The sequence below is a fragment of the Lissotriton vulgaris genome, chromosome 6 (assembly GCF_964263255.1).
Source record: "Lissotriton vulgaris chromosome 6, aLisVul1.2, whole genome shotgun sequence".
Lineage (NCBI taxonomy): Eukaryota > Metazoa > Chordata > Amphibia > Caudata > Salamandridae > Lissotriton > Lissotriton vulgaris.
The window spans coordinates 663,720,152-663,792,240 of record NC_141694.1 but is presented as its reverse complement, the minus strand read 5'-3'; positions in this window follow the sequence as shown (position 1 = coordinate 663,792,240).

The window sequence follows — 72,089 nt, the reverse complement described above, 5'->3', positions numbered from 1 at the left end:
CACCCGCACTTCACCATAAGGCAGTTGGATATAAAAGATCTCCGCCAAAGAGCCCCTCTCAGAGGTGAGCCCATCAGGGATTGCACCGCCTCCCCGACGAGGAGCAACGCCTATGATGAAGCATGACACCCTTATGGGTGTGTGAGGCAAATACATCCAACAAAATGGATGCCCAAAGGTGTTACATCTACACCTCCGGTCACGCCAGATACACTTAATTCCTCTTTTCCTAAGGAACAGTTCAGCAACCCACTTGGTTTACCTACACTAAAATAGAAATACACGGATGTAATTCTGCAGCATGCCTGACGATCTGGAGAACCATGATTTGAGAACTACACAATATGAACATTTCCGGACTATACTCAAAAGATACAAGGAATGAGGAAATCCTTCCCTGAAGGTAAACACAAGTTGAAAGCTATGGACATGACATATATACTCATTTTCCCTGTCAAGCTCTGAGTAATCCACGATGGGACATATCACTTCATCACTGAACAAGATATGGTCTGGGAATGGCTGGATAAGAGACCAGCAACCCGAAGGAGACAGACTAATTCGTTGGGGACACCACCCTGAACTATTCGATCACCATTGCATGAAAGCACTAGCAAGCAAGCTACAGAAGTGGGATTGCAGAATAACAGTGGCAGAATAATTGTACAAGAGGGCAGAACATTGCAAAAGGATAAACAAACAATAAGGAAGCGCTGATCTCCTCAGATGAGGAAAGCAAAAGTCGAGACAGAAAGTACAACATGGAACAGGAGTGGAGAATTACCCATATGTATACAATAGACACTGCAGAGTAAAATGTAGAATATGCCTTAAATTTAATTATTAATTCCTTGATCAGACTACAAAAGAATATGGTAAATGGAAATGATTAAGACATGATGCGAAGATCACACTTAAGATAATGCAAAGTGAGGAAGCCTGAAATATGGGTAACTACTATATATAGGGAGAGGTGTGGGCCGCAGCCAGGATAACGGTTTGATCCCCGGGGCCGGCGGCAGATTAGCCCAGCATCATGTGACACTGGGCAGTAGCTTGCTTAATCTTCCCAACTGCCTAGAGACCCTAACGGGTGATGGTTCGCGCTTTACAAATGTGGATTATTATTATTACTATATGGACAAAATTAAGCAGGGTGTTTTTTATGGATGTATGACGTTACAACGCATACTTTTACCACGCATACCATTACAACGCAGTTTTTACAATGCATACCATTACAACGCATAGCGCTTTGGGGTGTTGGATAGTGAATAGTTTAATTTACTATTCCAACTCCAGTCCCCGTGGACACTAGGGAAGGTGTTGGATAGTAAATTAAACTTATTCCCTATCCTAGAGCGCCCCCCAGCGCAATGCGTTGTAATGGTTTGCATTGTAGTGACTGCGTTGTAATGGTGGTGCGTGGTAAAAGATTTGTTGTAAAGGTTGTATACCGTTTTTTATTAACCGACAAAAAGCAGGGGTGATGAAAATAAAAAAATTCAGAGGTGGAAAACTGATTAAGACAGGAGTCTTTAAAAAGAGCCCTGTAGTTTTCCCACTTTTAGGTTCTTTAGGTTTGGGCAGTTGGGGTGTGGTTGGCTGGAACCACTGCTGCTTAGGCATGTGTGCGGGCACCCGGGAATCAGCACCTTCTGCATAGGAATATTGATATTAGTATAGGATAAACATAAAAATCAGTTAAACAATGTTTCTTATAGGTAGAAACTTGTAACAGGTTAACTGACATTCTACATGGCAAAACACCTACGTTATTGGCATTTCAGTATTTATTTACCCTACCCCCGGGGAAGGGAGGCAATGTTTGATGGACATGTTAGGGGATTGCAATTTCCTAGGAGTATTTAAGAATGAGCATGTTCGCATGTATTATGAACAACGGGATAACGTAGGGATAGGTGTAGGTAGAAGATTCAAGTACAATTGTTGTGGCAATAACAGGATAAGTGTGGGCACACAACAACATAATAAAAACAAGTACTAAGTGTTGTATTTCTTTCATGTTGATTTACCTTCCTTAGCAACTGTTGTCCAGCAACCTCAAGCTTCCACTATTGGAATCCGGCTGTGGAGTCCAGTAGACGGCAGCTGAAGTTGCAGTAAAGACAGCTGTTGGGGGGGAAACATCATTTACAACGATGTCTTTTCCACGCTTGACGTTTTAAACGATCCACTTACCCCGCAAACGTCTCTTCAACGAGGGAGCCTTCAACGACCGTCTTGACCACGAAAAAACGTTCAGCGTGGGTTGGGGGGAGACGTGGTATTCCGTCCAGTCCTGCTGGGGGGGCTGGGGGAGGGTTGGGAGGGGGGCTGGGGGGGTCTCCCCCCCAAAAAATAACAAGCGAGCGAGCGAGTTAGATAAAAAAAAAAAACGCTCTGTGGTATTGATGAAGAAAAAGGAATGACCCTCCCCCAAAGACGTGCAGTGTACGTAAAAAAAAACAGTCCTTTTTTTATTTTAGAAGACGTGTTTTGACGCTTGTTTCCATGGTAGATGGAAGTAAGGGGCTGCAGGAGAAAGACGTGCAGGTAAGACGTTTCTACCGTGGTACAATCCTTTGTTGTCAATTCCAGCGTGGTAAAGCCACTTGCGATGTAAAATTCGCGTGGTAATGCCATGCGTGGAACTTGTATTAGTTGAAAAATCATATATTCGTTGGGGGTTGCTCCTGTTACTCCAAATAAACTTCTTCTTAAACTATTCTGGATTGCCCTGTCTTCAAAAATGGCGACGAAGATGGGAGGTTAACATTATCCAGAACTTATTGAAGATTTTTGACAACTTTGGAGTAAATAGTTGGATTTCGATACATTTTCTTCATTGGGAAACCGAAGACCCCCTTCAGCATAATTACTGGTCATCATCTACTACATGGAAGGTGAAATGTGTGAGTACTTACTGGTAACCTTCCGTGTTGGCCTCAATGGTGTGGTTGAGCTGCTGATCGTTGGTGGTGTGCCCTTTTGAACACACGTTGTGGGGACGTCGAAGTGGTGCTGTGATGTGCTGTGGATAAGGGGCGCATCGGAGCAGTTATGACATCGGAGGGTGCTGTGCCTTGAAAGTACGTGCCGCCTTGATAATTTTCTTTTAATTTCTGTCAATCCCAAGCAATTACAGAGTTGGGGTGCGCGCGCGCCAGAGCGCATTTTTTAAGTTGACAAGCGCGAGGAGCTGCACACGAGCGGATGTGTGTAGCGGAAGCTTTGTTCTGGTGTTCTCTGCCTTGTACACGGCGCGCCTATACCACATGTCCTTAACCTTAAGTTCACGCAGACGTGCCGCCATCTTGATTGGCATTTGAACATCAGCATCGGCTATACTAAGTTATACATCTTGTCAACCACGTCGGACAGAATTTAAAAAAAATATAATCCATATTTTATCACAATTTCGAACACTATTAACAATGTTGAAGGAGTGAAGTATCATCTTTACACAGCTAATCTAGCCTTACGTTTTCATACAGTCCTAGACTAAATTAGGCTACTGTGATAGACATATCTTTCTTTATCAAAACCTTGGCACAACAACCACACATTGCTATTACGAATTCATTTTACCATAGTTTTACAAACTGTAAGGGTATATTCCAGCTTTGCTTTAAAAATTTCCTAAACATCCTTTTTATTATTTAACCTCTCTATTAAGTTGTGAAATCATTTATAATATGTCATCACAAGTTATTTCTCCTCCTCCTATGTTTCTCTAAGACCCTGGTTCTCCTTGTATGTCTTTGGAGGACTGGAAAGAATCCTTTATGACTTATCTAGAAGCAATTGGGGGTGAAGATTATGTTTACAATAGGAAATTAGCGATTTTTTTTCACATTTTTTTTTGTATTTTCTGTCAGGAACACATCCCACAGGAGTGGTAGTTACACAGCGATAAGCCTCAACCCTATCAAGGGCCGGCCGCGTGATCAAGCAATGTGTTAATTTTGCTAAGAATCTATGCAGAAGGTTAGGTTGTACACAACGTTGCGCCTACAACCCACGAGTGGCCGGCCGCGTTCCATGATGTAGAATGTAAAAGCAGTTGGTCCTGTGGGGATGCAAGACCCTTAAGGCCCACCTTTATAACAAACAGGCAACTGGCCCAGATTCAACAATTAACTCAACAGGGCCCAAGACCCCAAAGAGTGACAGAGACAGAAGTGGAAAGAAGAGACAGAGAGAAATGAGCGAAAAGAGAGAAGGAGGAACGGAAAATCCAGGATAAGAGCAACGTGCGCAGGGGAGGGGAAAGAGGGGCGATAGGTCCGGCCTAATTTCTACAGCATTAGGGTCGCAGCGCAGGGAGGCAGCTACGGAAGCAATCTGCTCGGGTCAGGGGGGATAACCGCATCCTCAAAAAGGCGCAGCATCCTAGGTTTGGTGGGTACATGGCGAGCATGCTCAACAGCACAGAGATACTTAACTAGAGGTTGCCAAACAGCCTTTAAGCGGGTGTCGCACGCCTGTAGCCGTGCTGTAAAAAGCTCCATTGTGACAACACGCCATAAACGCACAAACCAGGCTGCGATTGGAGAAGCTTCATTTTTTTTACAATACAGGGCTATAAGCTGTTTGGTCGCTCCCAGCATTTGGAGCGCCAAGGTCCAATCGCTCCTGATGAGGGTCTTCAGGCCAGCAGGTTTAATACCTAGTAGGATTGTGCTCATGGTCTCAGGCAAAGGAAACCTTAGTACCCTCCTGATGTGGCTAAGGACCCCTTTCCAGAATAGAGTTAGCAACGGGCACGCCCACCAAATGTGAATGAGATCCCCGGGTGCAGACCGGCACCTCCAGCACAAGGGGGAGGACGTGGGAAACATCTTGTGGAGACGTTGAGGCGTGTAATACCACTGGGTCATGAGTTTATAGGCGTTTTCCTGCTGCGGAATGCTACAGAACACTTTGGGAATATCCTGCCATAGTCTATGCCACTGCGCAGGGGTAATGTCCGTGTCTGACACTGCTTGCCATTTGCACTGATAGGAGTGTGAGGGCAGCGTTTGTGGATGTTGCAAAATCTGATAAATGCGGGAAATAATCCCTTAGATTCAACAGGATACCGGGCCAGCAGTTCAAAGGGTGTAAAGGCACGCGTGGCCTCCCAATACATTTCCTCTTCAGACACCCAGTGCCCCAGCTGAGCATATTACAGCCTCGCCGCCAGTGGTATACGGAACTCTTCTCAACATTGCGCGAAGGATTTAAGTTTACCCTCTTCGGACAGGTCAGTAATCACCCTACAGTCTCCCTGCGTCCACCTGGCGAAGGCACACTAGCGATGCGCCGGTTGGAAGGATGGATTCCCCTCTATCGGGGTGTGCGGTGAAAGAAATGTCGTGAGGCCTCTGGATACCGCTACTTTATCCCACACATCTAGCACCGTCCTCGATATATGCCCTCTTGGAGCTTGCCGCCCTGTTTCGCCATACAAGGTCCCATATGGTTCTCCCCGTCACTGCCCGATCCATGTGCAGTCATCCCTTCTCACTCTCCGTCACCCCCCATTCTACCACAAAGCGGAGATGCGAGGCCCAGTAATAGTCTACTAAATTGGGGCATGCCAGTCGCCCCCTATCTCTCGGCGTCATCAGGAGCTTCTGCGAGAACCAAGGTCGTTTCCCGTCCCAATAAAGTTTGTGAGGTCGCGCTGGAGGCCTCGTATACAACGTAGCGGAATGGGCGTGAGAAGGCACTGGAACAGATATAGAATTTTAGGGAGGATCGACATTTTTATAGCATTGAGTCTGCCCAGCCATGACAGCACCAGGGGTCTCCACTTCCGTAAGTCGTCTAAGACCGACCATCGACATTCCCCCCAAATTCACTTGTGTCCATGTGTCTAGAGAGGGAGTCACCTGGAGGCCAAGATAGCGGATGTCCTGAGAGGCCCACTGGTATGGCACTAGCTTCTCCAGGAGGGGGATCTCTTCCTTCAAGATGGTAAGGTTAAGGGCCCAGGACTTGCTATGAATAATCTTAAGGCCCGATGCCCGCTCGAAGAGGTTTAGTGCTGCATGGAGTGCCGGGAGGGATTCCCTGGGCGTGTTAGGGTAAGGATGAGGTCGTCTGCAAACAGTGCCACTTTATTCTCACAGCCACCCATGGAGATGCCATGTATGTCGGCCGCCTGACGGTTCATCTCTGCCAGTGGTTCCACCATGAGGGCAAAAAGTAAGGGTGAAGGGGCACCCCTGTCTGGTACCCCTATGAATGGTGAACGGTGCCGAGAGCTGTCCATTGATCCAAATCCTAGCCTGCGGGGCAAGATATGGTGCCATGATCCGAGTGATCATGTTCTGACCTAATCCAATCTTACATAGGACCGCTCGCAGGAAGGTCCAGTCCACCCGGTCAAACGCCTTCTCCGCATCTAGCGACAGAAGGCAAGCCGGTATTCCCAAGTGGTGCGCTTTCCCTACTAGGTGCGCAATTTTGCGCTCGTTATCTGCTCCCTGCCGGTTACGAATGAAACCAACCTGATCCGGGCCTATGATACCCGGCATATGAGGATCCAGGCGCTTCACCAAGAGTTTGGCGTAGATTTTAAAATCAGTGTTTAATAGGGCGATGGGGCGGTAGGAGGCACACTGCGCGGGATCTTTCCCTTGCTTCAGGATCAATGCTATCTCTGCCATGCCCATATCGCGGGACTGCCAGTACCAGTGAACGAGTTGTACAGTCGTAAAAGATGGGGCCAAAGCTGCGACTGGAACATGCGATAGAAACACAGAGGTAGACAGACCATTGGGCCCTGGAGTCTTCCCGAGGGGAAGATCCCTCATAGTTTCTGCTACCCATCTTGGGTAATAGGGCCTTCCATGGACTTTGCATAGTGTGGATGTAACAGCGTCTCTGTGTAGTTGTTCAGAAACATCCGCCACCACGTCTGGAGATGGCGGCTCCTCCCTATACAGTGCAGAATAGTAAGCCCGGAAGGCTTCGCTCTTGTCCTTCTCCGATGTGACTCTCGCCCCACCCGGTAGCTGAATATTGCCTATATGTGCTCTGGCTGCGTGCGCAGCCTCCCTGCCAGCAGCCTACCTACCTTGTCCCCTCCCTCGAAATATCTCTGTTTCAGGGCCAGTAAGGATTTCTCCACCTTGTTAGCACGTAAGAGCCGAAGCTGCCCCCTAAGATTGGCGAGTCCCCCCCCCCAAAATCAGCGAGGGATCTGCTTGCGGAACATGTTCTTTCAGAAGCGACCTAAGACACCGATCCTGCATCTGGTTAGGGGCGTACACATTACATAGAGTAAAGCTGCGCCGCCCAATCCCCACACTCACTCTAAGAAAGCGTCCATCCCCGCTCCTGAAGGGTTTGGCCTCCCCCCGCCTGATGCCAGTCCTGCACAATATCGCTACACCTGCTGCCTTGGTGACTGCTGTAGCCCAAAATTGTAGGGGGTATCTATGGTGCGCCATGCGCCCAATATCTGCCTGGACAAGGTGGGTTTCTTGTAAAAATACGATGTCGGGGTTCTGCTGTAGAAGGTAACGCCATGTTTGTCGCCGCTTATTGGGGGAGTTCAGGCCTTTGACATTAATGGTTAGAACATTTAAGGGACTGGGCAGGTTAGGTGTCATACTAAAATCCAAACAGGTGTCAGCCACGCTCTCCCAACCCACACTGCAGCCGCTTATATCCATAGGGGAGGTCAGCCTCCTCCCCCCACACAAAGTGCCACCGCCGCGTAGCCACCAGCCCAACGCACACAGAGAAGAGGAGAGAGGAAGCAAAGAGAGGTAGAGAAAGGAAAGGGACATGGAGAAGGGCAATAACCCAACAGGGGCCAACCGGGCCAAGTCCATCTGTTCCAGTCTCCGAGCATCCTACACCCTAGGGTTCGGATAAGCCCAGGGGTGTCACTCCCTCAGGGATCAGCGGGGGTAAAGGTGTAGTTGGCCTTAAACTCATCACGCAGGGGAGTCCTGGCACCCCCCACTCCAAAAGGAAGGGGCCAGGTTGTAGATCTGGATGGGACAGTAATCGGCAATCTGAAAAGTAAGGACACATGTCCGAGGGGATATGCACGGGCCTGCACTCAGTCAGTCATGGAGTTGAGGGGTGTGGGCTAAGATCTTCCTTATCCCCCTCGAGTGATCGTATGTGGGTGATAATATACTGTTTAGCCTGAGAGGCAGACTGCTCATCCACTCACGGCGAACGGCGAGGGCAGGACACAGTAGTCCAGGATGGTCCGGCAGGCACGCGTTCCTGACGTCGGGGCGAGATGGGCTGGCCGTCGGAGACGTCGGGATGCGAAGCAGTTGGGGCGCCTCCGTGTAAGTTTGCACCACTCGGCGTTTAGTCTCCCATTGGAAGACGAGGGCAACTGGATGACCCCACTGGTACGAGATGCCCATGCCTCGCAGTTTCTCCGTAATGGGCTTCAGGTCCTGAAAGATTTGGATCTTGTGTCCCTCGTAGCAGAGATCCGGCTTAGCGTGGGCCGTCTTAAGGATAGCCTCCTTTTGTGTGAAGAAATGGACTCTAGTTAGGATATCCGGGAGGAGGCCCGGCCTCCCAGCGGGCCCGGAGACCCTATGGGCTCGGTCCAGAGCCGGCGGGGAGGTGTCCTCGTCCCCCCCATACTTCATGGAGCCATCGTGCCGTGTATGTCATGATGTCATTCCCCTCTGCACCAAGAGGCACCCCCGAACGCAAAGATTGTTCCGGGGACTCCGGTTTTCCAAATCCTCCTACTTTACTTGAAGCTCGATGTGTTGCTCATCCAGCGTTGCAAGACGTTGCCACAGCTGCTCCAGATCTTCCGTGCGAGCATCCACTGTTCTCTCCAGCCCATCAACTTGGTCCCCCAATTCAGTCACCTCCTTTGGTAGCTCCCGCACACATGAATGCATCTCAGTGCGCAAAGCGCCGATCTCCGATTTGAGGTCAGAAAAGAAGCCGAGCCGCCATCTGCCTGCAATGTCCCCACATTAGGAGCCGATGCTCCCACCCTGTCCCACATGGCTACCACAATGTTGCCTCTGGAGGTGGCATCCGGGTCCGCTTTGCCCCCCTTGGAGCGCGTCATTGCCAGTTTTACTGTCTCCTGGGCCGCGTGGTCCATGCGCACTTGCTCCGATGTATGTGGCTTGGCTAAGGCTGGGGGCTTCCAATCTGTGCTGCTCTCCTGTAGTCCCCAATCACGCTTTGTCTAATGTGAGTTCCTATAGCCCGCAGCGATTTATGGCCAAACTGCGCGGGGGAAGCCTCAGGCCTCCGTGTCGCTAGGGTGCCTCTCTGTCTTCCCGCTTGATGTTCGCTGTCCCCTTATCCCCCCACCGGTGCTGCCACAGAGCAGAGGCTCCGGGGAGAGTATAGTGAAACCAGCCGCAGCAGCGCGTAAACCGAAATGTCCCAGGGCCGCCCGTCGAAGCAGTCTCAAAATGCCAGGGGAATGCTCCTGTTAACGTGCCTCCCTCTCTCGGCCCTCAATCCCCAACCACGCGGTACCTGATATGGGCCCCACAAGCTCCGCAGTGCAGCGGTTGCAGGTATTCCCAACAGTCCCGCACCGCGTAGGCACTCCGGGTGGGCCCTCCCCCCTCCCAGGCCACAGCTCCTCTAGGCTGCTACTGCTGCACTCTCTGCCGCCTCACTGCGATCTCCGATGGCACAATACTCAGGTCGCAGCGCAACAACACACAGTCGCCACTCGCCACTGTCAATCAATGCAAGCCCTTACAATCCAGGGTTCCGGCGCTACAGTGGGGGGCCCCCCAAGCGCGTCCGCAAACAGCCCATCAAGTCCAATGCCGGGTGGTGGAAGAGCCTCAAAATGTCAGGGGGCGCCCATGCCCCGCCACGACACACAGTCGCAATCCCCAGCCACGCATCAGGGTAAGCGCTTCAGAAATGACAACTAATGCCCCCAAAGCCGGACGACGTCAGAGTCTCGAGGGGGGTGTCCGCAGTCCGTTGCGCCTCACACACGGGGCCCCCCGCTCAGCCGCACCGTACCTGTCTACGGTTCAGGTGGCTCCGCAGCTCAGGCTCCCTCTGCTGCCCCACCGAGGCTCCGACCGTGGTGAACGTCCGCCTCTGCAGGGCCGCCAGTCCGCCCCCTGTGGTTGCCGTCGCTTCCAAGTCAAAGGCTTTGCCAGGCACCCCTCAGTCACTCCGGGCATCCACCAGCTCCGGAGTGTCCCTGAGAGCCACCAGGCCCAGGATACAAAATGGCGGGCCACAAGTCAGCCTCTGCTAGGCCTCTGAGCCACCACTCAGCATACCCTTCCACGCTTATGGTGGACAAAACGATTCAGAAAAGGGCGTGGTGATGGACAGAGTATCTGAATTAAGCAGAACACTCATACCCAGTCAACAGATCAGGGCTTGATCCATCACTGTTTTTTAGCTCACTGCACCATCCCAGCTCAGAACCTGGTTACATGCAAATTAGTCTGTCCCTGGCCCAGTGCATCATGGGAACAGGGCAGACCAAACTACCAAGCCAATTCCTTTACTGGAAAGGAAACAAGCTTCCGGGGACCGGTTTCTGGCATTGCAGCCGTCTTCGGCCCGGCTTGCTAGAATCCTGATGGTGCAGTGAACAAGGGACTCATGTCTGAGAATACCCTTCCACGCTTATGGTGGACAAAACGATTCAGAAAAGGGGGTGGTTATGGACTGAGAATCTGAATTAAGCAGAACACTCATACCCAGTCAACAGATCAGGGCTTGATCCATCACCGTTTTTTAGCTCACTGCACCATCCCAGCTCAGAACCTGGCTACATGCAAATTAGTCTGTCCCTGGCCCAGTGCATCATGGGAACAGGGCAGACCAAACTACCAAGCCAATTCTTTTACTGGAAAGGAAACAAGCTTCCGGGGATCAGTTTCTGGCATTACAGCCGCCTTCGGCCCGGCTTGCTTGAATCTTGATGGTGCAGTGAGCAAGGGACTCATGTCTGAGCATACCCTTCCACGCTTATGGTGGACAAAACGATTCAGAAAAGGGGGTGGTGATGGACAGAGTATCTAAATTAAGCAGAACACTCATACCCAGTCGACAGATCAGGGCTTGATCCATCACCGTTTCTTAGCTCACTGCACCATCCCAGCTCAGAACCTGGCTACATGCAAATTAGTCTGTCCCTGGCCCAGTGCATCATGGGAACAGAGCAGACCAAACTACCAAGCCAATTCTTTTACTGGAAAGGAAACAAGCTTCCGGGGACCGGTTTCTGGCATTACAGCCGTCTTCGGCCCGGCTTGCTTGAATCCTGATGGTGCAGTGAGCAAGGGACTCAGCATACCCTTCCACGCTTATGGTGGACAAAACGATTCAGAAAAGGGGGTGGTGATGGACAGAGTATCTTAATTAAGCAGAACACTCATACCCAGTCAACAGATCAGGGCTTGATCCATCACCGTTTTTTAGCTCACTGCACCATCCCAGCTCAGAACCTGGCTACATGCAAATTAGTCTTTCCCTGGCCCAGTGCATCATGGGAACAGGGCAGACCAAACTACCATCGCCTCCGCAGGAGGGTCGCCGGTCCACACCCCTGTGGTCCCCACCGCTTGTAAGTCAAAGACGTCGCCAAGCACCACGTCGTCTCTCTGGGCATACACCGGCTCGTCAGCATCTCCAGGAGCCACCAGGCCCGAGATACATTATGGCGGGCCACAAGTCAGTCCCCGCTAGGCCTCTGGGTCGCCACTCATCGCCCCCAACCACTTCAGGGTTCGCCTCCGCATAGCCTGCAGCGCAACTCCAGCACGACTCCCTTTACCACCATCCAACTCCAGAAGAGGTCTGTGTCACCGACCTCTCCTGCCTCTGAGCCGCTTGTTCTCCAGTCCTCAGAGGCCCGGGGGCTCGCCTGAAGAGGGACGCGGATAGGAGCTCTTAAAATGGCGGTCTGCTCATCCGGACCGCCAGGTCCCACGATTCTCCGCGTCGGAGAGCGCCGCCGGGCAGAGTGCAGCCTCTCATCTGCTGGCCCCGGTCACCGCCGCAGATGTCTACTGCAAAGGTACGTGCCGTGGGTCCCCAGCCTCGCTGTAATAGCTGTAAACAGTGGCGGGTTGCCGGAGCTCCCGGGAGACACGTCTTACACCATCTCCGGCCAAGCCATGCCCCTGAATGTAGCAATTTAAAAACATCACTTGGGAGTTGAAGGAAGGAATGTATTAAAGACTTTACCAAAACCAGTTTCTGTTCCTAGGAATGACACCGAAGGATCTGGTGATGTTGTTGAAGATTCCTTTGATACTGCGTTAACAATGCTAGAAGAAAACTATGGTAAAAAAGTAAGCACCGTAGTGGAGAGACACAATTTTTTTTCGCGTAATCAGGTTCAAGTTGAAAAAATTGAGCAATATGTGTCTGCTTTAAGAAGATTAGCAAATACTTGTAAATTTAAAGACTTTAGGTATGAAATCATAAGAGATCAAGGGCCAGATGTAGGTAGCCCAATACCGGTTGGTAACGGCTGAGATTACCGAATTTTGGCCGTTACCGTCCGGTATTGGGCATTTGAGATGTAGAAGCCCAAAAAAGACCGATTCGGTAAATACGAATCAGTAATTTCCAAATCGGAATTTACCGATTCGGAATTTACCAATTCGGAATTTACCGATTCGGAAAATACCGAATTCTTATTTAACGAATCGGTAAATAAGAAATTGTAAAAAATGAGAATAGAGATGTAGGTAACTTCTTAAATACTGAATTTCATGACATTCGGTATTTAAGAGATGGTAAATACCATGGATTGAAAGCAGATGGTAACCAGGTGCAGGCTATAAAAAGGCCCCAAAATGCAAAAGTGTGACCAGAATGCCGGCATCCTACGTGATAGCGAGGCGGCTACGGCTACAGGCAGCAGGAGAGAGGATCTGGAGACGGGAGGAGCAAGTCTTCAGACAGCGATTCACGCTCTTCCAACTCACTGAGGCAGAGATCTTGCAAAGGTATAGGTTACAACCCCACACCATCCTGGACTTGATTAGGGACCTGCACTCACTCCTGGAGCACCCAACACCAAGGGCGCACGCCATCCCACCCCATGTGCAGGTGCTCTGTAGCCTACACCTGCTTGCACCTGGAAGTTACCAGGGGGTGATAGCTGTGGTAGGTGGGGTGTCCCAGAGCTGCCTGTCCCGTTTCTTCGGGAAATTCCTGGAGGCCATGATGCAGGGAATGCATCATTACATCAGCTTCCCTGACACACATGCGGAACTGCTAAAGACCAAGACCGACTTCTATCAACTGGCACAGTTCCCACACGTCATCAACTGTATTGATGGCACACACATCCCAATCTGCCCACCTGCAGCCACAGAGTACATTTACAGAAACAGAAAGTCAACCCACTCAATGTGCAGGTAATCTGTGATGCTGCCAACATTATCACAGACATTGTGGTCAAATTCCCTGGAAGCACCCAAGACTCCTACATCTTTCAGAACAGTGGGATCTACACACGCCTGAGAGCGGGGAAATTTGGAGCAGGATACCTGCTAGGTAAAACACTGTGACACACCCTGATAGATATTGCAGATGTATGTGTTATTGCGCATGTGATTAATGGCTCTCTCATTTCCAAATAGGTGATAGCGCATATGCCATCCTGACACCCTACCTGGACCCATCAACCCAGAGCGAGAGACGATACAAGGTGGCACACAAATCTACTAGGAACGTTGTGGGCTGTTAAAAAGCAGGTTCCGCTGCCTCCACAAAAGTGGAGGTGCACGTCAGTACTCACCACTCATCTGCTGTAAGATCATTGCAACTTGTGCAATGTTGCACAACCTTGCTACCAGGAAAGGGACAGAAGTGGAATTAAGTGATTATGAGGACCACAATGACGAATGTGCACAGCCTGAGCCCAACACAGCAGGAGTGGCGGCAGCAACAGATGGGAGACAGAGACGGGCAGAGATCACTCACAACTACTTCTAAGTAAGTAAAGAGACACAGCCAGGTGTAGTATGTACCCAAAGTAGTTTAATTTTTTGGCACTACACCAGTACACACAGGCACAAATGTGCAAGTCCAATTGTATTCCTCCATCCTGGGAGTCCGGGGTGACTTCCCCATTCCAGGTCAGGGAGTTTTTGCAGCATCAGTCATTTGTGGCCACGCCCACCGGTGCCAGATGTAATTGGCTGGCTGTCCTCACTGGGTGTTTGGGCAGTGGCAACCCCATGGAGCCTGCTGCTCCTCCGTGTGTCAGGAATAGAGGGGGTTGTCATGCTGCTCCTACTGGTGCTCTCCTCGCTCTCACCCACATCCAGAGCAACAGTAGGTGCCGACTGCGCAGTGAGAAGCACCTCAACAGCACTTGTCACCCTTGCAAGGCCCCTGGAGACCTCACTGCTTCTGTGTGCCAGTCCCTCCTGCATGTTTACACATAGCCTGCAAAGCAGGGTATGGTAGTGGCCAGGCGGTTGACTACCTGTGGAAAGGCCACCGTACCTGCCGTCACGAAGAGGCATCCTCGCGCGGGGATGGGTCCGTCTAACATAGATGATGACTTGTTCCCTCTCCATAGGACTTCTTCTCTCTCTCTCCCTCTGCAGGGTCACCGAGGTCAGAACCCGGAAGACGGACAACCGGATGCAGTCCTACATGAACCCGGAAGTCCCGCCCCCGACTACATCCCGGAAGATATAAAAACCAGCGAACCACAACGAAGGAGGTTCCAACCCGCGGACTTGTGGCAGGAGGCAGCAAGGAAGGAACCGGAGCTGAGAGAGAGAGACGAGGAGTCGGAGATCCAAGTGGAAGGAGTGGAGGAGGACGGCGACGGCGACGTGTGGTCTGAGGACTGGTGGAGTCCTCAGGAGGTGGCTGGAGAGTGGCCGCAACTCACCAGGGAGTTGCGGCGGGCCACGTGAGTAACCGTCATCCGTCTCCGTGTGCCGTTTGTAGATAGTTGTAATTAGTGTAAATAGTATAGAGCTGCACCTACTTGAGCACGAGAGCACTGTATATATATCTTTAGATAGACCCCCACCTTCCTACACCTCGAGCACCCTGTCGACCCTTGGTCTCCCCTCCTATTTGTCGGCCTCTCCCACCTCCCCGTGTTACCCGTCCCTCACTATCCACTTTCTGTATCCCCACCACCTGGTGTCGGTGATAGTTGTACATCCTGAGAGGAGCGAAAGACTAACGGTCCTCTATTTTTTCTCTTGCCCCAAACCTCCGAGGCTCACCAACAGAAGTCAAAGACCCGACGGCACTTCCGAGAGGGAAGACTTACACCATCCGGACGACATCAGCCCAGCAGCCGGAGCTCTTCCCTTCCCTCACCGACCGGACGTCTTCTCTACCTCGGGCTTCCCCAAGAGAACTCCATCGACCCCCTTTTTGTTCAGAGACTTATAATCCACACCTACCTGTGTCTACAATAAAAACTCGCTAAACATAGCGCACTATATCTGGCCTCCCCGCCTGTTATTCCGGCCCGCCGAATCCCACACCCCACAAGTGGTGTCAGAAGTGGGATCTCCCGGAGGCATGGAGGCCGCAGTCAAGAAGCTGGCCGAAAGCCAGGAGCAGCTCGGACAAATGATGGAAAGATTCCTGAAGACAGCGGAGGACGACCGGGGCCAACTCCACGACGTCCTGAAAGGGCAAGGAACTGCCCAGGACCAGGCCCTAGGGAAGCTCACAGAGGCAATGGGACAGCAGAGGCCTCTGGCTCCCTTGCCGTCGGTCGTCTTACAAAAGTATGTCGCGGGGGAAGACCCCGACTTCTTTTTCACGAATTTTGAAAGACTGGCTCAAGCGGCCAACTGGCCTGAAGATCGCTGGGGTCATTACTTGGGTCCGTTGCTGACCGGGGAGCTACAATCGGCATATCAACAGGCCAACATTTAGGGGCAGACGCCGTATGCCGATATTAAAAAGTGCATCCTCGAGCGTCTGGGGATAGACGAGGAATCCTATAGGATCCGCTTAAGACAAGTCCGAGAGGGGCCCCAAGAAACACCTCGGGCCCTCTCTTATCGCATTCAGGATCTAACATCCCGGTGGTTGAAAACCACTACGTCTACTAAAGAAGAAATAGTCGCTAAGATAAACCTGGAACAATTCCTCGCCTCCCTTCACCCGAGCACCCAAAAATGGGTACGGCAGCATGCTCACCTGACGCTCGATCGGGCAGTCGAGATAGCCAGTGCCTACAGCAAAGCCCAAGAAGTTCAGAAGAACTAAGAAGATCACCTCCCTCGGGCCCTCATGGAAGCCACATCCGGCCCCCTCGGCCACCTGTTCCCCGAAGAGCTGAACCTGTTCCTTTCGTGCCCTATCCGATGATGCCTCGACCAAACCCACCCGGACCACAATGTTATCACTGCGGTGGTTTTGGACACATTGCCCGTCATTGCCCCCAGAAGGAGGAGCCTATGGAAATCGGGGTGACTCGGAATTATGTGTGCCTTACCGCAGGAACCTCATCCCCACCGTTTAGGTGTCCTGTGAAAATCAACAACCACCCCCTTATGGCGCTGGCCGACACTGGATGTAGACACAGCGTGGTACGACCTCAGGACCTGCCGAAACCAGTCGGCCCTGTCACAGGGTCAGTAGCCATCAAGTGCGTACATGGAGACACCAAAAGCTACCCCACAGCACGAGTCACAGTACAAACCAGTACTGACCACGGAAGAGCCCTGAATGTAGGACTGATCCCTAACTTGCCAGAACAAGCCATTCTGGGTAGTGATTATAGTGGTCTCCCCCTTCTCCTAAGGGACACTACCAATTCCCTGGAAAAGTGGTGGAAGGAAGCCCCCTTTTCCCAAAACCACACCTTGAGTCCCTCTTCCGAGAAGCAGACCAAAACGAAAAGCCAAAAGAAAAAGGAAAGACGGAGGTACACAGAAGCATATCCGGTACAAGAGGCGCAGCATCCCTGGGAAACGGACCGTGAATTTAGAGCTGCACAGCAAGAAGATCCCATCCTGCAAAATGCATGGGGGCAGGCCCTTGACGACGAGGACCTGTTACATGTAGGTCCCTACTTCTTCTGGTCTAGAGGCCTGTTGTATCGAAAAGCGGACCCCCAGAAACCTCCCCAGTTAGTTATTCCGGTTCCATTCCGGGACAAGGTGTTGTTCCTTGCGCATAGTCATCTCCTGGGCGGCCACTTCGGGGAAGAGAAGACAGGACAGGCAATACTCGAAAAATTCTACTGGCCGGGAGTATATAGCCAAATCAAACAATACTGCAAGGAGTGTGCCATCTGTCAAAGGAATAGCCGCTACAGACCCCCGAAGGCACCCCTCCGGCCCCTTCCTCTCATAGACATACCCTTCAGCCGGGTAGGAATGGATCTTATCGGGCCCATGTTGCCCTCCAGGAGCGGTTGTAGATATGCCTTGGTGGTGGTGGACTATGCTACGCGCTTCCCGGAAGCCGTCGCCCTGAAACATCCCACCACCCAGAATATAGCGAAAGCCCTGGTGTCTATCTTTTCACGGGTAGGATTTCCACGAGAAATTTTAACGGACCAAGGAACCCCATTCGTGTCTGCCTTGATGCGCCAGGTATGCTCCCAGTTAGGTATCAAGCAGCTGAGAACCTCAGCGTACCACCCCCAGACGGATGGGTTAGTGGAACGCTACAACGCCACCCTAAAAGCCACTCTGAAAAAGCTATTGGATTTGGAAAGCAAGAGGTGGGAAGAGATGTTGCCCCTGGCTCTGTTCGCTATCCGGTGCAAAACCCAAAGTAGCACCGGATATTCCCCATATGAACTGTTGTATGGAAGACCTCCCAGAACCCTCTTAGATATGGCCCGCGAGGCTTGGGAGGCAGAACCTGATCGTACCCGGCCCCTTCCCGAGTATGTGGACAATCTAAAGACCCATCTCACCCAAATCCGGGACATTGTACGACAACACATGGAAAAGGCCCAAAACTCCCAAAAACAACAGTACGATAAGGGAGCCAAGAAGAGGATCTTGTCTGTTGGCGATCTGGTGTTGTTACTGCTACCTTCCTCTGACCACAAGCTCCTAGGGCAATGGCAGGGTCCATTCACAGTTATTCGTCAGGTAACCCCCGTCACCTACGAAGTAGAGACCGAGCCAACCCGAGGAGTCCGGCAGATCTACCACATCAATCTCTTAAAGAAGTGGGAGGGGCCCCGACCTGTCCTATCTGGTGAACCGGTGGGTAACCCCATGTCCTTTGAGGGTTGCATAGATCCGGATCTACCCCCATCAATGACAGAAGAACTAAAAACCATGTTGTCCCCGGTACAGAACGTCTTCTCCTCCCTACCCGGGCGTACAACACTAGTGGAACACGCCATCCAGACTGATCCGGGAGTCACTGTGAGACAACGACCCTATCGGGTCCCGGAAGCACGCCGAAACATAATAAAGAAGGAAACAGAACAGATGTTACAGATGGGCATTATCGAGCCGTCGGTTAGCAGCTGGAACTCTCCAATAGTACTGGTCCCCAAACCCGACGGCTCGGTGCGATTCTGTATCGACTTCAGAGCAGTAAACAAAGTCTCACGATTTGATTCATACCCCCTTCCACGGGTTGATGAGATGGTGGAAAGGATAGGAGCCGCAAAATACATTAGCACGCTTGACTTATGCAAGGGGTACTGGCAGATACCCCTGAAGGATGACGATAAACGGAAGACTGCCTTCTCTACCCCTGAGGGCTTGTTTCAGTTCCGAGTAATGCCTTTCGGCTTACACGGCGCCCCTGCCACTTTTCAGAGGGCCATGAATAGGGTCCTACAGCCCCACTCCCATTATGCTGGAGCTTATCTGGATGATATAGTGATCCACAGCAATACCTGGGACCAACATTTGGAGCACCTCAGGGCAGTGGTGGCCGCTCTGGGCAACAGTGGGTTTACTATAAACCCGGCCAAGACAACCTTGGCCGCACAAAGTGTCAAATACCTGGGCTATCTTTTAGGGGAAGGCCTCATCCGACCCCAAGACAACAAGATAGAGGCCATCCGCTCCATACCCTTCCCTCAGACCAAAACAGAACTTAGGGCCTTTTTGGGGCTTCTGGGGTATTACAGGCGGTTCATCCCGAACTTTTCCCAAACAGCTGTTCCCCTGACAGATTTGCTAAAGAAAAGTACCAAAACCGAAGAGGCCCTCAAACGTCCCTCGGTTCCTTTACTACAGGCCTTCGAGGCTTTAAAACAGGCCCTCCTATCCAGACCAGTCCTTGTAAGCCCTGACTATAGCCAACCATTCATCCTCCAAACGGATGCCTCCGATCAGGGGTTGGGGGCCGTCCTGTCCCAGAGAGACCCAAGCGGGAATGAAAGACCCATTCTGTATATAAGCAGGAAGCTCTACCCCAGAGAAATGAACTATGCCTGTGTAGAGAAGGAGGCTCTAGCTATAAAGTGGGCAGTGGAAGTCTCCGCTATTACCTAGAGGGGAGGGAATTCGTGCTATACACGGACCATGCCCCTCTGGCTTGGATGGCCCGCAACCGAGGCCACAACGACCGTGTCCTTAGGTGGTTCCTTTCCCTTCAGCCCTATAGGTTCACAACTGAACATAGGAAAGGGGCAGAACAGGGCAATGCGGATTACCTCTCTCGCTTTCCCTGTTCTCCCACCCCCACAAGGAAGACAGCTAGGGAAAGGGGATGTGGAAAGGCCACCGTACCTGCCGTCACGAAGAGGCATCCTCGCGCGGGGATGGGTCCGTCTAACATAGATGATGACTTGTTCCCTCTCCATAGGACTTCTTCTCTCTCTCTCCCTCTGCAGGGTCACCGAGGTCAGAACCCGGAAGACGGACAACCGGATGCAGTCCTACATGAACCCGGAAGTCCCGCCCCCGACTACATCCCGGAAGATATAAAAACCAGCGAACCACAACGAAGGAGGTTCCAACCCGCGGACTTGTGGCAGGAGGCAGCAAGGAAGGAACCGGAGCTGAGAGAGAGAGACGAGGAGTCGGAGATCCAAGTGGAAGGAGTGGAGGAGGACGCCGACGGCGACGTGTGGTCTGAGGACTGGTGGAGTCCTCAGGAGGTGGCTGGAGAGCGGCCGCAACTCACCAGGGAGTTGCGGCGGGCCACGTGAGTAACCGTCATCCGTCTCCGTGTGCCGTTTGTAGATAGTTGTAATTAGTGTAAATAGTATAGAGCTGCACCTACTTGAGCACGAGAGCACTGTATATATATCTTTAGATAGACCCCCACCTTCCTACACCTCGAGCACCCTGTCGACCCTTGGTCTCCCCTCCTATTTGTCGGCCTCTCCCACCTCCCCGTGTTACCCGTCCCTCACTATCCACTTTCTGTATCCCCACCACCTGGTGTCGGTGATAGTTGTACATCCTGAGAGGAGCGAAAGACTAACGGTCCTCTATTTTTTCTCTCGCCCCAAACCTCCGAGGCTCACCAACAGAAGTCAAAGACCCGACGGCACTTCCGAGAGGGAAGACTTACACCATCCGGACGACATCAGCCCAGCAGCCGGAGCTCTTCCCTTCCCTCACCGACCGGACGTCTTCTCTACCTCGGGCTTCCCCAAGAGAACACCATCGACCCCCTTTTTGTTCAGAGACTTATAATCCACACCTACCTGTGTCTACAATAAAAACTCGCTAAACATAGCGCACTATATCTGGCCTCCCCGCCTGTTATTCCGGCCCGCCGAATCCCACACCCCACACTACCTTTGTGTGTTGTTGTGCTTGCTGCCGGTCCTTCTGCCTTGTTGCCTTGTCCTGGTCAAGCTTTGTACACAAGAGCAACACTGACTGGGACATGTCCCGTATGCCCACTGCCATCTCTCTCATGCCTGCCGCCATCTCTATGTTTCCCTCCGCAATTGAGCTGATGCCCTTTTCCATGTTTGACATGTTTTGATTCAGGGTCCTCATCTTGCGTTGCACAGACTGGATGGCCTTCCCCTGCATGCGCTGAATTTTAACCATGCTACCCTCCAGTCCACAGAAGACACTCGGACCCTCGCCATGTTGCACATCACTACTGTCTCTGGCCGTGCGGCGCCTGGTACCTGTGTGGAGCACCTCTGCGCTGGACTGCTGATTGGCAGGGCCTTCCTCACCAGTCACAGTTGGTGTCTCATCCCCCACCATTTCTTCTGCTGATGGCTCCATTTCCACTAGTGTGGCAACTTCATCCCTCTTGCTTTTCCGGACTGCAGGCGTTGTGGCAGCCGGTGATGCACTAAGATCAGGAGAGGACAGTAGTAGAGGGGAGCCAAAATGCTCTGGGGATGCCTGAATCAGTGGTGATGTTGGACGGTCTTGGGAGGCTGGCTGTGATGTTGGTGCACAAGTTTCCTGTGTGGAATTCTCTGCACTTGTGCTGGCCTCCTGTGTGTCTTCCCTCTCTGGTGCACTGCCCTCCTTCTCCTTGGTACGCCTGCGAGATGTCTCACCTGTGGACAGAAATCTGAAAATTAGCTCTGTGGTCCTGCAGTCCCTGCTTATACAATTAAATTCTAAACTCTGATACTCTGTCACTATTGCCTCATCTTGCTTTTCACTGATGTGTGTCGCATGCCTAGTTGTTTGGTGTGCTGTCTGACATGGTAGGTGTTTGGATGACTACATCTCCAAGGGCCCGTCTAGAGAGAGAGGAGCTTGAAGTTAACAAACCATCAGTAAGAGCACATTTGGTCCTATCCTCTTCACCCTCTATGGAACCATATTTGCAATTTGTCACTAAACCCTTGCACAGATTTTTATTAACCAGACTCAGAATGAACCTGATCCACTATTCGCTAGGTCGTTTTCCTGTGTGGGAAAAACCAGAGCATGCACCACCTTGTGAGTGTGATCAGTTCTCCAACCAGGACACCCTTCATTTTATGTTCTTTTGTGGGTTATATAATATGGAGAGGGGAAAATATCTAATACCTCTTTTGAAAACCATGGGCTTTACACAAGTGAGACCAGCTTTACTTTTCCTTCAACTGTTACCCAATGCACATGTCACTTTCTGTGTTGCAAGTTTCCTTACAGCCGCTTATAGAGGAAGAAACAAAAGAATCCCTAGAACTGTATTGTTTTAAACTAAAATTGCACTAACATATTAATTTTAACCTAATTTTAAATATTTTATGGCGTCTTAATATTTGACTTTTTTAAGATGTGTAAATAAATGTATTGTGGGTGCTTTCAAAATATTTTAAATGTATGTATTACCTTTGCCTTTTATGATTTTAACAAAAATCGAATAAAGTGTATTTTTTTACTGACTGACTGACTACATCTCCCATAATGCATTGCTGGTGTACATTGCTACCTCTACTGGAGTGGGGTGAACACTACCACATAGGGGAAGGGGAAAGGGAAGGGGATGGGATCCGGTGATTGCTGTGCATGCGTCTTACCTTTCCTGGTGGCAGCTCGGGCTGAGCTGTCTGCATCTCCAATCCCACAGACGCTGTCAGGTTCAATAGTGGACTCCACCAGCTCCTCCAGCTCAGTCAGGGCAGGTGCCCTGTACCTCCCTCCTCCAGTCAGATTCACTTGTTTGTGGAGCTCAGCCATCTTTTGCTTAGTTAAGCTCCTGACGTCATACCACCTCTTCTTCAGGTCGTCGATCTCCTGTGGGGTGACACCGACAGCATTTACCTTTGACTGTATTGCCAGCCAGATCTTCCTTTTGGCAGATTCTGCCACCTGCAGGGACTGCTTTCCAAGCAATTTCTGGTGTTCCTTTACGACCTCATCCACGAGGACCTGAAGCTCCATGGTGCTGAATTTGATCTTCCTCTTACTCTCTGCACCTTCCCTCTCAGTGTCTTTGTTTGCCATTTTTCTGTGTCCCAGGAGTAAAGTTTTCCTGTGTCTCAAGGGCTCTGCTCTGCTCTCACAGCCTCTCCAGCAGTTTTTAATTTCTTACACCTGCATGGGTGTGGCCACTTCCCGGTTGGGAGGGGGGTGGTTGCACCTGATTGACTGAATCCTGGGTTTTTTCTTTTTCGAATAGCCGATTCGGTATTTACTGATTCGGTATTTACTGATTCAGTAAATACAGATTCGGTAAATCCCATTCATTCCTAGGGGCCTAGAGGCCCATAGGAATGAATGAGATTTACCGAATCGGTATTTACCGAATCGGTATTTACCGAATCGGTAAATACCGATTTGTTAAATACAAAATGGATGATACTGAATATTACCGATTCGGTGAAGTATACCGAATTTTTATCTACATCACATTTACCGATTCTAAAATACAGAGTCAGTAAAATTCGGTATTTTTACATCTGGCCCTAAATGATTAATGCCACAAATAACAACAAATATTCAAGAAAAATTATTGGATTTAATTGACCCGACTTTAGAAAAAGCCATTAATATTGCTAAATGTATTGAAAATACATCGCTTTATGTCAAGGAACTAACTGTGTCTGATTCTAAAAATGAGAATGAGTCAACGAAAGTGTGCAAAATAACTTACAAATCCACAAAGAGTAATGTTTCTGAGGAGGTCAAACGTGAACAAAAAGAAATACATCCTACAACTGTTAACAAGTTATGCTATAGATGTGGAAGCAATAGACATTCTTCAGATGCCATACATTGTCCAGCCACTAAGAGCAGATGCTACAAATGTAAAAAATAGTACATTATTCGAGAGTTTGCAAATCTTCTAATGTATTTCAATCAAAACCTACCATAGATGTAATTAACGAAGAGGTTTGTGTAGATGCTGAAGAAAGTGATGTTGAAATTTACATGATTGACGAAATTGATGATATCAATAATAGTGAAAACTATAACCCTCCGAAATGTAATATTTATGTTGATGACAAAAAAGTACCGATGTGGGCTGATTCGTGTTCTCCCTTCAACATCATTAGCAAACAGGTTTGGTCAGAGCTTGGTTCGAAAGACCTTATTAACCCCGATGTCAGTCCTGTTGGTTATTGTGGGCAAAAATTACCAGTTATAAGATATTTTGTATCCAAAATTAAATTTCAGGACAGAGGCGCAGATGCCAAACTATATGTTGTGGAGAAAGGAAAATCCCTTCTAGGTTAGAGAGAACAAAAGGCTTTAGACATCACATTAAATCCTAACCATCCCATGCAAGTACTTTTAACTGATCACCATAGTAAAGTCAATGGGTGTCAACATTTCCTGATCTTTTTAAGGAACAATTAGGATGCCTAAGAAAGTTTGGACACAATATCATACTTAAAGAAGGTGTAACACCCAAAGTTCACAAAGTATGAAACGTACCTTTGGCTTTGAGGAATCCGTTGCAGAATGAATTAGAAAGATTATGCAATGATGGCATTATAGAGCCGATAGAAGCCTCGAATGGCTTAGTCCAATTGTTATGGCGCACAAATCAAATGAAAATATCTGCATGTGTGTGGATTTAAGAGATCTAAATGACAGTACCTGGGTTGACCGTTACCCTTTGTCCCACATAAATGATATGCTGGCGACCGTTGATAATGCTAAATTCTTTCCTACTCTAGACTTATCAAGCACTTATCATCAGGTACTATTACAACCAGAATCAAAACACTTAACTTCCTTTATTACCCCTGAGGGTGCTTATCAATTTGTGCCTATGCCATTTGGGTTGACATCTGGTTTGGCAGTTTTTCAACGAATTATGCAAGGTATCTTAAGAAACATCCCAAACGTTCTGGTTTTCCAATATGACATTTTTTGTGGGGTAAAAGCAAGGAGGAACACAATGATGTGTTAACGATTGTTTTAAGTAAATTAGAGCTAGCTGGTTTGACTATCAGTCTAAAGAAATGCAGATTCTGCCAAACAGAAGTTGACTATCTCGGTCACACTCTAAATCAAGAGGGAATCAAACCTAAATTCAAGTTAGTTGAAGATTTAGAAAAAGCACCAGTTTCATTAAACAAAGACCAGTTAAGGTCATTCTTAGGGTTGGCCGAATATTGCTCAAGATTTATTTTCAATTTTTCTAACTGTGTTTTTCTATTAAGGGAATTGATGAAGAAAAATTCCATATTTACTTGGTCTGATAAATGCCAACTGGCTTTTGAAGAAATCAAAAAGGCTGTGGCCAAGGCTACTTCTTTGAAACCTTTTAATGTCAATGACAAATGCATAATTGTAACCGATGCTAGTGGGTATGGTTTGGGGCTATTCTGATGCATATTCATGAGGGTAAAGAAAGAGTAATTGCATTTGCTTCCAGAACATTGAAGGGCGCAGAGAGTACTTACTCTACTATTGAAAAGGAGGCATTGGCATGTTGGTGGGGAGTGCAACATTTTTGCAATTTTGCATGGGGCAGAACATTTGATTTACACATCAATCATACCATTACTTGATATTTTTCTACAGCTGGTGCTGAAAGAGCCACTCCATGTATTGCTAAATGGATTTATCGGTTACAGGAATACAATTTCAGTATCAAATATGTACCCGGTGTTAGAAACGTGAACACAGACTGTTTATCACGTCTTCCAGTTGAGAAGGGGGATTGTAATGAGTTTGAGTCAGACATAGAAGAATGGGTGGTGGCCAAGTTGGGCGAGGTTTGTCAGGCTATAGATGAATCTTATTGGAAAAATGAATGACATCAGTACAAAGAGGGTCATTGAATGTCTTCCTCTGAGGGAAGGTTGGAAGTCCCACAAAGACTTAATATTCTATAAAGAAGTATGGAGTGAGTTGTCTGTGGTGGATGGTATTTTAAGAAGAAATGATAAGTTGATGGTTCCTTTTACCATGAGATCTAGATTGCTGAATGTGTTACATGAGGGTCATGGAGGGATGTCAGCTATGAAAAGAAAGGCCAGGGAAGATTTCTGGTGGCCAGGAATGGACAGAGAAATTGAAAGATTTGTTAGAGATTGTGTGGAGTGTTCGCAAAGTGACAAAACTCATACTTTTCAAGAAACTGCCATTCATCATATGAACTGGCCAAAACATGCTTGGGGAGGCTGGCGATTGATATTTGTGGTCTATTTGAAAAACTTGATTTTGGAAACAGATTTGCCATTGTGTTAATGGATTACTTTTCTAAATGGCCTGAGGTAACTTTTGTACGTGAGGTCAAAGCTGACACTGTCATTGATTTTTGTGAGGAGCTATTTCGCAGAAAAGGCTGTCCTGCTGAGATATTATCAGATAATGGGCCTCAATTCATTTGTAATGAGTTTGGTAATTTTCTGAAAGTTTGGGGGATCAAGCACTTAAAGACTACTGTCTATCATCCTCGTGGAAACGGTCTTATTGAACGTTTTGATAGAGTTTTGGGCGATTGTATTCAGATAGCTATTCTCAATCAAGCTGATTGGAAATGCTTAGTAAAGAAGATGTTATGGAATTATAGAACCACCCCGCATACTGTCACTGGTGAGACTCCATTCTGTCTACTCAAAGCAGGGTTCCTTGTTCCATAGCGGTGCCTGCTTGGATGGGTAGATGTGGTAAGAAATTGGTTGATGACAATGTCATAAGATCTAAGGTAGAGAAATACCAAAATTCTTATGAACAAAAACACAATGATAAATTGATCAAAGACCCTCAGAAATTTGTTTTGGGAGATTTTGTAAGAGTAAAGTTGGGAACTATACAACACAAGGGAAGTTCCAAGTTATCTAATCCCAAGAAAATAGAATCCATCAAGGGTGATTCTTTAAAACTCTCAGATGGAAAATGGTGGAATACAAATCAAGTGTTTAGTGTAATGAAACTGAGATTTGTGAATGGTTGAAAAAGGATGGAAACAATCTTGGTTCTGTTGTGAGTAATCAGGTTTCTGATGAGACTACATGCAATCCTTCGCACGACATAACAGCAGACAGAGTACCTAGTACACGTGTCAAAAATGTGCCCATTAAGCTCAAAGACTATTTTTGTAATTAATGTATTTTGTACATGCATATGTGTAAAACTTGTTTTTATAGATTATTAGTGTTTTCCTTCACTATTATATTGTTACTTCATTTATAATATGTATTCCTTTTTGTTTTTTTGTTTTACAGGAAAAGTATATGTTGTATTTCTTTAATGTTGGTTTACCTTCCTTAGCAACTGTTGTCCAGCAACCTCAAGGTTCCACTATTGGATTCCGGCTGTGGAGTCCAGTAGAAGGCAGCTGGAGTTGCAGTGAAGACAGCTGTTTGGGGTTGCTCCTGTTACTCCAAATAAACTTCTTCTTCAACTATTCTGGATTGCCCTGTCTTCAAAACTAATCATACGGAGCGTTGGAGTATTAGATGGTTATATAAAGCAAAATATTGGATGCAAACGTATTTAAGATGGCAGAACGTAAAATGATGCACATCTAACTTATGAAGGTAACAAAAGTGTGGGGGAAAGCGCGGAGGCCAGTTGTTCTCGTCCACATAATCTGTATATGCTGGGAGATATCAATCTGGATGCCCCCAGGGGTGTACACCATCTGTGCATCAATATACTGAAGCTAATTTAGAGGGGAGGTATGTGATGGTACTTGGATTGCTAGATGGACAGGAGGTCTGTATGATGAAGGCTTAAGCACCAAACAGACAAGAGAAACTATTTCTGGAGAGTATTTGAATTGAACAACACCCTACATTGGTATACTGACCATCTGGACTGGCGACTTTCATTGTGTGATGAGAGTAGGGGAAGGCAAGCAACCACCTTAGAGGGGTATGAACTCCGGAATAGTAGGCAGGGCCAGACTGGGAACCAAAACCGGCCCTGGCAAAGTGCTCATCCCCCCTGGTGGGGGGGGGGGGTTGTGGGTGCCGCCTAGCTCTTTGCCAGGGCCAGTTTTCAACTGATTTTGTTACAGGGTCGATATGCTGCAAAAACGGCTCTGTAACAAAAACGGCCCCCAGGGCCCCCTAACCATCCCCCACCCGTGCGGCGCACCGGGGGATTGCCGGGTGCCCGCTATGGCCAGTCCGGCCCTGATGGTAGGAGCTCTTTTGAGGCAATGAGCAGGATTTGTTATGCACCACTCCTGCAAAAAGAACAATTGATGGGCGGAATGCTGATCAATGTCAAACATTCATTTCCAGTACAAAGATCTGGGCCTAAATCCATCGTTTTTTTGCTCACCATGCCATTCCAGTTTGGACCCAGCCATATGCAAATCAATCTTGACCCTGCTCGACATGAAAACAGTCCAGCCAATCTGCCAGGCCAGGTCCTCACTGGATTGGAATCTAGGATCTTGGGACCGGTTTCGGGATATCACTCCTCATCAGCCAGGCTAGTTTGACTCCAGTAGCATGGAGAGCATGAGACCGATGTCTTGGCATATCCATCCCGCTTAGGGCGACAAATGCAAATAGAACAATTGATCGACAGAAAGCTGAACAATTTCAAACATTCACCCCCAGTACAGAGATCCAGGCCTAAATACCTTGTTTTTTTTCTCACCAGCCATTCCAGTTTGGGCCCAGCCATATGCAAATCAGTCTTGACCCTGCTCCCCATGCAAACAGTCCAGCCCGCACTACCAGGAAGGTCCTCTCTGGATTTGAAACAAGCATCCTGGGACTAGTTTTGGGATTATCACCTCTCATTAGCCAGGCTAGCTTGACTCCAGTGGCATGTAGAGCACAGGACCCACGTGAAGCTGACATGCCGCCGTATATTCAGAGGATAAGCCGATAAAGCACAAGTGAAGCAGATATTCACCCTTGTACATCTATGAAAAGAACATAAATCCAGGATGGCTGACTCACCCTAAAGACTAGCAGTACTACCAAGAACGTACGACCAGCAATAGGACTGAGAAGCCAGTCAACTTTGAAATTACCTAAGCTGTGAGACTAGAATCATACTCCCTGGTCATAGATCCTTTATTGGTACCTCTCGTTTAGAAGTCCCTTGATGTATTAGGACCAGTGATCCTTTGCAACTATCCCACAAGGGTTTCCAACGTAGGCGGTGTTTTTGAATTTTGACTCAATCTCTAAGCTCCTATATTCAGCTATCAATGGTACAGAATATATACAGAATTCCTGAGGAAGGCCATGCCGAAATGCGTTGAAGGAATCTTTTCTGTATATAGCTATGAATAATGATACTGTATCAATTGAACACTGTAATTTGTGGTTGTAAATAAGATGTGATATGTTGCACATAAGAATATAATATATAAAAAGCAGAAAAAAGGATACAAATATATTTAATAAAGTAAAATTCTATCAGTAATATAATTGTCACTTGAATTCCATTAGTTTAAAACATGCGTCTTGAGGATGTCATATAATAGGCACAAAACCCGGTGCTAACTGTGCTTTTCTTACAAAAACCGAGCACGGGACCCACGTCTGGGCATACCTTACAAAGATCTGGGCCTAAATTCATAGTTTTTTTGTTCACCATGCCTTCCCAGTTTGGGCCAAGCCAAATGCAAATCAGTCTTGACCCTGCTCCCCATGGGAACAGCCCAGCCCGAACTGCCAGGCCAGGTCTTCCCTGGACCGGAAACAAGCATCCTGAGACCAGTTGTGGAGTATCACCGCTCATCAGCCAGGCTAAATTGACTCCAGTGGCCTGGGGTCATGGTACAATCTTTTACAACGAGATATATGAGACATGTTCTCCATGATCTGAAGGGGTTAAACATAGATGCAACATTGACAGCACTTGATATAGAAAAGTGTTTGCTATGCTAAATTGAAGATACAAACTCACAGTACATCGGAAGAAAAGGGTTGATATTAAATTCAGAAGCTGGACTTCGCAGTTGTATAAAGAGCCTGTAGTCAGGTTAAAGTCTGGCAGAATTTTCTCAGAACAGTGGACAATAGAGAGAGGGATGTGTCAAGGGTATCCTCAGTCACCATTATTATTTGCACTGGCGACGGAGCCTAGAGCCATAAGTCTCCCAGAAGTGCTGCGTGACTGGGGCATACCAACTAGAGGTGATACATACAATAGCATTGAAAGCGGATGATTCTTTGGTGTACCTTTGCTGACAGGAGGGATTAGTGCCGGTGTTGAGCTATGAAATGGATAGATTTGGGGTGATGTTGGGTCTGCAGGTTAATAAAGAAAAGACTGTGGTATTTCCATGTATTGGTGTCAAGGAACCTACAGATCTTGATTTGATCTTCTTCATTGTCAAAGCTTTAGTAGACTAGCTTTTGTAAAGGTCTTGTGCTTCTATGCTTTATATGTTTGAGACACTGTCGCAATCAATCAATCAATCAGTGGTTTGTAGAGCGCTCTACTCACCTGTGAGGGTCTCAAGGCGCTGGGGGGGGGGGGGGAAACAGCTCCGGGTTAGTTGAAGAGCCAGGTCTTGAGGTCCTTCTTGAACGTGTGGAGGATTGGGGAACATCTGATGTTGACCGGGAGCCTGTTCCAGGTCTTGGCTGCAATGTAGGAGAAGGCTCTCCCGCCCTGCCTTTAGCAAAGCTAAAATAACCTCTAGAACTGATCTTTATGTGTGAACATGCAACTTCTGATTAGTTCCCTCTTCTGAATTAAAAAAAAAAGCTTAGCCTGTACACTGGACATCCGATATTTCACCCATAGTGCTAAAGCCACAGTTCTGGGATGCTGCCACTGCATTGGAGCATCACAGAAAATCAGCCAAGTGGCCTTGACTTGAAGGACTCAGCAGTTTTGTCTTATTTTAAGGGGTTTGGCTTGCACACAGCACAAGCTGTCACAAAAATTCAATGCAACACCATCACAACCACAACCACAACCACAACTAACATAATACGGTCAAGGCTACCAATGGATACCAGCGATGACTCAAAAAGCAGAATTTAAAAAGTGTTCTATCCTAAATTAAACCACAAAATAGATGTAAACGAGACAGAAAAAAAGTCCTTGATCCAAAAGCATTATGTAGTACACATACAGCAGTGTTCCAATTCCATGGCAGAGAAAGTATGGAAAATAGCAGTTTTGATGAACAAGTTACATAACTTCGGTAATGCTCTTTCTAGCAAAGACTATCTATTCAAAGATTCCCTCCCAGGTGCCAGTCTAGGCTGGGGGCTTTAGTGACTTAGAACACACCTTCAAGTAATTATCAGAGATCAGTATTCATGACATTTGAGTTTGTTTCATAGAGATGGGCTAGTCTAATTTGCGTTGAGCATACATGTATTAAAACCATATACCAAGTTGGGCTAATATTTGGATGGAGTTTTTCAAGGAAATAAAAAAACCAGTTGTAGTGAAACAGGCTTTTTGCAGGTTTCCCCCCACTTTTTCCACCCATTTGGACCATTAACTGCTGTTTTTTCCAACTCTGATAGTGCACTGAGACCTGCTAACTAGACCTCAGTGCCACTGTTCTTACCCATTACAAAGTGTACGTAGCATTGGCTATCCCGAATTGCCAAGCACTGAATTACTTATACGTCCTTAGTATATGGAATCTAGGCACATAAGACAAAGTACACATGGCTCTCAGCCTGCAAACTTGAAGGGCAGTTGCCACACAGTCAGTTCAACTTTGCTATTACCATTACTGGCAAAGCAACTGTTTCCCTTAACAGTTATGTAAGTCTCCCTAAGGCATTGAGCTGTATATTATTTTTCTGTGAAAATGTTAGTAGCCCCATTAGCTAATACAGGGTTACAGGCTGGCACCCAAGCCTGGCCAGCGCTGAATGGGATTAAACCCGGCCTGATGTCCAGGTTGAATTTGGAGTCACTATTAAAGTAAAACAACTTTTAGAAAGTTACTGCTCTGTGACCAGGGGCACTGGCTCACATACAACTTTTGCCAGCCTGGGGAGTGGGAGCATGACTCTCAGGCTTGACAACAATAGAATTCTGCTGCAGGTAGAGGTGTCACCTCCCTCTTGCAGGAAGCCACTCAGGTTGTTAGCCCAAAAGGCAAGCTTCAAAGGCAAAGCTGCCTTTGGTGGGTAAATAGTGATGAAACTCCTGAGGGGTTGCCTTTTGTATAGGTTGACAGGCTTGAGATGGGGCCAGAGAGGGAATACTAGTATCCAAACTGGTTTTGCTGTGGCTGTATAGTCCCCAGGTAGCCACACCTAAAGGGTGGGCTACCAAGCTCCTTACAGTCAAGGAGAGATTCAGACATCTTGAGAGTGGACCGGAATAGTGTACTCTGGGATTGCCAGATGCCAAACATTGCCGGAAAACTGTCACCAGGAGGGAGGGGACCTGGTAGTCCATTGGCTAGTGACTGTGTTGTTCCCCCGGGCCTCTTTGCCAGTTAAATATGGCACCCCTGGCATATTGAACCTCAGTTCACATCGGAATTGGAAAAGGCACAGAAGAATGACTGCCCTGCTGCCCATGGACTGCACATAGGCGGAATAACCTGGTGAGACCATCAATACTGACAGTAAGTCTGTTCCAGGACGGTATTTCACCATAAAGTCCATTCAGTTTAGGGAAATGGACTACCTCAACAGTTTTGCATTCTCACCCCTCATCTGCATTAACTAACTGAGGAGTTTGAGGTCTGTCTGAACCCAGAAGTGAGTACCATAAGGAATGGTATCAGCTACTTCAGTGTCCAGACCACAGCAAAGGCTTCTCCTTCTCTTGTGCTCCTCCTCTATTCTCGGAGAAGTAGCCTTCTATTGATGAAGGGTTAAGGCTGATCTAGGCCTTCTAAGTAAATTACATATGCCAATTGTGGATCAACCAATGTTGCCATGTTTTAGGGAGAGAGCACATGCACTTTAGCATTGGTTAGCAGTGGTAAAGTGCCCAGAGTCCTAAAGCACAGGAGAAACAGGAAGGCCAGAAGGCAAACAGTCAGATGAGACCAAGGATGCCAGATCTAACCTGGGTCCACACAGTAATTTCCTATTCTGTCGGGATTATCTCGTAAAACCAAGAATTTCATAAGGAAATTCTGGCTCCTACTCTCTCAACCTCCCTTACTTCGTCAATTCACAGAACCATAATGAATGTGTGGATTCTGCCTAGTAAAACTGGATCCACACAGTAATTTCCCATTATGTGGGGGTTAACTTTTAATGGCAAGAATTCTATGAGGAAATTCTGGCCAGTAACAATAATTCTGGTCAACGTCAATTTCCGCTTGGGATTCCTCTATACTTGTATTCAGGGCAATCAAAGGGGTATTCTGTGCATTTATCTGCAGAAAAAGGCAAAAATACAACTCAAGGAGCACATTTCTCAAGATTTCATGCAGAGCAACAAAGCAAGCCACCTTGCTGCTCTGTGTGAAAGGGAAAGGGCAATAATGCGCAGTATTTAACATTATACAGTGCATACCTGTCCTTTCCTCATGCTGGTGCACAATGTGGTGCTAGTGCCAACACATGCACCCTTACACCATGGTGCAAGGGTGCCTGGATTGTAGATAGGATTTTTATTTTGCAGGAAGGGACACCTTCCTGCACAAAAATGATCCTCAGAGGCATTTTCCTCTTTCTATGTATGCTGCAGGAAAAAATGAGGCGAAATAAAGATATTTCTCCTTGTTACACCTCACCTGGGGAGGCGTAGCATTTTGACGCATTGGCTGGTCTACCAGTATGGTAAATATGGGAATGTGCCAAAATCAAATGATAAATGTGTGGGAACACCCACACTCCACCCATGGGGCACCTCTCTGGGTCAGAGTAACACAATGCAGAGATTTGCGCAGCATTGTGTTATTCTAGATTTATCAAGCAATACAGGTCCACGCAAGGTGGTGTTACATGTCTTGATAAATCTGACTTAGTAGTTTTGTCACCCTTGAACTGCCTTTGCATGGTGCAAGAGTGACTCAACTCAATGATAAACGAGAACATAGATTTATTTATCTACTTCACAATTCTTTAGTTCTTTAAGTGGAGAAGTGTGGCTCAAATGGTTAGAGCGGCAGACCCTGATGCAGAGGTCTGGTCCGGGACCAGGGTTCAATACCCGCCTCGGCGAGTCTTGGGCTCAATGTCCTCGGACCTGATCATTCTCGCCTTGGTGCCTATTATAATCATGGGTCCCACTCTGCAACTCTGGGCAATAGCTTGCTTAATCTCCACAACGGCCCCAACAGCGCTGGGATGCCTGGCCTCCACCTTGGGGGTGCCCAGGAGTGGACATTCCACAGGGAAAAACCAGGAAGGGTTCCTAAGCGGTATATGGACAGCGCCGGGACACCTCCGTTGGAGGTAGCTGTGCACTTTACAAATGGCATTTACATTTACATTTACAATAAACAACCATATACAACACCGGAGAGAGAGTACTGGGGTTTTCTGTGCAGGCACAGCAAGGGCACTCATCCAAGCTGGAAGATCAGATTAACTATGTGAATACTATGTGAATACTGTAATAAGGTAAGATGTCCAAGACTAAAGGATGGCGAAACATCATAAAAGGGATATATTTATTAAAACATTAACTCATCCTGACGCTTTCCCTCTAGGGACTCTTTTCTGATGCTGGAACACACAGCACCAACTGCCATTGCAGCACCTGCAGTCAGTGTGTGCACTGTGCTTGAGTGTTTGGGCATAATGAGGCTCTTTCTCCTGCATCAATATGACACGGCTAAAAATATCTCACTTTATTAATAATCAGTAATTCCATTTTATTTGAGTTGTATCCTAGCTGGGACCAGGTGTCAGAATTTGAAGGTTTTTTTCACACAACTATGCTATTTAACCCTGACACCCACTCTGTATATTGTTACAGACTCATTGTTCCCAGTCCCCGTCCTGAAGAGAACCGTCAATAATCCGGTTCGAAACGCGTCGACATTCCCACCCTGTGGTCATTCAAAAGGGTGCACCTAGGAAGAGAAAGTATATACCACCTGGGACCCTAGTGGTGCAACCCAATACAAATATTCAACCACAGTGTTGTCAGGCAGGCAGGCGTACTACTCCATCTGTCCCCGCCTGTCCCTTGGTTTTACATCCCCATGGACTGGTTGTACCCTTGCGTTTTGTATGAATTTTCTCATTGTATATAAATGCAATTAATGTTTGAATATTGAATAACGTTATCGCTTTTTTGGTGTGTCATTTTCAACTGTCTTTATTCAATTGTGTTTCTTTCACCTTGTAAATAATGTACATTGGTATGTGTGTATAAATGTAAATACTGTATTCATGTATTCACTGTCGTGACAGTCTTTGGTTTGCCCATGCGTTTTGAAAAATCTGAAAAACCAGATAAAAATTAAATAAATTTGTTTTGGTACAGAAGACCTTGGTTACGTAGTACATATTGACTGCGTGACTGATACTCACGATACTAATTTTCCCTATCCAGCCATTCTGTTCTGTCATCTTTCCTCCAGACTCAGCAGTTTATCTGAAAAAATAAAGATACTGTCTGCATGTCACTTCACACGTTTTCTGAGATAAACCAAGAAATCAATGTGTTTCATCTTCTTAAGCTGTGTGTGCATGTATGCATATAAATATATGTGTGCTCTGAATGCATGCAAGGTATGAAGGTTTATGTTCTAAGTAAATACACTGAAAATAGACATTTATTTAGCACTCCACAAAAAACTGATTGTTGGCACTTAATATTAAATGTAAAATAATATAAAGTTCAGAACTTCCAATTGTAACAACTCCAGAAATTTGAAATATGAGGGGAAGGGGGCCCTCTTTATATGCCAGCATTAATGCAATGTGTCTTTTTCATAAGACTGGGGATTTGTATCTTGTGGTAGGACAGGCATGGCACATTTTGATATGCCATTAAACTCAACATATGCCTCACTCTAGCATGTGCCTGACAGGTGAGAATGTGTAAACTGTTGCTTAATGTCATCACAGCAAACTAAAAGCTTTGGGCATAACATGAATGCCATAACATTTGGAAATCCATGTTAGGTACAAGTGCCATAACGAAATGTGCTGCAGGATAGATTCCCCAAAAGTGGTGCATGTTTGATGCTAGATTGTTGTGCTTTTCCAGCCAACGAAACTCAAATGTGTTACCTATATGTTTCTTATGCCTTACAACAATGTGTGATACTCCTAATCTGGATAGCTTTGCCAGACACAGGCTGCTCATTTGGAGTATGTGTGTGTGGCACTCCTTGGATTGTCTCTGGTGATTTGTCCTCTTACTGTCTCAAACTTCTCCTCCTTCTGCCAGCCTCTCCTTTGTAGTGTTCACCAGTGCACCACTGCATTCACAAGGCTTTAAATACTCTGGTAGAATTTCGTTTTAATGGCTTAAGGTACATAGAAGGATGATTTCCCTAGCGGATTGTCAGGTTCAGCAGCACATTCCACTATCAGCATATCCACCTCAATTTTGAGAACTTAAACTTCCTCTTACCCTGACTCCAGATTTTCTAAATTGTCATATTTCAATTAGTATCAATCAATCAATATTTGTATAGCGCAGCTCTGTCACCCCTGAGGGTATCCAGGCGCTGGTGTTTCCCAGCTCTTAGTTGTAGAGCCAGGTCTTGACTCAGCTTCTGAAGTCTGTCAGGGAGGGAGCTGCTCGTAGGTGAAGGGGCAAGGCATTTCAGGTCTTGGCGGCAATGTAGGAGAAGGCTTGACCCTCACTTACTCTGCAATGGATGCAGGGGGTGTGTGCAAGACTCAGTGCGGAGGAGTGCAGATGTCTGGCGGCTTGATGGAAGTTTAATCAATGGTTAATGTAAGCTGGTGCCTGGTCGTATACAGCTTTGTAGGCCTGTGTGAGAAGCTAAAACTGGCAACTCTTCCAGATGGGGAGTCAGTGGAATTTTTTGAGATGAGGGTGATGTGGATTCATTTGAGAAGGTCGAGTATGAGTCTAACTGCTGCGTTCTGAATGGTATGATGTCTCTTGAGGAGGTGAGTGGAGATCCCAGAGTAGAAAACATTGCCATAGTGTTGACAGGGATCTACCTGAAGATTCTACAGAGCATGCAGAGGGCATGGAAGCAAGCAACAGGAGGCTATTGAGTTTATTTGGTGCTTCTGTTGTTGAGGATGATGCAGAGGTTGCGGGCGTGGTCCATTGGTGTGGGTCTGAGGGCCACCAGCTGTTGTCCCATGGACAGGTGTTCTTTCGGAAGATCAATACTTCCGCTTTCTCCGAATTGAACATGAGGCATTTGGTTCTCATGCAGTCTGCGACACTGGTCATGGCATTGTGGACATTTGTTCTGGTGGTGGAGGGGTCTTCGGTGAGTGAGAGGATGGGTTGTGTGTCATCTGTATAGGATACGATGATGAGTCCGTGGCTTCTGACGATGTCAGCGTGGGGAGTCATATAACTGTTGAAAAGGATGGGGATGAGGGATGATACTTTGGGTACGCCCCCTATGATGCTCTTTGGCTCAGAGGTGAATGGTGGCAGGCTGATTCTCTATGTGCATTAGACGCCATCTGGAAACAGACTATGCCTGTATACTGCTTAATCTCATTGGAGGATAGGAACTATTGTTTAAACATCAATATATGTAATTGAAAGAAGTTCTGAAGAAGTCCCAAGCGGTATGAAATATGTTTGTTATTGCTACAATCAACATATTTCCACAATATGAAGCTAAAGAGTTTTACTAAGTGTTGAGCATTTGTCACTGGTGACAGGTTTTGGAGTGCAGAGTAATGCCATCATGATTTTGGAGCAAGGTGATTGCCTAGAGGAGGCTCAAGGATGGCTGCTCCCTCACACTTGTGCACCCAGTTGTTCTCTTTTTTGTGACTCTAATTTAACACATTGAATTGATAAGTGTGGTACTGGTTGCTTCATCCATCAGTTTGTAAGTCATTTCTTTGTTTACATTTAGCAGTTTGCAGTGGTGACAGGCAAAGATTGGACTCTCAGACACCACAGTACATGAGATACTAACTCCATATTCCATATTCAAACTCTGATGTGTAAATCTTCTTTCTCTAGCATCCACATCCAGGGCTGTCACATCATATGTCACTGGATAATCCTCCACTGGAGCACTGTTACTTTAGTCAGTACTGAGCACTGCCTCTTCCTTAGGCATGCAAGCCCCATTGGTTTATGAGGGAAATCCCCTCATTTAACTTGCCTGCCCATCATGACAACATTACATGTGGGAATCCCTATCACAGTCCAATGGAGTTCAGTTGGATTCCGAGAGGAACCCCATGCAAAGATGGCTGCCTTGTCATGATGTCGGGGGCACCTTTCTTACATGACATGACTCTCCCTCAGAGTTGCACAGTTTGTTAGCGACACATTTATTCAATGTGGTGCAGTAAGGGAACTTGCTGTGCTGAGTTGTGTTTATTAGCCGGGTAGATACGCATGATATTTGCACCACAATAACTTGTCTCAAACTCAGAACTCTACTATGTACACTAGAAATTGAGGCTGAAATAACAAAGTCAATAGCATTGCTCTGACAGTGAAGCACATTTTCCCCCAAAGTAATGACACAGAAGAATAAGTATTCAAAACGGAAAGGTTTCGTTTTTACAGTCACTTTAAGGTTAAGCTTGAACCTAAATATAAAACAAAGCATAAATTAATGTGTGAAATAATATGTAACATAATGAAAAAGTTATGTGTATTCAATTGTTACTGGGTTTACAGATTCACATATCATTAAGAGCAATTAAGTGAAGGTGACTCTGAATCACTACTTCCCCCCTCTAATGGTACTGGGAGCCATTACACAAAACATCTACCATTTCCCTAAGTATAGACACAATACTGTATATCTCCCAATTTGATTTGTAATTTCTTTCTCGTCAATCCTCTACACACAGTTTATTTTCTCTTCCCTTTATGTTCTGTGTTCTTTCCTCCTTTCATTAGTTTAAATACCTTTATCATCAAGAACAAGTGGATCACACACACTCCAATAATCAATATCACTTAGAAGTCCACTACCAAGATCGCTAATCCAGCAAACTATAGCAGAAAACCCTTTCCCAGCGGCCTACCAAATACCTGTCTCTACCAACTCCTTCAAGTCCTTCAACAGACTGGCAATATTCTTCACTTATTTGTTGATCCATGCTCTTTTCTGGCACATAACTGCGGCAAGCGTGGAAGGGTATACTCAGATGTGAGTCCCTAGCTCATTGCACCATCAGGATTCAAGCAAGCCGGGCCGAAGACGGCTGAAATGCCAGAAACCGGTCCCCGGTAGCTTGTTTCCTTCCCAGTATAAGAATTGGCTTGGTAGTTTGGTCTGCCCTGTTCCCATGATGCACTGGGCCAGGGTCAGACTAATTTGCATATAGCCAAGTTCTGAGCTGGGATGGTGCAGTGAGCTGAAAAACGGTGATGATCAAGCCCTGATCTTTGGACTGGGTAAGAGTGGTCTGCTTGGTTCAGACACTCTGTTCATCACCACCCCTTTTCTGAAACATAACTGCAGCATTGCTGAACTCACAACACTTTACAAACCCATCCCTTTTTTGCGAGAAAATATCTAAAGCAAACCTGCTTCTGAAGAATAATGACTCACATTGCAACTAATCCTGAATTTATAGCATCTAATGCACCTGCAGAGTCAGTTGCCAGTCTGTCAACTAAAGTGGACAACTTTCTAATTTTCACATCTTTTAAAATCACACCTACGAATGAAATCACAACATCCACAGCTTGTGATTAAGCCTGGGTGGAGTTTGTGGATTACCGCTATATGGAACTCTGCAAATTGACAAAAAAAGCAGTTCACTTTGCAGAGTTCCGCAAGCAGCGGAGTGCGCATGGTAATGACTGCTTGTGTTGATTTTCAGCACGGGTGTTTGCCCTACGCTGGAAAATCAACATGAACTATGTCAAGCGCAGTGCAAGAGAAGAGGGTGCTGCTTCTTTTCTGCCACTCGAGTAGATTTTCAACCTGAGTGGCAACATTCTCAATGCAAATAGAAGGTTTCTCAATACGAGCGGTCGCACCAACCCGCGACCGCTCGCATTGAGAAATATAAATACCCTCATTGAGAAATCTTGTCGGGAGGTGGATTTTACTCGTGCACGATGACCAACTTGGCGTTGGGGAGTGCGAGCACCCAAAAATCTCACCGAGAGGTGGATTTTCCTCATTCGCACACACCAACTTGATATTGGGGAGTGAGGAAAAACCATGCTACACTGTGCAGAGTGCAGTTTTTGGGAACTCCCTGTGCTCTGTGGAGCGTGGCGTGTGGAAAACTCTTCAAACTCCATGAGCGGAGCAGAGTTTGCTGCCCGGGCTTACTTGTGATGCACTGTAAACAGACTTCCCATGTGTGAAAGTACTCTTGTCTTCTAATTCATCTATATGGTATACCTTTGGAAACACTAACCCATGTAACATCTATGTATCCAATTAGAAGGCAGCTGGAAATAAGTCCTGCATATATTATACATTGCAGGCACCATGGGTTCTCTTCCAGACAAAATATAGTAATTTTTCCTTCTATTCATTTTACAGCCTTACTCTATCCTACTTCTAGTGGATCCTTACCGCATCATTTCCCTCTTATATAGCATAACCTCCCCTCTTTTACAATACCAGGCTCAACCTAGGATGTAATCCTGCATCTTTTAGCTTCTGTTCCTCCTTTTCCCAACTAGTAGCCTTGCTATTTGCTGAATTATTTGCAATCTATTCCCTTTTTGACTTCAACTCTTCTATAAAATCCATTTCATCCCAGTTCTGCTTACAATTAGGATTCCCTCCATTATAGGACAGCGAGGTCTCACCATTCAGAAGTATTCCCATTCCTTTGCACATCCAACTGCAGAATACAGAATCAATGCTCTAAAACCTGGAACCCTATGTACGGGTGTGTCAAAAGTAAAAAATGATAACATACTACCTTTCCTATAAACAAACTAGTGATAATGCTACAAGTTAGAGGGTACATTAATGGAATTGGTGATATTTCTACTACCAACGCTAGCAAATAAGTATGCACGTAAAATCCTTTATGATCTATTAGTTATGAATAAACATGCAAATTGCCCTCTGACCCTTTGCTTTGCAGAAGCTCTACATTTAACATGTGCTGGTCTTAATCACCATCATTTAAATTAGACTCTTATGCGATTTATCTGCAACTAGTGTAGGAGTAGGAGAGACAACTAGTTGTGTAGGGGAAGTCAGACTTATTAGGAAGCATATTATTAAAAGGGTGGCAATGATTAACACCACAACCACTATTTCTCTGCACTGGTTCTGTGAAAGGGTCAACATTGTTCTTGTGAATCAAAAACAAAATGAAAATGTAAGACTCTAAAAATGTGTATATACAGATGCAGTCCTCAAGTCTCTTCTTGTCTGTCTGAAATTACAAACCTCCTGTCTATGATGAATGTAATGTTCAGCTGCTTCAAAGTCAATCCTTATCCCTAAATCAATCTTCTTCTGAATGACAACCCTACTCTTCTACAGGAGGCTAGGTCCTAAAGTATCACAAAGTTCAATATATCAGTCCCATCATTAGAAAGTATTGAATTCAGTTCAGTCAAACCAAAAACCAATCAAATTCAGCATGTGGAAACTTTAATCATGGAGGTTTCTCAAAAACAGTATTTCGGTAATCTATCTCATGTATTCTCAAGTATGTCCATTCAGGATCTGAGTACCTTTGAAAAGGCACCAGTGTTCTCTTTGATCTCCTGCCTATTGGCTGTTCAATGTCACTGTCACTTTGTTCATTGGTCTCTGTCTCCTAACGGACGTTGTCTGAAATTGCTTTTTCAGACACAGAAACTCTTAGTCTCGTTCCACTTCATGGTTACTTCTCGTTTCTTTGCTGTCCTTGTGGTAACACTGCTTATACTTTCTTGAAACTCAGAGTCTGCACTTACAGCCTTTTCTGTTTGAATCAGTGTGGCTACTTGTGGCTCGTTCACCAAAAGCCCTGCACTTGCCTCAGGCTGACTTTGAGGCACATGTGAGCACTCTTAGTCTTCTCCCTCTGAGTGCTCAGGTTGCACCAAGTTCGTCATTTGCACATCAGTAGAGTCTGTCACTACTTGTTCTCCAGATTGTCTCACACTTTGAGTGTGTGAGACACAAATCTAGTTTGGAAGACCTTCTTATTTAACAGCAGTATTCTTGACCAGAATTACTGGGTAGGGGGTCACACCATCTATGATCCAGGAACGACTTTCTCACATGCTTCTTCATCAAGACCCAGTCACCCAGATTGAGGTTGTTACACTCCTCCTGCTTTGAACGGGAGTCATCAGTTCAACCTGGTGTGAAACAGAATACATCAAATCAATCAGACCTTTGCAGTAGTCAGGAATGAGAATTTGCCTAGCCTGGGTGCTGGTAAGGTTCAATTCTATTAAGGACTCGGGGGCGAGGATTATGCCTCACTTTCTTCACTTTATTGTACAAACAGCAGCAAGAAAACACTGCCAAACTACATTTCCCATGAACAATAGGGAAAACAAAGAGTCTCAATGGCAGTCCTTCGTCGCTCTCCGCACTCCAGCAGCTCCCATCATGCCCTGCAGCTGCTTCCTCTTCCTCTTTCTTCGCGCGAAGCCCATGCTCCGACAACCTTACTCATCTTGCTTGGTATCGTCGTTCCCTGCAAAAAACGCAGTGTCAGATACCGACCATGTATTCAACTCAGCATCATATACAAGGCGAGAGAGCATTACAATCCATAGCATACTTAGCCAAAAGGAACTGCAAAATCAAATTACTTACATTCCATACGGGGAGGGTCCACTTCCATGAAGTCATTGGGGGAGATAATCCTCGCCTCCGAGTCCTTAATAGAATTGGAACTTACCAGCACCCAGGCTAGGCAAATTCTCATTCTATGGCAGGACCGGAGGCTTCGGATTATGCCAGTTCAAAGCTTGGCGACAACCAGCCGAGCTACTTCCAACACTGGCTTAAAATAGAACCTCTTAAAGGTGGAGTCCGAGGACCAGTCGGCCGCTCTCAATAAATCCTCCAATCTAGCCCCAAGGGCAAAAGCTTTAGAGGCCATAGCTCCTCTTGCCGAGTGTGCACCAAATTGTTTGGTGTCAATTCCCGCCTCCTGCATCACCCAGCGCACCCATCTGGCGATAGTTGGGGAATAAAACAGCCTTGTACGGTTTACGTAGGGCAATGAGCAATTGTCTCTCGCCCGAGGGCGAGTATCTTCCGTTAAATCCTCATAGGCACGGAGGCACTGCACAACGCACAGCTTAGGGGAATCTGAAAAAGCTGGATAAGAGATCCCTCTCGACATGGACTTAGTCCGCCTACTCACGGTGAATGACACCCCATCCGGGGACAAAACTCGAGCCGTAATGTCTAATGCACAAACATCAGAAACACGCCTGCAAGACACCAGGCACAACAGCATTACTAACTTAGCCGTGAGTACTTTACGAGATAGAAACCTTTTCGGTTGCCAAGACAAAAAAAAGTTTAGAACTCTGTTTACGGTCCACAGGACAGAGTAGCGCGGCTCCGAAGGCAAGGAGAGATGGATTCCTCTCAGGAGCCTGCACACCAATGGGTGCTCCCCTATTGGGGAACCCTGCACCAGATCGTGTCCGGCAGAAATAGCGGAGTGGAAGGTGTTGATGGACCGGTAAGCCAAGCCATCCTCCGCCAATCTGGCTAAAAAGTTAAGAACCTGAACTACATCTGCCCCCACAGGATCAAAACCCCGTCGCACACACCAGCGACACCATCTATGCCAGGCTGATCTGTACCTCTTGGTCATGCTATCCGCCCATGCCTTGGAGAGCAGGTCCTCTGCCTTTCCCGAAAGGCCTGGGAGCGTCCAGCGATGCCGGAGATCTGCCATGCCATCAGTCGCAGCGATCCCTCCTGGACTAGCCAGTGGGGACTGAGCAGAACGTGAGGAGAGTGGGGGAGTAGGATTGGAAAATCCCAAGAAAGTTCCAGAAGAACTGGAGACCTCCACCATGGAGATATCAGGACCACCTCCGCCGACTGACGGCGAAGCAACGCCGACACTCGTGTATCATGGAAAACGGGGGAAACGTGTACCCCTGCTCACTCGACCAATCCTGAAGGAACGCGTCCGTCGCCTCCGCCAATGGGTCCGGGCGCCAACTTAAGAACCTCGGGAGCGGATGATCCAGGCAGGACGCGAACAGGTCCACAGTAAAGGGATCCCATTTGTCCGCTAGCCGTAAGAACACCTGAGGATCCAACTTCCATACACTGGCGTCCAACAGATGCCGGGAGTGGCAATCGGCAACCTCGTTCAGCCGCCCCGGCAGGCACTCCGCTGTGACTGACACCTGCTGATCCAAGCAAAAATGCCAAAAGTCCTTGGCAAGATCCGCTAGCACCTTTGATCTGGTCCCCCCCAAACGGTTGATATAGCGAACCGCCGACACATTGTCCATCCGGAGGAGGACGCATGACTGAAACCTGTCCTTCGTCCAACTCTGGACTGCAAAGGAGCCGGCTAGCAACTCCAAAAAGTTGATATGTAAGGATTGTTCGTGGGCCGACCAGACGCCTCCTGTGGAAAACTCCCCACACCTGGCCCCGCAGCCAGAACGGCTGGCGTCCGACTCTATCACCACATCCGGGGCAGAGACGAAAATCGCACGACCATTCCTAGCCTCCATGTGCGTCAGCCACCACCTCATCTCCTCTCTCACTTCCTCTGACAACGGAATCATCTGAGAATATGTCAGGCCCTTCCTGAGATGGTACGTTTTCAGGCGCTGCATGGCCCGGTAATGGAGCGGGCCCGGGAAAATGGCCTGAATGGAAGAGGACAGGAGGCCCACCAAGCGCCCCAGGTGGCACAGCGACGTGAGCGGCTTCGCCAGAGTCTGGCGTAACTCGTGCCGGATCTTTGCCATTTTCTTGGTGGGAAGACTCAGCGTGGAGGACACCGAGTCTATGTTGAACCCCAAAAAGGTTGCACACTGCATGGGGACTAGGAGGGACTTCTTTTCGTTGATAACGAAGCCCAGGCCCTGAAGCAGGTTGACCGCCACCTGAAGCTGGGCCCTCAGCTTTCCCGGGCATTGGTCCATGAAAAGCATGTCGTCTAGATAAAAGATTATTCTGATACCTTGAGCCCGCAAGGCCTCCACCGCCGGGCGTAACACCTTCGTGAAACACCACGGCGCCGAGGAGATTCCGAAAGGAAGCGTGGTGAACTCGTAAACCTGCCCATCCCACCTGAACTGGAGGAAACGACGGTGAGGAGGGAAAACCGGCACCGCCAAGTAGGCGTCTTTTAAGTCGAGCCTGACCATCCAATCGGACGGCCGTAAAACATCTCTCAGAAGATGGATCCCTTCCATCTTGAAATGGCGGTACACCAACCATTCGTTGAACTCTTTCAGGTTTATGACCGGGCGCTGGCCGCCGGCCCCCATCGACCTTGTCGACTAGGAAAAGATTGCTGAGAAAACCCCCAGGGTGCTCCTGCGTGCAACAAATCGCCCCTTTGTGGAGGAGGGTGGACACCTCTTCGTGCACCAAGTCTGCATCCCGCTGGGAAAAGGTAATGGGACGTGGACGTTGTAGCTGACACGGACGGCCATGAAACTCCAGCTGGAATCCCTGGACCGTCTGCAGCACCCAATTGTCGCTCGTGAGGGACACCCACGCTGGGAAAAACTGCGCCAAGCGCCCCCCTACCCGCAAAGTCGCTGAGGGTAGCACACTCACCTCTTCCAGCATCTTGTTGCTGTCCCCCACGGCCGCCGCGGCCTCTGAATCGCTGACCCCGGGTAGAGTAAAGGTTGTTGAAGCAGTAGCTATCTTGAGCTTGTCCACGGCCGGAGTCTTGTCCCCGATCGGAGCTGCCGCCACAATCGAACGAGCTGCCCCTGCCACGTCCGATCTTGCCAAAAACCCACTGGGGAAAAACATTTTTAATGTTGGACTGAGCCCTGTCTAAAGAGGTAAATGTGGCAACAAATTTGCCAAGCTCTTTAATGAAGGAGTCCCCAAACAGGCCCCCTTGTGCCACTGCGCCAGCCTCTGACGAAGCGAGGTCACCCAGCTTAGGGTCTATTTTGATTAACAGTGACCTCCTCCTCTCAGTAGAGAGAGCACAATTTGCGTTTCTGAGGAAGACAATGGCTCGCTGTGCCCAATTGGACAGGATCTCCAGAGATATAGAATCGCCGGAGACCTTGGCTTCCTCGGCCATGTCCATAATCTTGGTCATGGGTCCTATGGCGTCTAGTAGCTTGTCCTGGCAGGTACGCCAGGACCTATCAATACCCTTCCTATGGTCCCTTACGAATTTCGCCAAGAACGCCGCCAATTTAGGGTCGATGTCAGGTGTGAGCGCCACCTTACCCTCTAAGGTGGGGCGAGGACATTCCGCCCAAAGGCGATTATGAGCGTCCTTCTCTACAGGTTCGCGCAATCGGCTTGCGACATACTGGGCCACTTTATCTCTGGCAACCCAACCCGAGGACCGGGGGTGGACGATCTCGTCCGGGTCCAACATGTCAGAAAGACCAGCGGAGGAGGTGGCCTTAGACGGGAGCCACAACCTTGAGGAGCAGGCCTCCTCGTCTGTGTCAGTGGAATCTCCATCATCTTGGGGTTCTGGAGACACAGTGCACAGAGTCTGAGGAGTAACCTCCACTGGGTCAGGAAAGGAGTGGGTCCCCTCTTGTGCCATAAAGGCACTTTTGATTCGGGCGAAAGCCTCTGAATCAACCCCTTCAGAGCAAGGCTTCTTAGGAGGAGGAGGAGGGGTGGGCGAAGGCGTAGTGTCAGGGACCGGAGCTGGCGTAGGAATCAGGGAAGCCAACTTGGAATACGCCTCATCCAACCGAGCCATGAGGCGTTGTTCCAGTGGCACCATAGCCTGATCGACTGCCCTATAGATAGAATCGTCTACCGCTTGATAAAAGTCCTCATCCCAAGAGGCATAACTGAGAGGGTCTTCCTCCGAGGAGTGGCTACTTTCCCCTTGCATCTCGAGGTAAATCAGGCTCTGCTAAGGAGGGAACTGCAGCACCAGCAATAATAGATGCCCTAACAGGCGCCAAATGTACACTGGGAGGGATCCCAGACAATATGGGGGAACACAGAGGCACCCAATTGACGGGGACTGGCCCCTGGGAACACAGCAGCCCTTTGAAATCACAGGGCGCCAACCCGGCAAAGCGTCCCCTGCGCTAGCTCTGGCGCAAATTACGACCCCTCAGGGTATCAAGAAATACACATACAACCCACAACGGGTGTTCACAGCCTGGGGAAACACACCTAAACTTGCAACCCCGCCGGTGTCAGGCCGGGAGGCAAGGGGCACCTCTAACAGTCTGAGGCCACCTGAGAACGTGCTCAAAAACGCTTCAAAAGCGCCCCTCAGGCGCGTTAGCCAGCAGTAACAGATCACCCTCAAGCGGCGAAAACCACACACCGCATCTCTAAGGGGCCAGAATCGTGTGAGGAGCGCTGAAAAGCATCCCGCGATCACCAGGGGACTCTGTAGGGAATAAAAAGGTCAGCGCTTGCCAGCAACAGAAAACACTACCCACACAAACCCCAAACACCAGAGAGGAAAGCCAAAAACTACTTAACTTGCTGCTGAGCAGCGAAGAAAGAGGAAGAGGAAGCAGCTGTAAGGCATGATGGGAGCTGCTGGCGTGCGGAGAGCGACGAAGGACTGCCATTGAGACTCTTTGTTTTCCCTATTGTTCATGGGAAATCTAGTTTTGAAGTGTTTTCTTGCTGCTGTTTGTACAATAAAGTGAAGAAAGTAAGGCATAATCCGAAGTCTCCGGTCCTGCCATAGAATCATGTTATCTGTAATATTTACAAGTGCAGTTGCATGGACAGTGGGAAATCTCATGGCTCTGAGTAACAGAAATCGCCAACTTCACACTAATTTATTGGGTATCACTCCACAATTTTAGTCAAAGAATATGAGTTCAGGAGTCAGACATTCTCAACATTCATTCACTATGATGATAATCTCAGTTTATATATATATATATATATATATATATATATATATATATATATATATATATATATATATATATATATATATATATATATATATATATATATATATATATATATATATATATATATATATATATATATATATATATATATATATATATATATATATATATTACCTACTAGTTATAGTTAGAATTTTTTTCAATGTTAAATCTCAAAATTCTATTTGGAATAACTTTGGCGCCGGTTGACGAATCTGCCTGAAAATTTCCACAGTATTGGCCTCGTCGAGCTCTGGTCCTTCCCTGAAAGTTTGGGGGGGATGCGTCAAGCGGGGGCCGAGATAAAAGGGGGATCCCAAAACACGTTTTCCCCATGTTAATTTCCATAGGGCGGTCAACCTCACTTTTAGCCCGAACGGCTGAATGGATTTACACCAAATTTGGCAAAATTGTAGGGACTGGTAGCCCGATGTGCCTTTGCTATGTCTCAAGATATGTGCTCCAGTGGATTTTGAGTAATTTAGGTTAAAAAAAATATATATATCTGTAAGCACGCCCCGGTACGCGCTCCAGGGAGCGCTCCGGGCGCGACACGCGACTTGCGCGCAGAAAGCTGATTGGTTCTTGGGTGTCTGTAAACATTCGAAACAGTCCGGAGCAGCCGCCATCTTGTGTCTCAGTAGGATCAAGACACAAGAGGTGGCCAAAACAAAGGGGGAATTGACCATGAGGGGGCAGGGTAGACCCCCCTGACCCCCTAGGTTTGATGTGGGGGCTAGAAAAGGGTTTATTTTTCTGAACATTTTTTGTTTTTTTGGTTTTTATGAACTTTTTTTTTTGTAGGGAAGAAAAAACAACTGGGAATTAACAGTGGCTCAACAGGAGCAACAAAAAAAAAAGCTACTGCTTTCTTTTTTTTGCTGCAGTTGTGGTTGTCTATAGCATTATTAATGAGTGAAATACTTAGTTGCCCGTAGGTGATGGTCTTTCCACAATAAATGCAGACCATCTTATATCCACCAAATTTCTTTTGTATGTTTGGCACCATTTTGCGCCCTTCTGGTGCTGCAAAAGAAATTTCACCTGTGGAGGTGCTGGCCTGATGATCTCTGTTCTTCTGAACCATGTCCCGTACCTCAGCCTGTGCCAAATTGTTAGGATGCCATCTCTCCATTTGGCGGATCAATGTATAATTTCCAAAGGAATACTTTTTATTTGGGTTGCCCCTGGAGAGGACTTTGTCGCAAATCAAACAAGTGACATGTTGGGCATTCACTTTTTTTTGCCCAGCAGGGATGGAGAAGAACTCCCATATAAAATGCATTTTCACATGGCTTTCCCTAGGTTCTTCCCGCAAGAATCTCCTAGGCTGTTCTTCCTCATCATCTTCTTCCTCCTCTTCTTCAACTCCTGGAAGGATCTGGGGTGGTGAACCTTCCTTTCTGGGTGGTGGTGGTGGTGGTGGGGATGCACCGGCTGCAGCTACTACTGAAGCCATTTCTCTGCTCACAAATAGCTCTTGCTCTCTCGAAGAAGAAAGTAAGAATGAGGAAAAAAGGAGGGGGCTTTCATTATTTGGAGAAAAAAAAAGTTGAGAACCAATAAAATGTGTTATTTTCAGGTCACATGTCCCAACGCGCTTACGTTACGTGCTCCGGCGCGCTTACGTTTCGCCCTCTGGGTCGTGCCACGGAGCGCTTCCCGGTGCGTTTACGCAGCGCGCTTAAAGAACGCATCACGCGGTTACGCGATACGTCACGCTTACGCGGCGCGTCACAATGTTGTTTTCGTTCCCGGCAATTGCGCTGGCGGGGCGCTCACCGTTACGCGCACCGGGGCGCTAAACAGAGTTGCGCTTACCGGTGCACTGCCCGGTGAGCGTAACGGGAGCGCACCGGTGCAAAATAAAAAATAAAAAAATGTAAACATAAAAAAAATGGTATTTAATAAAAAAAAACATTATTCTTTTTAATGAAGTATCTATTTTACAGCTATTGATATTTGCTATTAAAAAACCATTGAAATTCACAGAAAAAACCATAGGTTTGAGACCATATATAGTTAGGTGAATATTTTAATCATACAAAACCAATGAAATTCCCATATATAGTTAGTTGCACTAACTATATATTTCACGTACCCGCAGTCCACTGCTGAGGATGTCACATATTACATCATTCATGACTTGGTCAGTGACATTACTGATGACATTACTGATGACATCTCAAATGACATTTCAAATGACATCACTGATGACATCACTGATGACATCTCATTTGACATCATTGATCACATCACTGATGACATCATTCTTGTGCTAATATGATGAACCTCTTCAGACTCTAATATAACCTTAGATACACTCAGTGTATACAGATACTCACACACTGTCACTCATCCATGGAGTTACTCACACACCTAGTTAGTCATACAAAGAATAAATCTCACCTCCATTTCCTCAACTATACAGTTAAAACACCTTACTTATTCAAACATATACTAACACATATTTACTCTCTTATACAATCCCTGATACAAGTTCACAATGATCCATAAAGCCACTCACACATTCACTGGCTCTCATGCATAGTTATTTATATATGCCAACTCTCACATGTACTGTGTTTTACATATGTACTTACTATGACATGTAGCATTCGGGGGGAGGAGTCAAGATGGCGGGCTGACACCGCCGAGTGAAGGCTGCTGCATGGAGCTGCTCTGCCTAAGGAATGCTACTAGCCGACGAAATAATTACCTTATACCTAAAACAAGATGATATGGAAAAGCTAGCAGAGTAAAGACAGGAGGAAATATTACGAGGCATTTATCCACGTTAGAAGCTTACAGTTGGCAGACTCGGATTGCCGATTCAGTTTCTTTTTTTTTTTTTTTGGCTCTGCACCACTATCTTGCTTTTCTTTGTTGGAGGATTCGACAGCCGGGCTCAAAAACTGACCCAATGCTACGGGTTCTGCTCCGACACTGCGGCAGGAGTCTGCTTCGCTCCTGGAACTACGTGGCGGCCAGCCTTACTCGCACGCCAGTGGGGGTAGTCAACTGGGCGTCTCCATTGCAGCTGGGAGCTCACCTGACACTACGCCCAATCACGCGGAGAACGCCGCGGAGACCAGAGGAGACGGAGGCAACGAAAGTGCTGATGTCCACGCGACAGACGAGGTCTACACGGAGTCGGAAGACCTGTCAGATGGGAAGACAAGCCCACACAGGTACGATGGCGGCAGCGGCGGCGGCAGCAGGGTTAGCGGCAGCAGGGGCGTCAGGCTCTAACAGCGAGACCCAACAGACACACACTACGAATTCAAACGTTAACAGCGGGAAACCCAAAGCTAACAATACAAAAGCTGACGATACTAGCGAAGCAGACCCACGCTATGATGCGAAATGTGCTCCAGCTATGAAGGGAGGCGGCTGTACCGAGCCTAAACCAAGATCAGAGTTAACAGTAGAGGCAAAAACAAAAAGGAAAATGAACGACAAGGATGTAGAGATTAATGTGAACACAACTACTACTCTACCAGTTAAGAATTTAACTTTGGCTGAAACCGTGGCGGCAAATACTATTGGGGGAGTAGTAGCGGACAAAGCTGACAGTGCTGTGATAAAGAATCTAAGGAAAGGCTCGGATAAGCTGCCTAATGCAAACGTAAATTTAGGTTCAGCTATAAATACACTAATTCTGGATATACCGAGTGGAAGCAAAATGATCACTCAGAGAGCAGAAGTAACTGAGGAATTACAGTCTATGGTACAAGACCAAAGGGCGGATGTTGATGAACTGAATTTTAATATTAATGCCCAATCACAGATAGACAAAAATAAAACAAAGGAGAAGAAATGCGGCGATGGCCTATCTCAAGAATCTACAGTCATATCAGATGAAGATTCTAATTTAGAATACGACAAATTAACAGAAGAAGAGGGAGTAGACGAAACACCTAAAGCTTTAACTAATAAAAAAACTGTAACAAGGAAAATTAAGATGAAGGTCAAAACTAAGCAAAAACATCTGTTACTAAAGACAGCTAGTAAAGAATTGCCAGGAAACAAGAAAAATCGCCTAATCGATGATAGCCCCCTGAGAAGATGGATAGAGGCAAAGGGAGGAGTCAAGAATATGGCTTTAAGGCTTTCTGGTGCCAGCCCCGACGACATGTACAGCATTCAGGGGGCTAATTTAATTAACCCTACAGATCCCTTAATAGACTCTAGTCTAGGTGCAGTATCTATAAACCAAGAGGCATCAAGGCATACGACCTTAACTAACACAGAAGTGATTGGCGAGCCCAGAGCAGGGGTTTCCCCAATAACCCCAATAATCTCCCCTACTCCCACTTCCAATATTTCCCCTACTCCTCCTACAAACAATGTAGAGGCTGCCGAATCTAAAGACAAGATCTCGAAATAATAGCCTATAATTCTGATCAGCCAAGTGAAGACACAGAATCAATAATATCAAGTCTGAGGAAAACTCAATCACTCTCGGCTGAGATTCCTGCTAATAACCCAGGAGTAAATCTTGAATAAGAACTTGTAGAGAAGGTGATGGATGACTCAAATATTAAATCTCAAAAAGCACTAGCAGGTCCCATATCCTTATCCACACAAAAACTCCCTCAAATGGTTTCACATGATTCCTTTAACTCCTCAGACTCAACAAATATATCAATGGAAACAATTATGCAGACTCTCTTAGAGCAAAGAGCGGAGATTCAACAACAATATCTGCAGTTAAGAGAAGATAATACTAAGCTGCAAGAAACTATGAGAGATATCGGTCAAGGTTTGGGAGGAATGACAAAGGATATAGAGGACATAAAACAACGAATTGTGGAAGTTGAAGAAGATGTGAATAAGACTACGTCAACTGTTAAACAAAATACATCAAGAGTTTCTAAACTAGAAGCTAAAGTGGAGGATTTGGAAAATCGGGCACGAAGACAAAACCTCAGATTATTTGGCATACCAGAAGGAATGGAGGGGTCCGACCCGAGGGCGTTCATGGTGAAACTTTTTCAAAGAGCCTTCATGGATCTCGCCGATTGGGACTGGGATTCCCAGTTACAGAGAGTACACAGACTACCTTTGATTCAAAGAAACACAAACAGCAAATTTCCTAGACCATTCTTGATTCATTTTGGCAATTTTCTTTTGCGGCAAGCTGTATCATTTAAGGCCAGGCCCAATAATCCTGTCACCGTTGATAACCTCACTTTCTTTGTGAAATCTGACCTAAGTAAGGGCACAATGGACAAACGTTGGGAGCTTCGGAAGATGATAGATGCCTTCAAAAATCTAGGATGTATGGCCTATCTCCAAGAGCCTGCTCGCCTCAAGGTCATTCGTAATGGTCAAACGATTTTTTTCACTGATCTTTCAGCCGCTGAACAAACTCTGGAAAAATTCTCTTGGGAGAACGAAAAAGAAAAACAAAAAGAAAAAGAAAACTAAGGAGATGAAAAAACTGGAGCTCATACACTAATGACACTATCTCACTTCTCGTTTCTTTAGAGTCCATTATACTGAACCCATATGTATTGAGCAGATGGCTAATCTCTTTTTGTTTCTATGCACAACCATACTTTTGGTTTCTATTATTAACTTTTTCTGTAGGTGGGCTCAATCTTTTCTTTTATCTATTTTCAATCTTTAGGTGTGAGTATATATTTGAGTAATTTAAGATATGGCATGAGCGGTCTCTCATGTATGCACCTTCACTACGCTGCCCCTTCAGCGGCAGCAAAAGATAGAGGGGTGCTCCCCCCTAAGGGACGGGAGGTTGCGAGGGTGGGGTTGTTGCAGGGGAGGGTGCGACAACAAGTGTCGAGGGTGGGGGGTGGAAAAAATGTGGAAAAAATTGATTGCAGGATTCGACTTCCTCTTAAGTATCAGTAGGGGGGAAAACCTAACTATCATGAAAAGAGTAAAGATAGAGGGGAATCATATGTACAAGAGAAACACCACAATAGTTAAATGCTTAAACTAAGAATATTATGTTGGAATGTAGATGGCCTAAATAGTAAAAACAAAAGGAATTTAGTACAAGAAGAGATTAAAATGTACAACCCTAATATAGTTTTGGTTTCAGAGACTCATATCAAATATCAATATCGAAAATTACTATCACAGCTGAGAAACGAATTGGTTGTATATTCTACTTTAAACAAGACCATTAGGGGGGTAGCTATTTTAAAACAAAAAGGAGCTCCATTAGAAACAATTAAAACTGCCTCAGATGCTCGGGGAAGGTGGGCCATTGCACAGATGCAAGGCGATAATGTGAAACTGGTATTATGTGTAGTATACGGAGCAAATATTGATGATCCCAAAGTCTTCGAAGAGCTAAGTATAGAATTACTCGAATGGGAGGGAGAAACTATCATTGCCGGGGATTTCAACTGTGTTATTGACTACAAAGTAGACTCCACTGGGCAAAGTAATTATAAAAGAATGCACAAAGTAAGAGCAGCAATTTTAGAATTAGCAAGATTGAACAATGTCAGAGATGTATGGCGGTCTAAACATCCTATGTTGGCAGGCTTTACTCACTATTCTGCACCACATAGATCCTGCTCTAGAATTGATATGATATGGGCCTCTGATCAAACTTTAGACAACTGCGAGATTGAAATTTGCCCCAAAGTTACCTCTGACCACAATCCCTTGTTAATTGAAGTTACAATTAAAGATTAAAAAAAAAAAAGAACCACGAAAAGTCACCTTCCCAAGACACTTACTCGTTGATATAAGATTCACTACATTAGTCAAAAAGCATATACAGGAGTTTATCTCATTAAATATTAATTCGGCTAATATAAACACTGTATGGGATACATGTAAATGCAGCATTAGGGGGTTTGCTCAACAATATATATTTAGGCAAAATGCTGAGAGTCGTAAAAACAATAAAAAACGGACATCTAATATACTGGACATGGAAGTACAACTTGCTGAGGCAACACGGCACTCAAAAAACAATATAGAGAGGATTAGACTTAAGTTGGCGGAATTGCAAGCAGGACTAAAAAAAACGCTGAGAGAAAGATATATCTCAAAACTACAAAAGTACAAACTTGATCAGTACGAAGGCGGCGATCACATTGGGAAAATATTAGCTTTTAAAACTGCGGATAGGAAAGCCAAAACTAAAATCAAAGAAATAATAGGATCAGACTCAATCACTTATGAACGAGAGGATCAAATACTGAATCAATTTGTTAAATTCTACCAACAACTCTATACACCCGAGGCTATACCAACCAAAGCAGATATCTTACAATATCTTGACAAATATTTAACTTCCCCTCGGGCGTTAAATACTGAAGTACTCCAACAACTAAATTCAAAAATAACACTTGATGAAATAAAACGAGCAATTGATAATTTACCTTTAGGGAAGGCGGTTGGAAAAGATAGCTTACTCGTGGAACTTTACAAACTTTGCGCACAAGAACTGCTGCCGTTATTAGAAAAGGTGATAAACTCAATTATTGCTTCCAAGCAAGCACCATCATCATGGAAAATCGCTAAAATAATCTTTTTTTTGAAAAAGGGAAAACCTGAAAAAGAATGTGGATCATACCGGCCGACCTCTTTACTTAATTCTGACGTAAAAATCTTTGCTAAAATCCTCGCCAATCGCTTAGCCCCTATCATGCCAGATATTGTTAACCTTCAACAACATGGTTTTGTAATGGGCAGAGACACCACTACGCATGTAAATACATCAATTACAGCTTTTGATGTAGCAGAAACTACCCACACCCCACTCGGTATGATTATGTTAGATGCGGAAAAAGCATTTGACCGAGTGGGGTGGGAATATCTGTGGGCAGTATTAAATAAAATGGGAATATCTGGGTCCTATTTAGTTTGGGTAAGGTCACTTTACGATGAACCACAGGCTATGATAAGTTATGGAGGTAAAGATTCAGTTAACTTCAAGATAGCAAGAGGCACAAGACAAGGTTGTCCCCTTTCCCCATTACTTTTTGCTCTTTCTTTAGAACCCTTTTTAAATGCACTTAATGATCAAATCAATATTACCCCAGTGAATCATGGGGGCATAGCTCTTAAATTAACTGCTTTTGCTGACGACATAGCAATTCACACAACAGATATTAATAAAGCTATGCCAGAAATTATTAATAAAGCGCAAAACTATGGTAGAATTTCCGGGTACAAATTGAATGTGAGCAAAACTCAAATTATAGTCAACTATACCCCGGATACACATATCTTTGATACTTGTAAAGAGGCAGTTTATTTAGGTATTAAACTAACTGCCAAAGTGGGGAACATTTTGGAAATAAACTATGAGACATTCCTAAAAGAAACTATCGTAAGTCTCAAGAAATGGCACAAAATCCCTCTCAGCCTACTAGGTCGACTCAATCTGATAAAGATGAAAGTATTACCTAAACTACTTTATTTGTTTAGAGCTATACCGCTGCAACCGAATAAACTTTTTTTCAAAAGGCTAGATGGTATATGTATTAGCTTTATATGGGGGTACAAAAAAGCACGAAGGGCTATAAAATTCTTGGCATTGCCCATTTCTAAAGGGGGACTTGCTTTTCCGGACTTTAATTTGTATTTCTTAGCTTCTTTTTTTTTTCGTATAAGGAGCTTATTAAAAAATGAGCCATCTTTATTTTTTCATCAATATATGCTAGGCGCTGATTCCAATCAATTCCTACTTCGCGTTCATGATCCAAACTACTTCAAGCGGGTCAAATTTAAGACCGCAAAACACGCTATAAAAATTTGGGACAAAATCTTGCATATTAGTAAAAGTTCATTTTACAATGCTGAACTTAGATTATGGAACAACCCAGGTCTCCCGGATATCTTTTCGGATGGGACGGGGAATCGCTGGATTAGACACGAAATAAACACACTAGGAGATCTATATGGAAGTAATGGTTTGATTGACTTCTGAAAACTTGAAAATAACAAACGGTCTCACGAACGATATGCACTTTAAATATCGACAACTGAGAGACTTTTTCTATAATAAAATGAGAATAACGGAAGTTATACAGTCAGATATTTGCGAGTGTATCTATTCTGATGAAACTAAATCACTAATAAAACTGGGATACCAATTGTTAATTAAAGACAAATGCGAAAACACTACCAAAATTGCAGCTAATTGGTCCCGTAGACTAAATCTAGATGTAAACTCAACACAGATTGGAAATGCTTTAACACACCTAAGCAATATAGTACACTCCTCTAACCTCAGAATGCAATTATATAGGACAATTACTGAGTTGTACTATACACCACAAAGAATATCCATATGGACGCAAGGGAATTCGCTATCAGATAAATCTAAATGTGCAAAGTGTAATATGCATGCTGCTGGAATTGAAAATATGCTATTTTCCTGTCCTGCATTCTCTACCTATTGGAATGGAATAACTCACTATTTAAAAATTAATCAGATAACGATACCGGAACTTACTGCACATTTGGTCTTACTAGATATGCAAGAGATCAATTGTCTCAATAGGGACCTTATAACGATTTTGTTCGCATGTGCAAGATTAACTATAGCTAGGGCATGGATCTCTAAGGAACCTCCAAATGTAGCTGAGTGGTTTGCTTTGGTTAGCGAAATCAGAATCATGGAACTCACACTAGCTAAATATAGAGGTCCAAAAGCCCTTGCTAGAAAAGAAAGGATTTGGAAGCATTTCTTTGAAGTACAAGAAGTGGGGACTATATGCTAAAGCTTTTTCATGATTTAAACAATTCTTTTGCTTAAATGTATCTCTTTGGTTAAGCACTAAATGGTCTCTACATCTCTCCTAGATTTCTTTACTCTAACCTTTACTTTTTACTCTAAAAAATGTATCAATGCTAATCCTATGTTTATCAGATCTATGGCAATTGTATAACTGTAATACTATGGTATATGTCGAATCTTGCAATAAAAAACAGATAAATAAAAAAAAAAAGACATGTAGCATTCAGAAATCCATTCACTCATCAATACACTCATGCACACAGTCAACCGCCCATGTAGCTGTTTCCACATGCACTCTTGAACTCATACACCTAGTCACACACCTCCCAGCCACCCCTACACACACTCAATCTCCCATACAAATACTTGGGCAACCAATCAATTACACATATAGCCTCTCGTATAGCTAATGATCAACACATGCAGCAGTTTACACCACAACAGAAATACTGATGCCCACATTCAGATAGTTTAGTCATTAACCCATGCATTTAGTAAGACACATTTATTTAATCACTCACTCATGTCATGAATGATGTAATATGTGCTATTAAAAAACCTATGAAATTCACTGAAAAAAAATAGGTTTCACACCAGTTATAGTTAGGAATTAGCATTTAAAAAACCTATTAAATTCACTGAAAAAACCATAGGTTTCACACCAGTTATAGTTACCTGGAAATGTTACTGACATAAAACCATTGAAATTCCCACGTTATAGTTAGTTGGACTCACTATAACTTGCGCGTGTAATGCACTTGTGATGACATCACATATTACATCACTCATGACATGGTCAGTGACATCACTCATGACATCACTGATGATGCCATCCTTGTGACAGAGTAACAGACTTCCTTTCAGTGTAATGTAACCCTTGAAACACATATTAAAAAAAAAACTAAAATTTTCAGAAAAAAAAGAAATATCCATACCAGTTACAACCAATTCAGTATTATCACCATCTATATACACATTCAATCATTCATCAATAGTTCTATATAGTCACTCATACATATACTCACTCATCATATGTAGTGATACACCTATACATCCTGTTACACAACGACAGTCATCAAAAAGTAACTCACATACATACTCACACATGCAAAATAACTATTGAACATCCATTTATTTGCATATACAGCTATACACACACTACCACCTTACTTCTAAGGAAACTTACACATACTTACTCTCTTAAACAATCACTTATAGAAAAACATACTTATTTAAACAAGAACTCTTTCAATCTCTCACTCTCACATATACTCACTTATATACATCAATACACACATATACTAGATTAGAACAAATGTAGTTAATGATAAAGATACTAGTGTGACAGTCATTCACTCACTAACACACACATATACACACTCATCCACCCATACAGTCCTGCACATATGCTGTAAGCGCCAATATCGCGAACGAAAACATGATCGTGACGTATCGCGTAACCGCGTGATACGTCATATGACGCACAGCGTAAGCGCACCCGGAAGCACGCATGCGCATACGATCGCAAAACGTTCTGACGCGCTTACGCTACGCGACCCGGGGCGTGCCCCGGGGCGCGTAGTGTAAGCGCGGCGGATCATGTGACCTGAAAATAACACTTTTTATTGGTTCACAACACTTTTGGTTTCTAAATGATGAAAGCCATGCTCATGTGACTTGAAAATAACACTTTTCATTGGTTCAAAACACTTTTGGTTTCTAAATGATGAAAGCTCTGGTCATGTGACTTGAAAATAACACTTTTCATTGGTCCAGAACAGTTTTTTTTTCCAAATGATGAAAGCCCCCTCCTTTTTTCTTTATTCTGACTTTGTCCTTTGACTGAGGAAGACCTGTTTGGAGATCTGTCTCTAATATATTCTTCTTAAAAATGGCTACAGTAGCAGCAGCAGCTGGAGCATCTGCCCCACCACCACCACCATCAAAAAGACCACCAGAAGATCACATTGGTGATCAAGAACAAGAGGAGGAGGAGGAGGAAGAGGAGGAACGCCCAAAGCAGTTCCTGCAAGAAGTTCATCAGCCCTACAAACCAAAAGAGCACTTCGTATGGCAGTTCTACAAAATCCCAAGGGGTTTCCAAAAAGTCAACGCTGCGAAGGTGACTTGTTTGATTTGTGATGCAGAGCTGTCCAGGGAGAACCCTACCAAAAAATATTCCTTCGGGAATCATACCATGATTTGGCACATGATCCGTTGGCACCCAATCAACTATTCTGCTGCAGAGGTAAGGGACCTCTGCAGTAAGCTACCCCCATCATCATCTAGACCCTCAACATCAAATGAACCAACTCCATCGGGTTCAGAGGCAACAGAGACAATGCCTATCATACAACCCAAATTTAACGATTTTAAAATCATGTGCAGATATTGTGGTCAATTAATTTGCTATGGTGAGCAAAGTGTTAAACTTATCATCTGTGCTGGGGAGAACCATAAGTTCCGAAGTTCCGGTCCTTTCCTGAAAGTTTGGGGGGGATTTGTCAAGCGGGGGCTGAGATAAAAGGGGGTCCCAAAATGCATTTTCCCAATGTTAATTTCCATAGGGCGGTCGATTTCACTTTTAGCCCGAACGGCTGAATGGATTTCCACCAAACTTGGCAAAATTGTAGGGACTGGTAGCCCGATGTGCCTTTGCTATGTCTCAGGATATGTGCTCCAGTGGATTTTGAGTAATTTAGGTTCAAAAAAATATATATATCTATGGCAGCGCTTGGTACGCGCTCCGGGGAGCGACCGGGCGTGCTACGCGACTTGCGCACGGAAAGCTGATTGGCTCTCGGGTGTCTGTAAACATTCCGGAACGTCGCAAGGCCATTTTGAGGAAATTTTCAGGCAGATTCGTCAACCGGCGCCAAAGTTATTCCAAATAGAATTTTGAGAATTAACATTGAAAAAAATCCTAACTATAACTACCTACTGGCGACCGCCAGTAGGTAATATATATATATATATATATATATATATATATATATATATATATATATATATATATATATATATATATATATATATATATATATATATATATATATATATTCAATGAAAAAACCATTGGTTATAGAACATATATAGTTAGGAATTTGCATTTACAAAACCTTATTTTACTCGCATAAAACCATTGAAATTCCATATATAGTTAGATGCGCTAACTATGTATCGCGCACCCGCAATCCACTGCTGAAGATGTCACATATTACATCATTCATGACATGGTCAGTGACATCACTGATTACATCACTGATGACATCTCAAATGACATCACTGATGACATCACTGATGACATATCAAATGACATCACTGATGACATCACTGATGACAACACCCAGTGACTGTATGTTTCTGTAAAGTTAAAATATGTCTCACATATTGAAGAATGAGTGGATGTATAAATGTCTGGATGAAGGATTTAGTAGGTGCATGACTGATTGTATGAGGGAGTGATTAAATGTGTCTCACTGAGTGCATGGGTTAGTGATTAAACTGTATTAATTTGTGCATCATTATATCTGTTGTTCGGTAAACTGCTGCATGTGTTGATCAGTAGCTATATGAGTAACTATATGGGTTATTGATTGGTTGCCCGAGTATTTGTATGGGAGACTGAGTATGTGTGTGAGTGGCTGGGAGGTGTGTGACTCTGTGCATAGATGTGTGAACAGCTGATTCACTAGATGTATGGGTTCAAAACTGCATGTGGAAACAACTGTATGGGTGGTTGACTGTGTGCATGAGTGTATTGATGAGTGAATGGATATCTCAGTGCTACATGTCAAAGTAAGTACATATGTAAAAGACAGTACATGTGAGAGTTGACATATATAAATAACTGTGCATAAGAGCCAGTGAATGTGTGAGTGGCTGTATGGATCATTGTGAACTTGTATCAGGGATTGTATAAGAGAGAAAATATGTGTTAGTATATATTTGAATAAGTAAAGTTTGTATAACTGTATAGTTGAGGAAATGGAGGTGTGATTGATTGTTTGCATGACTGACTAGTTGTGTGAGTAACTCCATGGATGAGTGACAGTCTGTGAGTGTCTGTTTACACTGATTGTATCTAAGGTTATATTAGAGTCTGAAGAGGTTCATTGTATTATCACATGAATGATATCATGAGTGATGTCACCAGTGATGTCATTTGAGATGTCATCAGTGATGTCATCAGTGATGCCATTTGATATGTCATCAGTGATGTCATCAGTGATGTCATTTGAGATGTCATCAGTGATGTCACTGACCATGTCATGAATGATGTAATATGTGACATCATCAGCAGTGGATTGCGGGTGCGCGATATATAGTTAGCGCATCTAACTATATATGGAATTTCAATGGTTTTATGCGAGTAAAATAAGGTTTTGTAAATGCAAATTCCTAACTATATATGTTCTATAACCAATGGTTTTTTCATTGAATTGTCAAGGTTTTGTAAATGCAAATTCCTAACTATATATGGACTATAACCTATGGTTTTTTCTGTGAATTTCAATGGTTTTTTAATAGCAAATATCAAAAGCTGTCAAATGTGAAGTACGTGATAGGTAAAAACGTTTTCGTGTTTATGCACGCTGATGTGCTTTGAACGCTGCCCCCCCCCTCCCTTCTTTTCTCTTAGTAGTACTCTCTCTTTGCAGATAGTGAACGGTAGTTAACGCAGACCTTTACCCCCGTTGTAATCCGTCGTACCTGCTTGTCTCTCCATTTGATTGATTGTTATCCAAGCATTTACTGTTTTAGAATTGGTTCTCTTTGGATCATTCTCTATTTACAAACAAGCACAAAGTCGCAATACTCTGTTTAGTCTTTGCAGATAGTGAAAAATCGTGTAAAAAAATAAAAGTAATCGAGCAAAATCAGTAGACCACTAATTCGATCTCTTTTTGACCTCGGTAAAATACAAACATTAGGAACAACCCTTCATGAGAAATACGAAAATAGTGAGATGAACTGAGCTCCACACCATGAGGGCTGCAAGACAGCTCGACTCCGCCACCCACCCCGCCCAAAATAACGACAAACCCTATGCAAATATTATAAATATAGACAACACACCAGCAAAGAAACAGGGTAAAACATTTTATTAAATAACTATTTACATAACTATTTTATCCTTTTTATTGCCCGATCCGGCTAGCTCAATCGATCGAGCATGAAACTCATGCACTGATAGCAAGCATTGAGAGTTTGTAGAACGATGGCTTCAGATTTTCCACATACGGTGTAGTGGCGCGAACTGGGAGGGGGCGTTTGGATCCTGCCCCTTCCCATAATAAGATTTTCATATGTGAATGTTCGTTCATGCTTTTGGTCCCTGAGTTGCTTCGATGTCACTGCCTTACACAAATGGCATAAGTCCTGGATGTTGAGTGCCATACTTCAGAGTTCTAAGCAGCGCTTGTAACACTGTTTAAACCTTATTTGCACCTGCTGCAGCTTCACTATTCAAAGTAAGTGGGGTCCGTTTGTGGACCTGACTGCATTGGAAAACAATGTGATACGGTGCCTCCCTAAACCGCTTGACGGAGGCCACCGAGGGGCGGTGAGATGGCGTGGACTGAGAGGGGGCGCTTGGCTCCTGCCCCCTCCCCAAGTCGTGTTGCCCTGGTGTGGCCTGAGATCGCCCCCCACATAGGCGGCCGGCTCCCGGGGTCCGGCGGAATTTTTTCCCTTTTGATGACTCTTCCATTCTGGACCTTGTCCCACAATCCGTTTGACCTGAAGACACGCTGTAGTGGGGCGCCCCTTTACCGTTTTAGTTGCCATTCCGCCCGCTTTTGGTACTCTGTGCCTCTTCCGCCATTCAGCTGTTTACCGCCCGCTCTTGCGACTACAGCGTCTCGCTCACCATGTAGTTGAGTTGCTCCCGCTCTTAAAATTTAACCGAACTTTTTGGACTGCTGAAAGCGGTTGTATTCCGACCGCTGGTTGGTGGAGACATTTTGACTATATTCTGGACCTGCGTTCTCGCGTAATGCGTCATATGACGCGCCGCGTTAGCGCACCCGGAAGTGCTCCGGTGCGCAAGGCACAGCTTCCCGGAAACGATCCAGAGCGCGCCGCGCAGCGCGTAACGTAAGCATAACAGGTCATGTGACTTGTTAATAAAACTTTTCATTGGTTCATTTTACTTTTGTTTTCCTAATGATGTAAGACTAGGTCATGTGACCTAAAAATAACACTTTTCATTGGATTAAAACATTTTTTTTCCCAAACGATGAAAGCCCCACCTTGTTTCTGGATGTTACAGACTGAAGCTGGCGTCACCATGAGAGCACCACCATCTCGTAGCTCCGTCGTGGCCATTCCGCAAGCAATCATGGCAGCCGCTCCCCACCGGAAGCCTGCGGGAGTCGAGGACCCCCAAGACTTTTGTACAATCTTCAAGGCTGAGGGGACGCTTTCGAGAATGGAACCCAAGCCCTGGCAGACAAGCGTCCGAGTTCCAAGGTGTCCCAGGGCCATTTTACTGGACCAGGCCCAAATCCGAAGAGCCGGCCGCCATTTTAAGAGTCCTGTGGCAGCCGCCTATCGCTGCACCGCAAGAGTGGGAGCAACTCAACTACATGGTGAGCGAGACGCTGTAGCCGTAAATGCGGGCGGTAAACAGCTGAATGGCGGAAAAGGCACAGTATAGCAAAAGCGGGCGGAATGGCGACTGAAACGATAAAGGGGCGCCCCACTACAGCAGACGAGCCTCCGCCATGTGCTTCAAAACTGCATACGTATCTCGTGATATCAAGGTTGGGCAACCAGTACACAACAAGCAGTTACGAGTCCCATTTATACCGGCGCCATTTTGGGCGCGGCCGGGCAGGTCCAGGATCTAGTCAAACATAACAAATGAGGCTGACGTCTCTGAAGCACTTGACGCACAGCAGGACATAGCAAATAAACATGAAGTCTCTAAAGCTGTTAACTCACTGCAGGACAAAACAAGTGAACCTGAAACCTCTGGAATAATTGACGCTCAGAAGAACAACACACAAAACTCTGTAGTGTCTGAGGAAAGTAAAACAAAAGGGCACTGTAGTTTCAGACACACTTAACACTAATGACTAAACAAAGATATCGTCTGTTTATGAAGCAGTTATGATGTTCACAGAATTGACAAAGAAGTGTGCAGACACCAATGCTATTAAGAAACACAAGGAAATCCCTAACGCATTAGCATTCTCGGAAGAGGTTGACACAGATAACATCTTAAGGAACAAAGAAAGACAAAATAAGGATGAGGAAGTTATCACTTTAGTTTTTTCATCAGCTAGCGACAGCAAGAAACATATTGTAATGGAGATTAGAGAGGCTACTGATGGATAAATAAATTATCAAAAGAAATAGCGACTCCCCCCCTTTAGCAAATTAGCTAAATCTTTGCGTAATTTGGACATTAAAGTTATATTATTGTTGTTGTTGTTGTTATGGTTATAGTTTCCTTTTAAGTATAATTCACCAATAGTTTTGTTTGTAGATGTTTTCCCATTAACAATCCCAGTTCCATCACCCGCCCAGGATATCACCACTGTTCCCCATGTCATAAAACCTTAGGATGTTCAATAACTGAAACAGCTAATATGGGTTTACTTACAGGGGACATCTTTTGTTCTGTTTTGTAAAGTAAAATTATTGTGAACGCAAGTATTATACATAGTAAGTGTTTAATATAGCATTTGTCAGTCATTGGTTAAGCAGCTTGGACCTGTTCACTCTTGACACCCCAGGTGCTGTGTATGTTGCACTATAGTGCTGCATCGGGAATACGGACAACCCTATTGATGTTGATTTTTCATTATTGATTATTGTAAAGAAATGGCGACTCCCCCCTTTAGCAGATTAGCTAAATGTTTGCGTAATTTAGGCATAAAAGTTATATTATTGTTGTTGTTGTTGTTGTTGTTATCGTTATAGTTCTAGTTAATTTCCATTCAGAGTGTCCTACACAGCACCACTGTAGGTAAACACTACTTTATGTAAAACCTGGGACATAGCACTCATTGAAATTATAGTTGGTCACCATGGGGTTTAAAGAAGGGATGGTTCTTCACCTGGGTGCCTTCCACAACTCAGCACGTTGTGCTGCCCTGGAACTATTCGCACAAAAGACAGCTTCTGACCATTGTTGTTTTTTTTAATCAAAAAATGTTTAAATATATTTACAGTTTTTGTTGCGTTCGTTATATTTAAAAGTTAATAAAGTTTTATAATCCAACTGTCTTGGAGTACTATATTTTTTTTAAAAATCGGGTGAATGGGGCCTTGAATCGGGTTATTGTCATGTGTGGGCTTTGCAAGTGTACTGCTACAGGATCGGACATTTCAAACTCAAATGCACGTTCTTTTTCTTACCTTTCCGAAGCATGGAGCGCAATAGCAGGCAGAGAAAGGGTGATGCACGTGTTGAACACTGCCTGGCCTGGCAAGTTGCTGGCAGTGCCCCCCCACCCGCTCTTGAAAGAGGGCACACACACACCGCCGCCCCGAGTACTTCACAAATCTTTAAAAGACCATGCGCTTGTTCAAGAGGCTTAAATGGTTTATCACCCCTTCTAGAACCCCTGAATCGACCCTCTGACGTTTCCTGGAAGAATTAGCACGTAACACAATACCAAACCCTGTCAGCTGAAACCCCCGAGGAATCGTGGGGCATATTATCAAGGGGGTTTATTTCCGCTTTTTTGGCTTTAAAAGCCAAAAAAAGGAGATAAAATTATCTCCCTATTACCAAGCTGTCGCTAACACCAGTTAGTGACAGCTAAAAGGAGAAAGCGACCATCTTGGGCCCCGCTTTGCATGTCAGTGATATTTATCACTAATGACATGCAAAGTGGGCGTGCCAAGATGTTAGCGACTGGAAACAGTCCCTAACCATCGCTATCTCCTATTACCAACTTTTGGAGATATTTGCGCTAAGCGCGAATATCTCCAAAAGCTAACACCTGCCCTGATCAGTTTTTAGCCATGTTATCCAATGGGAGGTGGATAACATGGCTAAGAGCATTTGATGGATAATGCATGAATATCGCTGACTTTTCAGCGATATTCATGCATTGCGGCCGTTTTTTATCGCATTTGCGATAAACCTTGCTAATAGCAAGGTTTATCTGCGATAAAATTCGCCGATGTGCGGCGATAATTTTTGTCTCTAAACAAGTTGGAGATAAAAATTATCGCTAGTTGTTGGTAATATGCCCCCGGGTTTTTCCTTGCAGGAATCGGGAAGCGGAAGACTAGCACTGAAATCAGTAGTCTCACGCCTGAATCGGGAGGATTGGTATGTCTGGATTGTCTACAGCTGGAGCCATAAACTACATCCGCAGGGCTAGGTGATAGCCTGGGTCCGGCCTGGACAATCGGACACAGAGGAAGAGGAGTGTCAGAGGGTGCGGTAGTGAATAGGGTGAAAGGGAGGTGTCGGGTGGGCACAGGGTGTGATTCTCAGGGAACAGCAGCGCAGATGGGGGGAAGTATATGGCCCATGCATGAGAGAGAGAGCGGGGGTGACCAGTGCGTGGAGGAGATGCTTGCGAGGGTAGGGAGCCGTGCTGAGAATCGACGGCGTGCAGAGAGTGGGTCTGGTCAAGGCATCTAAAATGGCTGCCGTGCACGACAAAATTGTGGCATTGGACAAAAAGGCAAGATGGCGCAGACAATGTTTATCAATAAGGATTCATTTATAACAAAATATTTACTCGCAGTGACAAAATGGTGGTCAACACTTCCTGATTTCCATCGAATCGAACGTTAACAGACGTCACGCAGCAAAAAAAAAAAAAAAGCTCACGCACAGCCGCTGAAAGACATGTATCAACATATTCAGAAAACATAAGGGGTCAGGATACGTCTCCCGCACCCCCTTATACCTAGTAATTTAATTAAAACGAAACACAAAATGGTGAATTCCCGTTTCGCTACCAGTTTGCGGCCCAAATCGCGGCTCGGGAAGCGCTTCTACCGTGAAAAATATATATTTTTTTATTTTCCCCACGAGACCCTTTAATAACCCCAACATCATTCCTAGGGGGTCAAGAGAGGTATACCTTGCCCCCTTTCATTAAATTCCCCCTTCGTTTTTCACCTCTTCTTCTCTCTCGATCCTACCGAGAGATAAGATGGCGGCCGCTCCGGACTGTTTAGAATGTTGACAGACACCGGAGGGCCAATCAGCTTCGCATCGCAAAGTTCCGATACGCGAAAAGTTCGCTAACCGGATCGCTGCCCGGAGCGCTGTTACAGATATATATCTTGATTTAAACGTTAATTTCTCAAAATCCACTGAAGCACATATATTGAGACCTAGCAAAGGCACATCGAGCTAACAGTCCCTACAATTTTGCCAAGTTTTGTGGAAATCCATTCAGCCGTTCGAGCTAAAAGTGAAGCCAACCGCCCTATGGAAATTAACATGGGAAAAACGCGTTTTGGGACCCCCCTTTTTTCTCGGCCCCCCCTTGATGAAACCCCCCCAAATTGTCAGCGGCTGCTCAGAAACAAAATGTTCCATTTTCCTGAAAATTTCAGCCAATTCCGTCCACAAACGCCAAAGTTATTAGACATAGAATTTTCAAAAATCCCATAGAGAAAAAATCCTAACTATATATACCTACTGGCGACCGCCAGTAGGTAATATATATATATATATATATATATATATATATATATATATATATGTATTACCTACTGGCGGTCGCCAGTAGGTAGTTATAGTTAGGATTTTTTTCAATGTTAAATCTCAAAATTCTATTTGGAATAACTTTGGCACCGGTTGACGAATCTGCCTGAAAATTTCCTGAAAATGGCCTCATCGAGCTCCGGTTGTTCCTTGAAAGTTTGGGGGGGATACGTCAAGCGGGGGCCGAGATAAAAGGGGGGTCCCAAAACGCGTTTTCCCCATGTTAATTTCCGTAGGGCGGTCGATTTCACTTTTAGCCCGAACGGCTGAATGGATTTCCACCAAACTTGGCAAAATTGTAGGGACTGGTAGCCCGATGTGCCTTTGCTATGTCTCAAGATATGTGCTGCAGTGGATTTTGAGTAATTTAGGTTCAAAAAAATATAAATATCTATAGGCGCTCTCCGGTGCGCGCACCGGAGAGCGCTCCAGGCGCGCCACGCGACTTGCGCGCAGAAAGCTGATTGGCTCTCAGTTGTCTGTAAACATTCTAAACAGTCCGGAGCGGCCGCCATCTTGTGTCTCGGTAGGATCGAGACACGAGAGGCGGGCAAAACAAAGAGGGAAATGACCATAAGGGGGCAGGGTAGACCCCCCCTTGACCCCCTAGGTTTGATGTGGGGGCTATAAAAGGGCCCCGCGGGGCATTTAAAATATTTTTTTTTTTTGTTTTGCGCGGGGGAAGCGCCCGGTACGCGCACCAGGTAGCGCACCGGGGAGCGTAAAATGAGGGAAAAAGATGACAGAGTTTTAAAAAAATGAAGTTTTTATTTAGAAATTGGAGGTAGTTTTAAAAAGAACTTTTTTTTTTCTTCTTTTTGTTGTTTTATATTTTTTTTGTGTTTTTTGAACTTTTTGAACTTTTTTTGGCTTTTCAAAACAGTTTTATATTTTTTTTGTATTTTTTTAGGGGGAGAAACAAAAAAAGGGAATTGAAACTGGCTCAACTGGAGCAAAAAAATAAAAAAAACCAAAAATTACTTCTTTTTGGGGCACTTGTGATTATCACCTGCAAGGACGATGAGCTTAACGCTTTTTTCACCATAGGCGATAAGCTTGCCACATGCAGAACAAGTGATTTTAAAATCAGCAAATCTTGGCTGAATGCAAGGCATCATCTTGGATGTTTCTGGTCCCGATGAAGTGGGTTGGTTTGTTTGGGAGGTGGTCCTTGACGACTGGGGGAGGTTACTGGCCAGTTCCCTGAACTCAGCACGAGAGTAGTTGTTTGGGTGCTTTCTGGTCATATGACGAATCATGGTATAGTTACCAAATGAATATTTTTTGTTTGGGTTGCCCCGTGAAAGTTCATCATTGCAGATTAGGCAAGTTACCTTGGGCGCATTCACTTTTTTCTTGCCCTCTGGGATTGAAAAAAACTCCCATACAATGTGTGGCTTGGGTTTGTATGGGGTATTTTCTTCAGGCAGCCATCTTCTCCTCCCCTCCTCCTCTTCCTCTTCCTCCTCCTCCTGTTCTTGACCACCAATACAATCTTGAGGTGGTCCTCTTGGTGGTTGTGGTGGTGGTGGTGGGGCAGATGCACCAGCTGCTGCTGCTACTGAAGCCATTATTAATATCAAAAAGGTACAGAGATGTACAAACAGGTATTCCTCAGTCAAAGGACAAAGTCAGAATAAGGAAAAAAGGTGGGGTCTTTCATCATTTAGAAAAAAAACTGTCCTGAACCAATGAGAAGTGTTATTTTCAGGTCAAAAGACCAGGGGCTTCATCATTATGAAACTAAAACTGTTATGAACCAATGAAAAGTGTTATTTTCAGGTCACATGACCCGACGCGCTTACGCTACGCACCCCGGGGCGCGCCCGGGGGCGCTTCGGGTCGCGTAGCGTAAGCACGTCGGATGTTTACGTTGCGCGATCGTATTCGCTCGAGTACTTCCGGGTGCGCTTACGCCGTGCGTATCACGCGGACGCGGCTACGCGATACGTCATGATCATGTTTTCGTTCGCGATATTGGCGCTTACGGGACGCTCCTCGGAGAGCGCCCGGGGGCGCTTTATAAAAGTACGCTTTTCGGGGCGCTCCCCGGGAAGCGCACCGGGAGCGCTCCAAAGCAAAAAATAAAAAAATAAAAAAATGGAAAAATTGTAGGGACTGGTAGCCCTATTCTTAAGTGGTTTTTACGAAAATTAACTTTGATAAAATATATATTGTGCTACATTGGGCTATATATATATGCCAAAATGCCAAAATGTAACCCAAATGTAGTCCAATGTAGCCCAATGTAGCCCAAAGATGGCCACCAGAGACCAAAAAATGTAAATGTAGCCCAAATTTCAACTAGATGTAGCCCAACTGTAGCCCAATGACAGAATGTACCAGAGTGTTCTAAAGAACAACTAGAGTGCTAACAGTCTTATTTATAAAGTGAGACTTATAGTTAGGAATTAGCATTAAAAAAACCTATGAAATTCACTGAAAAAACCATAGGTTTCACACCAGTTATAGTTAGGAATTAGCATTTAAAAAACCTATGAAATTCACTGAAAAAACCATAGGTTTCACACCGGTTATAGTTAGGAATTAGCATTTAAAAAACCTATTAAATTCACTGAAAAAAACATAGGTTTCACACCAGTTATAGTTAGCTGGAAATTTTACTGATATAAAACCATTGAAATTCCCACGTTATAGTTAGTTGGACTCACTATAACTTGCGCGTGCAATGCACTGCTGATGACATCACATATTACATCACTCATGACATGGTCAGTGACATCACTCATGACATCACTGATGACATCTCAAATGACATCACTGATGACATCGTCCAGTGAATGTGTGTCTTTCTGAAAAATAAATATATTTTATATATGTATATGTTAAGATCGATGGAAGAATAAATGTTTAAATAAGTGTCTAAATGGATGTTTTTTTAAAAAAAATTGATTGGTTAACTGGCTTATTAAGTGTATCTTAGTGAATACATATATTAGCGAGTAATGTTTAAATATTTAAATATATGTATCAGTGTTTTACTTTGTGTATAAGTGGCTGCATGGGTTGGTGAGTAGCTACATGTGTGTGTATATGGGTTATTAGATGTTTTTTTAGTATCAGTATGAGTGTCTGTATGGTTTGGTGGGGCTGTTACTTAGCATATAGATGCATCAATGACTGACTCACTGTTTGTATGTGTTTTGAAGACAGCATTTGTGTAGGATTGTATGGGTGGATGAGTGTGTATATGTGTGTGTTAGAGAGTGAATGCCTCTCTCACTAGTGTCTTTATGAGTAACTACATATGTTTTAATCTTGTATATATGAGAATTGATGTATATAAGTAAGTATATGTGAGAGTGAGAGATTGAAAGAGTTCCTGTTTAAATAAGTATGTGTTTCTATAAGTGATTGTTTAAGAGAGTAAGTATGTGTAAGTTTCCTTAGAAGTAATGTGCTAATGTGTGTATAGTTGTATATGCAAATAAATGGATGTTTATTAGTTTATTTGCATGTGTGAGTATATGTATGAGTAAGTTTTTGATGACTGTCAGTGTGTAACAGAATGAATAGGGGTATCACTACTAATGATGAGTGAGTATATGTATGAGTGAATACATAAAACTGTTGGTGAATGTGTGAATTTGTATATAGATGGTGAAATTACTGAATTGGTTGTTGTAACTGGTATGGGTATATCCACTTTTTTGTTAATGTTAGTTTCTATTTTTGAATATGTGTTTCAAAGGTTACTTTACAGTGAAAGGAGGTCTGTCACTGTGTTACAAGGATGGTGTCATCAGTGATGTCATGAGTGATGTCACTGACCATGTCATGAGTGATGTAATATGTGATGTCATCAGCAGTGCATTGCACGCGCAAGTTATAGTGAGTCCAACTAACTATAACGTGGGAATTTCAATGG